The sequence below is a fragment of the Oncorhynchus kisutch genome, linkage group LG4 (assembly GCF_002021735.2).
Source record: "Oncorhynchus kisutch isolate 150728-3 linkage group LG4, Okis_V2, whole genome shotgun sequence".
NCBI classification, from domain to species: domain Eukaryota; kingdom Metazoa; phylum Chordata; class Actinopteri; order Salmoniformes; family Salmonidae; genus Oncorhynchus; species Oncorhynchus kisutch.
The window spans coordinates 8,064,298-8,136,386 of record NC_034177.2 but is presented as its reverse complement, the minus strand read 5'-3'; the positions used below and the strand labels follow the sequence as shown (position 1 = coordinate 8,136,386).

Genomic DNA, 72,089 nt, shown 5'->3' with positions numbered 1-72,089 from the left:
GGCATGTTTCTTTTACTCACACAAAGCTGTTCATTTTAGTCTATTCAAATAAACCCAATTTCAAAGGAAACAAGCACTCATTAAGATCAGGTATGGCCAATTAGTGGGCGTGGCCAACACACCTGGACACATTTAACGAGATAGATGCTAGAGTTTGTTTTATTGCTGGGAAAATTATGTTTTTAAATACATTTCTTACAAGGTTCTTTGCATATTATTAATGTTTTCTTGTAGTTTTTATGGAAAGTTTTCTTATTGTTCTGAGAACATGACTTGAAATAGAACCATGAGGAAACCTGCAGAAAATATATGGTTCTCAGAACATTATGTGCTAGCTGGGTATCCTGCGCCGTTTCCAGAATGTTGTGCGAAGGTTGTATGCAAAATAATAGGACAACCATGCTCTCGCCAAGCTCAAAGAGACAAATGGTTGTCAGCATGTAACAGCTGTTAATAGTATTTTGTGAATTTCACCAGGTTCATATATTAATATAGCATGTTAATTTGTTATTATGCATGCCTGAATCCTGGGGGAATAGGGGAGCGAGTATTTATGTCGTGCTCAAATAAATTTGATGCACTAGGAGAAGTGGGAACTCTTTTTCTGTCGTCTTCGGGAAAGTAAACATTGCTTTAAGTACAAAGTGATTTCTTCATGAATAACGTTATATATTTAGAGTTGACTCATAAGTGGAGTTGAAATGTAGATGTATATTTATTGTGTTAGTGTGTCGTGCTTGACTTGGAGTAAAATAGCTACTGGTGTCAGGGGCGTAGGCATCAGAGGAGGCTGGTGGGCGGCATGTCTGGAAACCACACGTTTGACTCTATTCCATTTATTTCATTCTAGCCATTACAATAGGCATGTCCTCATATAGATTCTCCCACCAGCCTCCTCTGGTAGGCATGGGGTGGGACTGTGGGGTCTAGGGCCCACTCACTGGGGAGCCAGGCCCTGCCAGGCCCACCCAATCAGATTGAGCAAAAATGAAAAAAGAATACATACTCCTCAGGAAGAAAGTTGACTGTCTTTAGTGTATTCTTATGAAGGTTAAACTTACATGCAGGACTACAATGTTTTACAGTTTATGCATTATTATAATAAATCACTTCGTCACATGTGTTTTGAATCGAGCATCAATGACAAAAATGTAATAGTTTTTTCCAACAAACAAAAAAAGGCTTGATGCAAAGTGGGCTCGAACCCACGGTTAAAAAAACACTATTGATTACATGTCTTTCCTCCATTGGAAAAGCCTATGAGACTGTGACATCAGAGAGGCGGGGCAAAGCAAGCTTCAAACAGGAAGCTCACCCAGCGAAGCACACAATAATATCAGTGACATTGTTTCTTTTTTCTGTTTTGATGTTAAGATGATAAAACGGTCATGAATAACACACAGTGCCAAACTGTGATGTAAATGTTATGATGAATATGTGCATACCTTGTGCTTGTGCATTAAAATACATAAAAGTTGCCCATATTATGTTCAAATGTAATTCTGTCATTTTTGTTTGTCTCATTTCACCAACCACGGCTAGCTGAAGTAGGACAGCATGGAGTAGCTAAAGTGGGACAGTCTTATAGGCTTTTCCAATGGAGGAAAGAGATCCGGTTTACATTAGAGACCCCCTGTACTTAGGTTAGGCAGGACTCTGCTTCTTGTCCTGTTCATGGTTTCTTCTAGTACTGTTATTAGTAATGCTTATAAATGCATCAACCACAAGCACCTTTTTTCCCACTCATGTTGTTGACTGTGAAAACTGTAAAACGTGGACAACAATTTTTTTTATTTTTATGACATAATTCAAATAGGCTAACGAAAGGTACCGGATCTCAGCTCCGCCTGCCTCTCATTTGGATCATAGGTACAGGGTCTCGGACTGGGTGGGACCTGGCCCAATTTAACCCCTGGTTGTACGTAGTCATTGTTCCTATCTGTTTTTCTGATGAAATAACTCGACAACAGTGAAATTAGATATTTAAAGCAGTTTTATAGCAGGTCAGGACATTTGACTCAAAGTTATAAATCATAAAATGGTGTTTTACTCCCTGCTGATGCCATATGCAAAGTACACACACACACACACACACACACACACACACACACACACACACACACACACACACACACACACACACACACACACACACACACCATTATAAAAATGTTGTCACGTTTTGCACACTAAGATCTGTGTAAAGTCCCACAAATATTTGTAATGGATGCATATGGGCTTCTAAAGCAATGTTGCCTTGCTTGTATATGCATTTGCATTGTAGCCAGTCGTCTCTGCACCATAAAGGTCATCACCTGACATATGGGATATGATTTGTACACCTGTTCTTTTAAAGTGTACTTTCTCAATCAACACTATCAACTTTAGTATAAAAAACAAGTACATTTTAAAATGGTTAAATGGTGGACAATTCAGTTAATGCCTTCTTTTTTTCCCCCATCCTTGATTCAGAGGATATAGTTTTCGCAGCTTCATCAGGAAATACAATTATCTTTACAGTATTATATCCAGTTCCACATCCAACTCTCCTCAAAATTGTTCATTGATTATACAATACATTTAGGAATTAAACATTTCCCAGATGTTTCTATATTTTCCATTCTATGTTTCTTTTGTGGTCACCTGTCTGCAGATGCCATGTTTACAGGCTTCACAATGGGCAGCCTCATGGGGTCCATCACTCCTCCCTTCCAAATGGAATGGGTTATTATTTTCGCCTGCGTCCTTATAGTAGCACTTGACGAGGATCTTCACAACAAGCTTCTCCAGCAGCACCTCAATGTTCTCTGTCTTAAAACGAGGCTCCTCCATTGTACTCTGTACACACTTCTTGCACTCCTGTCTGTAGCGTTTCACTTTAACCATCCCCTTGTCTTCCAACAGACGCATGTGAAACACCACCAGAACTCTTTTCGAAGGCCAGGTCCTCTTACACTTTGAGCACATGAACCTGCAGGGAGAGATAAGTGATACAGTTGAAGTCTGAAGTTTACATACACCTTAGCCAAATACATTTAAACTCAGTTTTTAACAATTCCTGACATTTAATCCTAGTAAAAAAATTCTAAGTCTTAGGTCAGTTAGAATAACCACTTTATTTTAAGGATGTGAAATGTCAGAATAATAGTAGAGGGAATTATTTATTACAGCTTTTATTTCTTTCATCACATTCCCAGTGGGTCAGAAGTTTACATACACTCAATTAGTATTTGATAGCATTGCCTTTAAATTGTTTAACCTGTGTCAAACGTTTCTGGTATCCTTCCACAACCTTCCCACAATAAGTTGGGTGAATTTTGGCCCACTCCTCCTGACAGAGCTGGTGTAAAAAAGTACACACTTTTTCAGTTCTGCCCACAAAGTTTCTATAGGATTGAGGTCAGGCTTTGTGATGGCCACTCCAATAGCTTGACTTTGTTGTCCTTAATATGGCTTGGGGGCAAAATGTTGATGTCTGGATGAAAAGTGTGCCCAAAGTAAACTGCCCGTTACTCAGGCCCAGAAGCTAGGATATGCATTTAGATTCGGATAGAAACCACTAACGTTTCCAAAACTGTTAAAATAATGTCTGTGAGTATAACAGAACTGATATGGCAGGCGAAAACTTGAGGAAAATCCATCCAGGAAGTGCAACATTTTTTTGTGTGGGTATTTTCAATTGAATGCCTATAGGGTATCTAATGGGTTACGACCCAGATTGCAGTTCCTATGGCTTCCACTAGATGTCAGTCTTTAGACATTGTTTCAGGCTTGTTTTCTGAAAAAATTAAGAAGAATGAGACCTTTCCCTCAGTGGACTGTAGAATCATGCAGTGCTGGTTTTGCGCATGACGGAGTGCGCGCCCTTCGTTGTTTTTCCTTTCTATTGAATACGCTATTGTACGGTCTAAATATTATCGATTATTTAGACAATTGACAATCTGAGGATTAATTATAAACATTGTTTGACCTGTTTCGACAAACCGGTACTATTAGGATGTATTCGTCTGCATGTTTTGACCACCTTTGAGCCAGTGGATTACTGAACACGCGCCAACAAAACTGAGTTTTTGAGATATAAAGCGGGACTTTATCAAATATTTAGTAGTGTAGCTCTTGTGACTGCAACCATATGAAGATCTTCAAAGGTAAGTGATTAATTTTATGGCTATTTCTGGCTTTTGTAATTCCTTTACTTGGTTGTAAAATGTTTGTATGCTTTTGTAAGCGCGGTGCTATCCTCAGATAATCACATGGTATGCTTTCACCGTAAAGCCTTTTTGAAATCTGACAAAGCGGCTGGATTAACAAGAAGTTAATCTTCAAGCCGATGTATAACACTTGTTTTTTATGAATGTTTATTCGGACTATTTCTGTATTTTGAATTTGGCGCTCTGCAATTTCACCGGATGTTGTCGAGGTGGGTCGCCTGCGCCTGCGCCAGAAAGGTTAAGCCATTTTGCCACAACTTTGGAAGTATGCTTGGGGTCATTGTCCATTTGGAAGACCCATTTGCAACCAAGCTTTAACTTCCTGACTGATGTCTTGAGATGTTGCTTCAATATATCCACGTAATTTACCTCCCTCATGATGCCATCTATTTTGTAAAGTGCACCAGTCCCTCCTGCAGCAAAGCATCCCCACAACATGCTGCTGCTACCCCCATGCTTCACGGTTGGTATGGTGTTCCTCAGCTTGCAAGCCTCCGCCCTTCTTCTCCAAACATAACGATGGTCATTATGGCCAAACAGTTCTATTTTGTTTCATCAGACCAGGGGACATTTCTCCAAAAAGTGCAGTTGCAAACCATAGTCTGGCTTTTTTTTATGGCTGTTTTGAAGCAGTGGCTTTTTCCTTGCTGAGCGGCCTCGTTTTACTGTGGATATAGATACTTTTGTACCCGTTTCCTCCAGCATTTTCACAAGGTCCTTTGCTGTTGTTCTGGGATTGATTTGCACTTTTCACACCAAAGTATGTTCATCTCGCGTCTCCTTCCTGAGCGGTATGACGGCTGCGTGGTCCCATGGTGTTTATACTTGCGTACTATTGTTTGTACAGATGAATGTGGTACCTTCAGGCATTTGGAAATTGCTCCCAAGGATGAACCAGGCTTGTGGAGGTCTACACTTTTTTTTCTGAGGTCTTGGCTGATTTCTTTTGATTTTCCCATGATGTCAAGCAAAGAGGCACTGAGTTTGAAGGTAGGCTTTGAAATACATCCACAGGTACACCTCCAATTGACTCAAATTATGTCAATTAGACTATCAGAGGCTTCTAAAGCGATGACATTTTCTGGAATTTTCCAAGCTGTTTAATGCACAGTCAACTTAGTGTATGTAAACGTCTGGCCCACTGGAATTGTGATACAGTGAGTTATAAGTGAAATGATCTGTCTGTAAACTATTGTTGGAAAAATTACTTGTGTGGGGCAAAAAAGTATTTAGTCAGCCACCAATTGTGCAAGTTCTCCCACTTAAAAAGATGAGAGAGGCCTGTAATTTTCATCACAGGTACACTTCAACTATGACAGACAAAATGAGAGAAAAAAATCCAGAAAATCACATTGTAGGATTTTTTATGAATTTATTTGCAAATTATGGTGGAAAATAAGTATTTGGTCACCTACAAACAAGCAAGATTTCTGGCTCTCACAGACCTGTAACTTCTTCTATAAGAGGCTCCTCTGTCCTCCACTCGTTACCTGTATTTGTGTTTGAACTTATCAGTATAAAGACACCTGTCCTCAACCTCAAACAGTCACACTCCAAACTCCACTATGGCCAAGACCAAAGAGCTGTCAAAGGACACCAGAAACAAAATTGTAGACCTGCACCAGGCTGGGAAGACTGAATCTGCAATAGGTAAGCAGCATGGTTTGAAGAAATCAACTGTGGGAGCAATTATTAGGAAATGGAAGACATACAAGACCAGTGATAATCTCCCTCGATCTGGGGCTCCGCGCAAGATCTCACCCCGTGGGGTCAAAATGATCACAAGAACGGTGAGCAAAAATCCCAGAACCACACGGGGGGACCTAGTGAATGACCTACAGAGAGCTGGGACCAAAGTAACAAAGCCTACCATCAGTAACACACTACGCCGCCAGGGACTCAAATCCTGCAGTGCCAGACGTGTCCCCCTGCTTAAACCAGTACATGTCCAGGCCCATCTGAAGTTTTCTAGAGAGCATTTGGATGATCCAGAAGAAGATTGGGAGAATGTCATATGGTCAGATGAAACCAGAATATAACTTTTTGGTAAAAACTCAACTCGTCGTGTTTGGAGGACAAAGAATGCTGAGTTGCATCCAAAGATCACCATACCTACTGTGAAGCATGGGGGTGGAAACATCATGCTTTGGGGCTGTTTTTCTGCAAAGGGACCAGGACGACTGATCCGTGTAAAGGAAAGAATGAATGGGGCCATGTATCGTGAAATTTTGAGTGAAAACCTCCCTCCCAAACACACCGCCCGGGCAACGAAGGAGTGGCTTCGTAAGAAGCATTTCAAGGTCCTGGAGTGGCCTAGCCAGTCTCCAGATCTCAACCCCATAGAAAATCTTTGGAGGGAGTTGCAAGTCTGTGTTGCCCAGCAACAGCCCCAAAACATCACTGCTCTAGAGGAGATCTGCATGGAGGAATGGGCCAAAATACCAGCAACAGTGTGTGAAAACCTTGTGAAGACTTACAGAAAACATTTGACCTCTGTCATTGCCAACAAAGGGTATATAACAAAGTATTGAGATAAACTTTTGTTATTGACCAAATACTTATTTTCCACCATAATTTGCAAATAAATTCATTAAAAATCCTACAATGTGATTTTCTGGATTTTATTTCTCATTTTGTCTGTCATAGTTGATGTGTACCTACGATGAAAATTACAGGCCTCTCTCATCTTTTTAAGTGGGAGAACTTGCACAATTGTTGGTTGACTAAATACTTTTTTTGCCCCACTGTAAAGTATATTTCATGTCTTAATTCTGAGTGTAATCTATTAAGTCCCTATCCCATTGAATACAGTAATTTAACATTTAATCAGGTTTACTGTACATTTGTAAACACATTTCTACGTTCTGAATTGAATTGATATACGTCTATTTACACTTTATTCAAAGAGCCTACCTTGCAAATGCCCCACTGATGTACTGCTGCCAACCTCTCGCTGGGTGATTAGGAATGATGGTGCTATCAAATTCAATGCTCCAGGTGTCCTCTATGTCATGCTCCTCAATCGTGTTCTGGAGAATGCTGGCCCATTCCTGAAGATCCATTGCTTCTGGGAAGTAGTGGGTTTCCAAAACGGACAGTTTAGCTGTAGCTTTTCGAAACGTATGTCTGTCCGTGAGATCGTGTCCCACTCACTGGGCTTTATATATGCTATCTACAATGACTGGGCTGTCCAGCTGATTGTTGATTGGCTCTGCATTTGGACAACTGACATCAATACATCTGTTGCTAGAGATACGAAAGGAAGAGAGAAATGAAACTGAAAGCTTGCTCTCTGTTTTCCGTTAAGTTTCGATTTGCAGCGGAAATTACTTTGTCATTATGACACGTCTCTACAAAGTCCAGCGCAATAATCCGGCATGTAGAATGTGTTAACGGCACTGCTCAACTACCAAATATGAATACTGTATGTGCTATGGCGTAAACGTTCAATTTCCTTTCCCCAACATCTTACATGGACGATGGCAAGCTATCTGTATTGAGTATGATGGGAGACAGAGTGCTGGTTTCAAGCACAGGTGTTTATTTAGAAAAGGACCACAGGAGGAGGCAGGTAGCAGGATCTAGGGACAGGCAGAAGGTCATACACTGGGAATCCAAAAAGGTAACAGTACAGCCAGGGAAAAGGCTAATAATGCAGTCCGGGAGATCAGGAAAGAGGTTGATGACAGGACATCTGATAGGCAAAAGTACAGGCAGGGAATAGGCAAAAAACTACGATACACGGGAGGACTAATATGGAAATAAACAGTACTCCGAATAGAATGTGTACAAAAAATTAACAATACCTCACAATGATGGGGTGCAATGAACTGAATTAAATAGTGTGTGTAAATGACATACAGGTGTGTGGACAGGTGATCAGAATTCAGGTGATTGGGATCTGGAGAGTGAGCTGCGTTCAGGGGATCAAATCAAAGTTTATTTGTCACTTGTGCCGAATACAACAGGTGTAGACCTTACAATGAAATGCTTACTTACAGGCTCTAACCAATAGTGCAAAAAAGGTATTAGGTGAACAATAGGTAGGTAAAGAAATAAAACAACAGTAAAAAGACAGTAAAAAATAACAGTAGCGAGGCTATATACAGTAGTGAGGTTACATACAGACAGTGGTTGGTCGGGCCAATTGAGGTAGTATGTACAGGCAGAATGTATAGTTAAAGTGACTATGCATATATGATAAACAGAGAGTAGCAGCAGCGTAAAAAAGATGGGTTGGAGGAGGCACACAATGCAAAAAGTCCGGGTAACCATTTGATTACCTGTTCAGGAGTCTTATGGCTCGAGGGTAAAAACTGTTGAGAAGCCTTTTTGTCTTAGACTTGGCACTCCGGTACCGCTTGCCATGCAATTGTTAGGGCCTTCCTCTGACACCGCCTGGTGTAGATGTCCTGGATGGCAGGCAGCTTAGCCCCAGTGAGGTACTGGGAGGTACACACTACCCTCTGTAGTGCCTTGCAATTGCCGTACCAGGCAGTGATGCAACCAGTCAGGCTCTCGATGTTGCAGCTGTAGAACCTTTTGAGGATCTCAGGACCCATGCCAAATCTTTTTAGTTTCCTGAGGGGGAATAGGCTTTGTCGTGCCCTCTTCACGACTGTTTTGGTGTGTTTGGACCATTCTAGTTTGTTGTTGATGAGGACACCAAGGAACTTGAAGCTCTCAACCTGCTCCACTACAGCCCCGTCGATGAGAATTGGGATGTGCTCGGTCCTCCTTTTCCTGTAGGCCACAATTGTCACGACCTCCGCCGAAGTCGACTCCCCTCCTTGATCGGGCGGCGGTCGACGTCACCAGCCTTCTAGCCATTGCCGCTCCATTTTTTATTGTTCCATTTGTTTTATCTTGTTCCCCGCACACCTGGTTTACATTCCCTAATCACACTGCATATATATATATATATATATATATATATATATATTCCTCTGTTCCCCCCATGTCTTTGTTTGGAATTGTTTTTGTTTTGTGTTTGTTGTATCGCGCCAGTCTGGTTTTTCACCTTGGGCATCGCCTGTACCCTATTTGGGGAATTATTGGTGAACCTTACTGTTATATTATTGACGGTATTTTGCGCTTGTCACTTTTGATGGTTGGCTTGAGTTGTAGCTGTTTGCGCCCATCTGTTTGTTTCCCTTGGCTAATAAAGTTGCCTGATCACCTATTCTCTGCTCTCCTGCACTTGACTCGAATGACCAGCAGCGAAAACCCTGACAGAATTCCACACCACCCATGGAGTCAGCAGGAGCAGGTACCCCGGTCAAAGGAGTCGAGGACCACGCCCGAGAACACGTGGCAATGCTGCAACGTCTCGGCGCCACGATGGATCGCGTTGTCCAGACCATGGGCCGCTGGGAGAGACAGCTGTCCATGGTATCCGGTCTCCGTGGGATGCTCTCTCCCTTCAGAGGGAGTATGATGGGATGGCAGCACGGTGCCGGGGGTTCCTGTTACAGCTGGACCTCTACCTGGCCAACGTTCACCCAGCTCCCTCGGGAAGAGAGAGGGTTTCCGCCCTTGTCTTGTGCCTTTCGGGGAGAGCTCTGGAGTGGGTAAACGCCGTGTGGGGGGAAGGAGATACGGCGTTGGACCACTTCGAGGAGTTCACCCAGGTAGAATGGCGGGTGAACAGTTTTTTCCACCTGAGGCAGGGGACGAGGAGCGTCCAGGAGTTCGTCCTGGAATTTCGGACCTTGGCCTCCGGAGCAGGATGGAACGACAGGGCCCTTATTGACCATTAAAGATGCAGCCTGCGCGAGGATGTCCTTCGGGAGTTGGCCTGCAGGGATGGCACGGCCTTCATCACCTTTGATCAACTGGTGGTTCTGTCCATTCGGTTGGATAACCTGCTGGTCACCTGCAGATGTCCAGAGAGGGCTCTGTTGGTTCCATCTTCCAGCACCACCGCACTGGTGCCAATGGAAATGGGAGGGGCTGCGCTTAGGGAGGATGGAGGAGGGGCCTTCACGTGCACCATCTGTGGCCGCAGAGGGCACACTGCCTGGTTGGGTTGGTCCCTCTGGCATCACCATAGGTGAGTCTGCACCACTCTCATCCTGAGTCCTCCGTTGTCCACCTGTTTATTCATGTTTGTTTTCCTGAGTTTTCCCCGCATTCCCAGCATAAGGCGCTTGTCAATTCAGGCGCGGCTGGGAATTTTATTAACAGAGCTTTTGCCCTTAGTTTAGAGATCCCCATTGTTCCTGTGGTTAGACCCTTCCCGGTACATGCTCTGGATAGTCGACCATTAGGGTCCGGGTTAATTAGGGAAGCCACCATCTCCCTGGTCATGGTGACGCAGGAGGGTCACGAGGAGAGAATCAGTCTCTTCCTCATTGACTCTCCTGCATTTCCTGTGGTACTAGGCTTTTCCTGGTTAGCTCGTCATGACCCCACCATTTCATGGCAACAGAGGGCTCTCACGGGGTGGTCGCGAGAGTGCTCGGGGAGGTGTGTAGGGGTTTCCGTTGGTGCTACCACGGTGGAAAGTCCAAACCCGTTTTGTGTTTACCTTGTCCTACAGACCAGGTTCCCAAAATGTTAAGGCAGACGCACTGTCCTGGCTGTATGACACAGAGGAGCGGCCCATGGATCAGACTCCCATACTCCCAGCCTCCTGCCTGGTAGCGCCGGTTGTGTGGGAGCTGGATGCGGACATTGAGCAGGCGTTACGTACAGAGCCCGCTCCCCTCCAGTGTCCCGTTGGGCGTCTGTACGTTCCGTTTGCTGTCCATGACCAGTTGATCTATTGGGCCCACAAGGCACCCTCCTCTGGTCATCCGGGGATCGGCCGAACGTGCGCTGTCTTAGTGGGAAGTACTGGTGTCCTACCTTGGCAAAGGGCGTGAGGGTTTAGGTTTCCTCCTGCTCGGTGTGCACCCAGTGCAAGGCTCCTAGACACCTGCCCAGAGGTAAGCTACATCCCTTACCCGTTCCACAACGGCCTTGGTCACACCTGTCTGTGGATTTTCTGACCGATCTTCCTCCCTCACAGGGAAACACCCTGATCCTGGTTGTTGTGGATCGCCTCTCTAACTCCTGTCATCTCCCCCCTCTGCCCGGTCTACTTACGGCCCTATAGACTGCGGAGGCCTTGTTTACACACGTCTTCCGGCATTACGGGGTGCCTGAGGATATAGTGTCTGATCGAGGTGCCCAGTTCACTTCGAGAGTCTGGAGGGCGTTCATGGAACGTCTGGGGGTCTCGATCAGCATCACCCCAAGAGTAATGGGCAGGTGGAGCGAGTGAACCAGGATGTAGGCAGGTTTCTGTGGTCTTATTGCCTGGACTGGCCGGGGGAGTGGGCGGCGTTTGTGCCCTGGGCCGAGATGGTGCAGAACTGGCTCTGCCACTCCTCCACTAACCTTTCCCCCTTTCAGTGCGTATTGGGGTACCAGCCGTTTCTGGCATCATAGTCAGACCGGGGCTCCTGCGGTGGATGACTGGTTCAGGCGCGCGGAGGAGACATGGGAAGCTGCCCATGTTCACATCAAGCAGGTCGCTCTGCTCCAAAAAACCTGCGCGGACTATCACCGCAGTGAGGCCAGGGGACCGGGTCTGACTCTCGACCCGAAACCTGCCCCTCCGCCTGCCCTGCCGGAAGCTGGGTCCGTGGTTTGTGGGGCCATTCAAAGTCCTGAGGAGAGGGAACGAGGTGTGTGACAGGTTACATCTTCTCCCCAATTACCATATTAACCCCTCATTCCATGTGTCTCTCCTCAGGCCGGTGGTGGTTGGTCCGCTCCAGGAGTCTGAGGTGTGGGAGGTTCCTTCTCCCCCTCAGGACATCAAGGGGGCCCTGGCATACTCCGTCCATTTAATCCTGGATTCGATGCCTTGGTCGAGGGGCCTTCAGTACCGCATGGAGTGGGAGGGGTATGGTCCTGAGGAGAGGTGCTGGGTTCCGGTGGCGGAAGTGTTGGACCCTGAAATGCTACGGGAGTACTGCGCCTCGTACTCCGGGTCGTCCCCAAGGCCGGAGTCGGCGCGCTGCTGGATCCGCGCGTCAAGGTTGGGTACTGTCATGACTTCTGCCGAAGTCGGCTCCCCTCCTTGTTCGGGCAGCGTTCGGCGGTCAATGTCACCGGCCTTTTAGCCATCGCCGCTCCATTTTTCAGGACACATGGTTACATTCTCTCAAAATGTGCCAAAAAAATGGTTTTACATCCCTGTTAGTGAGCATTTTATCCTTTGTCAAGATAATCCATCCACCTGACAGGTGTGGCATATCAAGCAGTTGATTAAACAGCGTGATCGTTACACAGATGCACCTTATGCTGGAGACAATAAAAGGTCATTCTAAAATGTGCAGTTTTGTCACACAACACAATGCCGCAGATGCCAAAGTTTTGAGGGAGCATGCAATTGGCATGCTGACTGCAGGAATGTCCACCAGAGCTGTTGCCAGATAATTTAATGTTAATTTCTATACCATAAGCCACCTTCAACGTCATTTTAAAGAATTTGGCAGTACGTCCAACCGGCCTCACAACCTCAGACCACGTGTAACCACGCCAGCCCAGAACCTCCACATCCGGCTTCTTCACCTGAGGGATCGTCTGAGGGGGGAAAACTCATTCTGATTGGTTGGGCCTGGCTCCCGAGGGGGGGGTCTGTTTATTTATTTTTTAGACTAGCTAGCTTTCTAACCATGACCAGCTAGCTAGCGACCTAAAGCTGGCAAATTTGCTATGGTTGCTACTCCTGTGTCTCCTGACCCCTCCTATCTCAGCGTCCAGTATTTATGCTGCAGTAGTTTATGTGTCGGGGGGTTAGGGTCAGTTTGTTATATCTGGAGTACTTCTCCTGTCCTATTTGGTGTCCTGTGTGAATTTAAGTGTGCTCTCTCTAATTCTCTCTTTCTCTCTTTCTTTCTCTCTCTCGGAGGACCTGAGCCCTAGGACCATGCCTCAGGACTACCTGACATGATGACTCCTTGCTGTCCGCAGTCCACCTGGCCGTGCTGCTGCTCCAGTTTCAACTGTTCTGCCTTATTATTATTGGACCATGCTGGTCATTTATGAACATTTGAACATCTTGGCCATGTTCTGTTATAATCTCCACCCAGCACAGCCAGAAGAGGACTGGCCACCCCACATAGCCTGGTTCCTCTCTAGGTTTCTTCCTAGGTTTGGGCCTTTCTAGGGAGTTTTTCCTAGCCACCGTGCTTCTACACCTGCATTGCTTGCTGTTTGGGGTTTTAGGCTGGGTTTCTGTACAGCACTTTGAGATATACGCTGATGTACAAAGGGCTATATAAATAAATTTGATTTGATTTGATTTGACTCGCTAGCTAAATATCTAGCTAACGTTAGCTGGGCTCAATGGTCTTATCATCCCTGAACCTTGTTCTCAGGGTATCCATACCACGACGGTATTACGTGAGATCCCCAGCATGTTAATGTTAGCTAGCTATTTGTGTCAACACGAGCACTATTATTGCTAGCTGGATAATACAACAACTAGCTAGGCCTAACTAGCTATATGCCTAAACTATAGAAATCATAATGATGATTAGGGGTAATGTATAGTATCTACACTACCATTCAAATGTTTGGGGTCACTTAGAAATGTCCTTGTTTTTGAAAGAAAATCACATTTTTTGTCCATTAAAATAACATCAAATTGATCAGAAATACAGTGTAGACATTGTTAATGTTGTAAATGACTATTGTAGCTGCAAACTACATATATTTGCATGGAATATCTACATAGGCGTACAGAGGCCCATTATCAGCAACCATCACTCCTGTGTTCCAATGGCACATTGTGTTAGCTAATCCAAGTTTATAATTTTAAATGGCTAATTGATCATTAGAAAACCATTTTGCAATGATGTTAGCACAGCTGAAAACTGTGTTCCCGATTAAAGAAGCAATAAAACTGGCCTTCTTTAGACTAGTTGAGTATCTGGAGCCTCAGCATTTGTGGGTTTGATTACAGGCTCAGAATGGCCTCAAACAAATAACTTTCTTCTGAAACTTGTCAGTCTATTGTTGTTCTGAGAAATGAAGGCTCTTCCAGGCGAGAAATTGCCAAGAAACTGAAGATCTCGTGCAACGCTATGTACTACTCCCTTCACAGAACAGCACAAACTGGCACTAACCAGAATAGAAAGAGGAATGGGGGGCCCCGGTGCATAACTGAGCAAGACGACAAGTACATTAGTGTCTAGTTTGAGAAACCGATGCCTCTCAAGTCCTCAACTGGCAGCTTCATTAAATAGTACCTGCAAAACACCAGTCTCAACGTCAACAGTGAGGAGGCGACTCGGGTATGCTACACGTGAGCGCTCATATTTTTCAACATGTTTTACAAAAGGATAGATTTGGAGTTAAATAAACTTGGATTTTTCGGCAGGGACATATGCAGGATGCTACCCGCTACAACATGGCCTTCGCTCCAGATCAAAACTCCAAACCTATAACCTAATTTTGGCCAAAATTACCTGGAGGGATTACTGCTACCAAGAATTCCTTTTTCCAAGCTATACGGAGGGTGCTCTACCAAACAAACAGGAGAGATCTGAGTACACCATCCAACCTGGCACTGAGGGAGTAGTGTTTAGTCTGATGCTATTTTGAAAGCCAAGAAGAAAAAAAACATTGTAAAAAATGAAGACAAATAAAGTACATTACAATGATATATTTTACTTTATGGGGACTGAATGCTGAGTTAAGGCTGCCAGGCTTGCTAGGACAGACCAGATACAACTTCAATTACCCCAGAAAAGGTTACTCTCCTCAATGTTATCCTCACAAATAATCCTGATAGGTATCAGTCTGGTGTTTTCTGTAATGACCTTAGTGATCACTGTTTAACAGCCTGTGTTCGTAATGGTTGCTCAGTGAAACGACCTGTCCTGATTTGTCATAGACGCTTGCTAAAACACTTTAATGAGCAAGCCTTCCTTCATGACCTGGCCTCTGTAAAATGGTATATAATCAGCTTGATCACCTCTGTCGAAGACACTTGGACCTTCTGTTTTGATATTTTCAGTGGTATTGTTAACAAACACACCCCCATAAAGACAATATGAATTAAAAACAGGTTCAGCCCCTGGTTCGACTGTGATCTTGCAGAGTTACTCCACCTCAAGAATTGCATTTGGTGAAAGGCTCGGCACACGCATACTCAGGCTGACTTGCTCTTGTTCAGGCAAATGAGAAATAAGTGCACTCAGGGAATCCGGAAGTCCAAAGTTAATTACTTTAAGGAGCAGTTCGCTCTCTGTGGGTCTAACCCCAAGAAGTTCTGGAAAATGGTTAAAGACCTGGAGAATAAACCCTCCTCCCCACAGCTGTCCATGTCCCTTAATGTTGATGATGTGGTTGTTACTGACAAGAAGCACATGGCTGACCTCTTTAATCACCACTTCAATAAGTCAGGATTCTTATTTGACTCAGCTATGCCTCTTTGCCAGTCCAACATTTCCTAATCTCTCACCCCTTCTAAAGCGACTAGCCTCGATGCTGCTCCTTCTTTTCCCCCTGCCCCGCTACAAAGTTTCTCCCTGTAGGTGGTCACTGAGTCCAAGGTGCTAAAGGAGCTCCTGAAACTTGACCACAAAAACACATCTGGGTCAGATGGTTTAGAACAGGGTTGGGCAACTCCAGTCCTCGAGGGCCTGATTGGTATCACACTTTTTCTCTTTTTTCTCCTTCCCTAGCAAACACAGCTGATTAATCAAATTGCAGTCTAAACTGTAAATCATGATTAGGTGATTGGAGTCAGGTGTGTTAGCTGGAGCTGGGGCTGGGGCAAAACGGTGACACCAAACAGGCCCTCGAGGACTAGAACTGCCCATCCCTGGTTTAGACCCTTTCTTCTTTAAGGTTGCTGCCCCTATCATCGCCAAGCCTATCTCCAACCTTTTTTTAACTTGTCTCTCCTTTCTGGGGAGGTTCCCATTGCTTGGAAGGCAGCCACAGTTGGTATTTTATTTAAAGGGGGAGATCAAGCTGATCCTAACTGTTATAGGCTTATTTCTATTTTACCCTGTTTATCAAAAGTGTTGGAAAAACTTGTAAATAATCAACTGACTGGCTTTCTTGATGTCTACCATATTCTCTCTGGTATGCAATCTGGTTTCTGCTCAGGTTATGGATGTGTCACTGCAACCTTAAAGGTCCTCAATGATGTCACCATTTCCCATTTTTCTAAGCAAAGTTGTGCTGCTATTTGTATTGACTTGGCCAAAGCTTTTGATACGGTAGACCTTTCCATTCTTGTGGGCCGGCTAAGGAGTATTAGTGTCTCTGAGGCCTAGTGTGCTAACTACCTCTCTCAAAGAGTGCAGTGTCTAAAGTCAGAACATCTGTTGTCTCAGCCACTGCCTGTCACCAAGGGAGTACCCCAAGGCTCAATCCTAGGCCCCACACTCTTCTCAATTTACATCAACAACATAGCTCAGTAGGTAGGAAGCTCTCTCATCCATTTATATGCAGATGATACTGTCTTATACTCAGCTGGCCCCTCCGCTGATTGTAGAGCATTTAACACACAACAAAGCTTTCTTAGTGTCCAACAAGCTTTATTTACCCTTAACCTGGTTTTGAACACCTCCCAAAACAAAGGCCATGTGGTTTGGTAAGAAGAATGCCACTCTCCCCACAGATGTGATTATTACCTCTGAGGGTTTAGAGTTTGAGATTGTCACCTCATACAAGTACTTGGGAGTGTGGATAGACGGTACACTGTCCTTTTCTCAGCACATATCCAAGCTGTAGGCTAAGGTTAAAATTAGACTTGATTTCCTCTATCTTAATCGCTCCTCTTTCACCCCTGCTGCCAAACTAACCCTGATTCAGATGACCATCCTACCCATGCTAGATTAAGGGAGATTAAATTTATAGACCGACAGGTAAGGGTGCTCTCGAACAGCTAGATGTTCTTTACCATTCGGCCATCAGATCTGCTACCAATGCTCCTTATGGGACACATCAATGCACTCTATACTACTCTGTAAACTGGTCATCTCTGTTTACCAGTCTTTTTATTTGGATTTTTTATTGACCCTTTATTTAACCAGGGAGGCATAGCAGTGTGAACAGACAACAACACAGAGTTACACATGAAGTAAACAATAAACAAGTCAATAATACAGTAGAAAGAAAAAAAGAGTCTATATACATTGTGTACAAATGGCATGAGGAGGTAGGCGGATAATTACAATTTTGCAGATTAACACTGGAGTGATAAATGATCAGATGGTCATGTGCAGGTAGAGATACTGGTGTGCAAAAGAGCAGAAAAGTAAATAAATATAAACAGTATGGGGATGAGGTAGGTAAATTGGGTGGGGCCACTGGTTGATGCTTATTTGTAAAAACCCTCTTAGGTCTCACTCCCCCCTATCTGAGATATCTACTGCAGCCCTTATCCTCCATATACAACACCCGTTCTGCCAGTCACATTCTGTTGAAGGTCCCCAAAGCACACACATCCCTGGGTCGCTCGTCTTTGCAGTTTGCTGCAGCTAGCGTCAGGAACAAGCTGCAACAAACTGTCACGTTCTGACCATAGTTCTGTTATTTTATTCTTTGTTTTAGTATGGTCAGGGCGTGAGTTGGGTGGGCAGTCTATGTTTGTTTTTCTATGTTGGTTTTTTCTGTTCGGCCTAGTATGGTTCTCAATCAGAGAAAGGTGTCGTTAGTTGTCTCTGATTGAGAATCATACTTAGGTAGCCTGGGTTTCACTTTTGGTTTGTGGGTGTTTGTTTCCGTGTGAGTGTTTGGGCCACACGGGAACTGTTTCGGTTTTGTATATTCACGTTGTCATTTATTGTTTAGTGTTCTGAGTTTTAATTAAAAATCATCATGAACACTTACCACGCTTTTTTTTTTTTTTTTTTTAAATATATTTTTTTAAATATCCCAGCCCACATCCCCGCAGGAAGCAGTTTACCTTTTGGTAGGCCGTCATTGTAAATAATGGTTAAAAATAAAATAATATAAAACAAGGACGAAACGGATGAAGACAGTCAGAGACAGAGTTGTCGATTTCCATTGTTACTTGTAAATGTTAAAAAGAGACGAAAAAGACAAACCAATTTTTCTAAATTAGCTAGCTCTCTAAACTACTCACCATACTATTTGAGTCACCACTAGAATAGGTAATTTTATGTTTTTGAGTAGGCCTATATATCTTTGTTTAATCTAATCAATCTAATTATTAATCTAAAAATAAAATCCTTGTGATTTTGTCAGAAATGTAAGGTCTTTTTACATGTTGATATAAAGTTGATTAAAGTAGAAGCTCTTCTTTTGTCCGTAGGTATTTTCACTTGGTAATAACTAATTATATCGAACTTGCTTAAAGAATGACACTTTTCTTTAAATATGGAAATCCTGCGACAATCTTTTCAGAAGCTGACGATTTATACTTTGTACTTACGCAGGTATTATACAGTTGAAGTCGGAAGTTTACATACACCTTAGCCAACTACATTTAAACTCAGTTTTTCACAATTCCTCACATTTAATCCTAGTAAAAATTCCAAGTCTTAGGTCAGTTAGGATCACCACTTTATTTTAAGAATGTGACATGTCAGAAAAACTGAAGAGTACATTTATTTCAGCTTTTATTTCGTTCATCACATTCCCAGTGGGTTAGAAGTTTACATACACTCAATTAGTATTTGGTAGCATTGCCTTTAAATTGTTTAACTTGAGTCAAACGTTTTGGATAGCATTCCACAAGCGTTCCACAATAAGTTGGGTGAACTAGTGTAACTGATTCAGGATGTAGGCCTCCTTGCTCGCACACGCTTATTTAGTTCTGCCCACAAATGTTCAATGGGATTGAGGTCGGGGCTTAGTGATGGCCATTCCAATACCTTGACTTTGTTGTCCTTAAGCCATTTTGCCTCAACTTTGGAATTATGCTTGGGGTCATTGTCCATTTGGAAGACCCATTTGCGACTAAGCTTTAACTTCCTGACTGATGTCTTGAGATGTTGCTTCAATATATCCACATACTTTTCCTCCCTCATGATGCCATCTATTTTGTGAAGTGCACCAGCCCCTCCTGCAGCAAAGCAACATGATGTGGCCACCCCCATGCTTCACGGTTGGGATGGTGTTCTTCGGCTTGCAAGCCTCCGCCCTTTTTCTCCAAACATAACGATGGTCATTATGGCCAAACATTTCTATTTTTGTTTCATCAGACCAGAGGACATTTCTCCAAAAAGTACGATCTTTGTCCCCATGTGCAGTTGCAAACCATAGTCTGCCTTTTTTTATGGCTGTTTTGGAGCAGTGGCTTCTTCCTTGCTGAGCAGCCTTTCAGGTTGTCAATATAGGACTCATTTTACTGTGGATATAGATACTTTTGTACCTGTTTCTTCCAGCATCTTCACAAGATTCTTTGCTGTTGTTCTGGGATTGATTTGCACTTTTCGCACCAAAGTGCGTTCATCTCTAGGAGACAGAACGCGTCTCCTTCCTGAGCAGTATGACGGCTGTGTGGTCCCATGGTGTTTATACTTGCGTACTATTGTTTGTACAGATGAACGTGGTACCTTCAGGTGTTTGGAAATTGCTCCCAAGGATGAACCCGACTTATGGAGGTCTACAATTTCCTTCTGAGGTCTTAGTTGATTTCCCCATGATGTCAAGCAAAGAGGCACTGGGTTTGAAGGTAGGCCTTGAAATACATCTACAGGTACACCTCCAATTGACTAAAATGATGTCAATTAGCCTGTCAAAGCTTCTAAAGCCATGACATCATTTTCTGGAATTTTTTTCTAAGCTGTTTAAAGGCACAATCAACTTAGTGTATGTAAACTTCTGACCCACTGGAATTGTGATACAGAGAATTATAAGTGAAACAATCTGTATGTAAACAATTGTTGGAAACATTGCAATAATTTGCAAATAAATAAATAAAAAATCCTACAATATGATTTTCTGGATTTTTTTTCTCATTTTGTCTGTCATAGTTGAAGTGTACCTATGATGAAAATTACAGGCCTCTCATCTTTTTAAGTGGGAGAACTTGCACAATTGGTGGCTGACTAAATACTTTTTTGCCTCACTGTATATGGATGAGCATTGGCCGTGCGGCATAGGCAAGATGCATTAGATGGTACAGAATACAGTATATATATATATGAGATGAGTGGGGCCTTCCGAGTGGTGCAGTGGTCTAAGGCACTGCTGTGCCACTAGAGATTCTGGGTTTGAGTTCAGGCTCTGTTGTGACCGGGAGACCCATGGGGCGGCGCACAATTGGCCCAGCGTCGTCCGGGTTAGGGAAGGGTTTGGCAGGCAGGGATTTCATTATCCCATCGCTCACTAACGATTCCTGTGGTGGGCTGAGTTCAGTGCATGGTCGCCAGGTGTACACTGTTTCCTCCGACACGTTGGTGGGGCTGGCTTCTGGGTTAAGTGGGCATTGTGTCAAGAAGCAATGTGGCTTGGTTGGGTTGTGTTTCGGAGGATGCACGGCTCTTGACCTTCACCTAACCCGAGTCTGTACGGGAGTTTCTGCAATGAGACAAGACTGTAACTTCCAATTGGGGAGAAAAAAGGGGTGAAAATACAAAATAATAAAAACAAACATATGAGATGAGTAATGTAGGATATGTAAACATTATTAAAGTGGTGTCATTTAAAGTGACTAGTGGTATCTTTATTAAATCGACTTATTAAAGTTGCTAGAGATTTGAGTCTGTATGTTGGCAACAGCCTCTCTATGTTAGTGATGGCTGTTTAACAGTCTGATGGCCTTGAGATAGATGTTTTTCAGTCTCTCGGTCCCAGCTTTGATGCACCTGTACTGACCTCACATTCTGGATGTTAGTGGGGTGAACAGGCAGTGGCTCGGGTGGTTGTTGTCCTTGATTATCTTTTTGGCCTTCCTGTGACATCGGGTGCTGTAGGTGTCCTGGAGGGCAGGTAGTTTGCCCCCGGTTATGCGTTGTGCAGACCACACAACCCTCTGGAGAGCCTTACGGTTGAGGCTGGTGCAGTTGCCATACCAGGCAGTCATATAGCCTGACAGGATACTCTCGATTGTGCATCTGTCAAAGTTTGTGAGTGTTTTAGATGACAAGTTGAATTTCTTCAGCCACCTGAGGCGCTGCCTTCACCACGCTGTCTGTGTGGGTGGACAATTTCAGTTTGTCTATGGTGTGTACGCCAAGGAACTTAAAACTTTCCACCTTCTCCACTACTGTCCCGTCAATGTGGATAGGGGGGTGGGGGGTGCTCTGTCTGCTGTTTCCTGAAGTCCACGATCATCTCCTTTGTTTTGTTGACGTTGAGTGAGAGGTTATTTCCTGACACCACACTCTGAGGTCCCTTACCTCCTCCCTGTAGGCCGTCTCGTGCTTGTTGGTAATCAAGCCTACCACTGTAGTGTTGTCTGCAAACTTGATGATTGAGTTGGAGGCATGCATGGCCACGCAGTCATGGGTGAACAGGGAGTACAGGAGAGGACTGAGAACGCACCCTTGTGGGGCCTCAGTGTTGAGGATCAGCGGGGTGGAGATGTTGTTTCCTATCTTCACCACCTGGGGGCGGCCCATCAGAAAGTCCAGGACCTAGTTGCCCAGGGTGGGGTCGAGACCCAGGGTCTCAAGTTTAATGACGAGTTTGAAGGGTACTATGCTGAGCTGTAGTCAATGAACAGCATTCTTACATAGGTATTCCCCTTGTTCAGATGGCATAGAGGCAGTGTGATGGTGATTGCATCGTCTGTGGACCTATTGGGGCGGTAAGCGAATTGGAGTGGGTCTAGGGTATCAGGTAGGGTAAAGGTGATATGATCCTTGACTAGTCTCTCAAAGCACTTCATGATGACAGAAGTGAGTGCTACAGGATGTTAGTCATTCAGTTCAGTTACCTTAGCTTTCCTGGGAACAGGAACAATGGTGGCCATCTTGAAGCATGTGGGGACAGCAGATTGGGATAGGGATTGATAGAATATGTCCGTAAATACACCAGCCAGCTGGTCTTCGCAAGCTCAGAGGACGCGGCCGTCTGTGCCGGCAGCCTTGCGAGGGTTAACGTGTTTAAATGTTTTACTCACGACGGCCACGGAGAAGGAGAGCCTACAGTGTTTGGTAGAGGGCCGTGTGAGTGGCACTGTGTTGTCCTCAAAGCGAGCAAAGAAGTTGTTTAATTTGTCTGGGAGCAAGACGTCGATGTCCGAGACGGGGCTGTAACGCTTGTCATCCGGGGAAGGAGAGGAGGACCAAGGTGCAGCGTTGGAAGTGTTCATATTTTAAATATTTTAATGAACACTGAAAACAAAACAATTAACAACCAACGAGCAGTCCTGTAAGGTGCAACACAACACTAAACAGAAAATAACCACCCACCAAAACACAATGGAAAACAGGCTACCTAAATATGGTTCTCAATCAGGGACAACGATTGACAGCTGCCTCTGATTGAGAACCATACCAGGCCAAACACAGAAATAGAAAATCATAGACAAACTAACATAGACAACCCACCCAACTCACGCCCTGACCATACTAAAACAAAAGACAAAACAAAGGAACTAAGGTCAGAATGTGACAGGGGCTGGTTTTCTTTTTTGTAATCCGTGATTGTCTGTAGACTCTGCCACATATGTCTTGCATTTGAGCCATAGAATTGCGACTCTATTTTGTCTCTATATTGACGCTTTGCTTTTTTGATTGCATTGCAGAGGGAATAACTACACTGTTTGTATTCAGTCATGTTTCCAGTCGCCTTGCCATGATTAAAAGCAGTGGTTCGCGCTTTCAGGTTTGTGCTAATGCTACCATCAATCCACGGTTTCTGTGCTAATGCTGCCATCAATCCACGGTTTCTGGTTAGGGAAGGTGTTAATAGTCACAGTGGGTACAACATCTCCGATGCACTTGCTAATAAACAGAGTATACGAGTCAGCGTATACGTCAATGTTATTGTCTGAGGCTACCCGGAACATATCCCAGTCCCAATCTTGAAGCGGGGAATCCGATTGGTCAGACCAGCGTTGGATAGACCTGAGCATGGGCGTTTCCTGTTTTAGTTTCTGCCTATAGGATGGATGCAACAAAATGGAGTCATGGTCAGATTTGCCGAAGGGATGGCGGGGGAGGGCTTTCTATGCATCGCGGTTGTTAGAGAAGCAATGGTCCAGAATGCTACCAGCTCGTAGCTACAATATATGCAGCCTCAGGATATATGGTTTCCAGTTTACATAGAGTCCAGTGAAATTCTTTCAGGACCGTCGAGGTATCTGCTTGCGGGGGATATCCACGGCTGTGACTATAATCGAAGGAACTCTAGGTCAGGTGAAAAAAGGGACTTGAGTTCCTGTATGTTGTTCTTATTACACCATGAGTTGTTAATCATAAGGCATACACCCCCCGCCCTTCTTCTGTCTGCGCGATGCATGAAGAAACCAGGTGGCTGTACCGACTCTGACAACATATCCAGAGTGAGCCATGTTTCCGTGAAACAGAGAATGTTTCAATCTCTGATGTCTCTCTGGAAGGCAACTTGTGCGCTAATTTTTTATGAAAAGTTTCCAACTTCACTATATTGCTCTGTGTTGTGTTGCTCTGCATTTTCTGGTGACGCCAATTGGAAATTCAGATGCTTTATGTTGATCTCAACTAGTTCTCAACATACTCTAGTTATCAAGGTCAAGTTTGTATTAGGAAAATTAGACCTGTTTGCTAATACTAACAGTCAGAGAGAAAAATCTTGTGGTAAACGTGCTGACAACACAGCTATGGAGTGTGGCGTGGTTAGATTGTGGGCTGATGGGGTAACAGTTTTTTGTCAAAGAGATATGCAACCTGCACGCCTGAGATCTTGTGCAGAGCCAGAGGTGGTGGTTATTAACGATTCAGTCAGCATCACACACCACAAGCTGCGAGCGACAAACACTTGGTAACACGCCTCATGAAGGTGATGGAAATATAGAAACAAAAGGATGGGTGCTATTTACAGTGCCTTCGGGAAAGCATTCACAACCCTTGACTTTTTTCACATTATGTTATGTACAAACTACAGCCGTATTCTAAAATGAATAAATAAAGAAAAATCAGCAATCTACACCCCATAAATGATAAAGTGTAAACAGGTTTGTAGAATTTTTACAAATGTATATATATTTTTTTACAGAAATACCTTGTTTACATAACTATTCAGACCCTTTGCTATGAGACTTGACATTGAGTTCAGGTGCATCCTGTTTCCATTGATCATCCTTGAGATGTTTCTACAACTTGATAGGAGTCCTCCTGTGGTAAATTCAATGGATTGGACATGATTTGGAAAGGCACACACCAGTCTATATAAGGTCCCACAGTTGACAGTGCATGTCAGAGCAAAAACCAAGCCATGAAGTCGAAGGAATTGAGCTCCAAGACGGGATATGGTTGAGGCACAGATCTGGGGAAGGGTGGCAAACATTTCTGCAGCATTGAACGTCCCCAAGAACACAGTGATCTCCATCATTCTTAAAGGGAAGAAGTTCGGAACCACCAAGACTCTTCGTAGAGCTGGCCGCCAGGCCAAACTGAGCAATCGGGGGAGAATGGCCTTGGTCAGGGAGGTGAGCAAGAACCTGATGGTCACTCTGACAGAGCTCTAGAGTTCTTCTGTGGGGATGGGAGAACTTTCCAGAAGGCCAACCATCTCTGCAGTACTCCACCAATTAGGCCTTTATGGTAGAGTGGCCAGACGGAAGCCACTCCAGTAAAAGGCACATGACAGCCCGCTTGGAGTTTGCCAAAAGGCACCTAAAGACTCTCACACCATGATATACATGATTCTCTGGTCTGATGAAACCAAGATTGAACTCTTTGGCCTGAATGCCAAGCTTCATGTCTGGAGGAAACCAGGCACCATCCCTACAGTGAAGCATGGTGGTGGAAGCATCTTGCTGTGGGGATGTTTTTCAGCGGCAGGGACTGGGAGACTAGTCAGGATCGAGGGAAAGATGAACAGCGCAAAGTACAGAGAGATCCTTGATGAAATCCTGCTCCAGAGTGCTCAGGACCTCAGACTGGGGTGAAGGTTCACCTTTCAACAGGACACCGACCCTAAGCACACAGCCAAGACAACGCAGGAGTTGCTTCGGGACAAGTCTCTGAATGTCCTTGAGTGGCCCAGCCAGAGCCCGGACTTGAACCAGATCGAACATCTCTGGAGAGACCTGAAATAGCTGTGCAGCTATGCTCCCAATCCAACCTGACAGAGCTTGACAGGATCTGCAAAAAACAATGGGAGAAACTGCCCAAATACAGGTGTGCCAAGCTTGCAGAGTCATACCCAAGAAGAATTGAGGCTGTATTAGCTGCCAAATACGCTTCAACAAAGTACTGAGTAAAGGGTCTGAATACTTTCCGAAGGCACTGTAGCTAAAGCCATTCTGTAATCTACTGCTAGTCTCCAGTGGTAATTTTACACAATGACATTGACCACACATTGTGTATGAAAGCAAGATACCCCTTTTCACCCTCTCCTATCATCTTTGTGCCTGCTATTGTCCTTATTGCCCTTCTATCTGACTGGTAATATGCTGACATGATGTTATGTTAATGCCTCACCGGATTAAATAACCCCCATACTGTATAAATTAAATACTGAGATACAGTAAACATATCCTAAGCCTTGTCTGAGCCAGAATGGTTGGGACAGGATCTTATTTTCTGTTTCTTTAGCCCAAGGTAGCTTGATGTACACTCCCCATCCAACCTGACAGAGCTTGAGAGGATCTCCAGAGAAGAATGGGAGAAACTTGATGTACAAGTACACGTCATGGACAGGCTGCTAGTCCTGAGATAAGAGGAACTCACTTGGTGAAGGCCACACACTCTAAAAATGGAATGAATGTTCAAGAATTGTAGTTACCACCCATGATTGTATTTGCTAGTGACAACGAATTAGTTCTTACATGCACTCTGGGAAATATGCAAATAAGGCTTCACAATAAGGAGTGTGTTAATTTAACACTGAAAGTGTGTACTCGTATAGATACTGGAACAGTGTTAAATTTAACACTGAAGCATATGCTATGAGAAAGTGGCAATTTAATGCATTTTCACAAAAAAAGATAGCATAGCACTAATATAGTATATATCGCATATTATTTCACACCTTTCACATGCAGTTCTGTGTTTTTTCTTTTAACCCTTACAACTTCATAACATACAGTAAATGTTCTCAGTAAGGTCTCAGAAGATGCTTCAGGCACCACCTTGTCGTTACTATGATATGGGTGGACACCACAAAACACCAGAAAATGGACACAGAGAAGAACCAGCTCACCTGCTTTTACACTATGACTATGTTTGTTTGTTTGTTTAGATTTTAAAAGAAAAAGGGAATAGTTTCACCATGATAAAAATGAGAGTTCAGTTCACCATTAAAATGAAGGACAGACGTAAATGAATCACTAAATCACATTAAATAAATAAAATCTTCAGAAATGACTTTGTCAAAGCAACAAAATAACTAATGAATCACTAAATCACGTTAAATAAATAAAATCTTCAGAAATGACTTTGTCAAAGCAACAAAATAACTAGAGCTTCACAATGATGCTGAAAACTTGGAGACATATTGGGGTTAAGGGGGTTAAAATCATGAGAATGAACAAAGATTTATGAAATGCGATTTGTGTTTAGTGCTATTAAAATACACTACCATTCAAAAGTTTGGAGTCACTTAGAAATGTCCTTGTTTTTGAAAGAAAAGCACTTTTTTTTTGTCTATTAAAATAACATCAAATTGATCAGAAATACAGTGTAGACATTGTTAATGTTGTAAATGACTATTGTAGCTGGAAATTGATGTTTTTTATGGAATATCTACATAGGCGTACAAAGGCCCATTATCAGCAACCATCACTCCTGTGTTCCAATGGCAAGTTGTGTTAGCTAATCCAAGTTTATAATTTTAAAAGGCTAATTGATCATTAGAAAACCCTTTTGAAATTATGTAAGCACAGCTGAAAACTGTGTACTGATTAAAGAAGCTATAAAACCTGGCCTTTTTAAACTAGTTGAGTATCTAGAGCATCAGCATTTGTGGGTTTGATTACAGGTTCAAAATGGTCAAAAACAAATAAGTTTCTTCTGAAACTCGTCAGTCTATTCTTGTTCTGAGAAAAGAAGGCTATTCCATGCGAGAAATTGCCAAGACACTGAAGATCTCGTGCAACGCTGTGTACTACTCCCTTCACAGAACAGCGCAAACTGGGTCTAACCAGAATAGAAAGAGGAGTGGGAGGCCCGGGTGCACAACTGAACAAGAGGACAAGAGTGTCTTGTTTGAGAAACTGACGCCTCACAAGTCCTCAACTGGCAGCTTCATTAAATAGTACCCGCAAAACACCAGTCTCAACGTCAACAGTGAAGAGGCGACTCCGGGATGCTGGCCTTCTAGGCAGAGTTGCAAAGAAAAAGCCATATCTCAGACTGGCCAATAAAAAAAAAAGATTAAGATGGGCAAAAGAACACAGACACTGGACAGAGTAACTCTGCACAAACATTGCCTAATAGCAATTGCCAGTGATACATTCAAATGAAAGCCCTCCAAATCCTCCATGCTTCGAGGCTTCCGCTAGACCGATCGTGTCAAGATTACAACACTTGATGCACTGCATTTGTCTGGAAACATTAGAAACTGTTACATGAGAGCCATTGAAAGTCTAAAAACAACATCTGTGAAAGAGCTCGATTAGATCAGAATGTAATCCGTGTGATATGATCACCTATTATACTAAATAATTTATTTGAAACTTGATTTTCCCAGTATACATGTATATCAATAATTGTGAATTTCAAACCATTGAGGGATGAAAAAAAAAACATCTGTCAAGTAAACTCCATTTAATGAGAACTTAGTTGGATTGCAGAGGACCATGCTAATTATTTTGTAAAATCCCCCCAGATACTTCTGGTAATACGAATAGTGTCAGAGTAAACAAACAACATGACACTCTGTGAAAACAAATACCCTATTAAAAGGTGTATTTATCTGTGTAAACCCTACTGGAAATTTTTACACACAATTTATGTTCCATGACTTTATAAAAAACAAACAAACAAACCAAAAAAAAACATGTTAAAATTACATTTGTGTTACAGTCAAATGGGTTATTGTATCTACAACTTTTTTTTTGTTAGTATTTCCAGTAGGGCACAGTCACGCATAGCCACAGGGAGGGTGTTTTTATTAATACGGGACTAAGTATTTCCATTCTTACGGTATCTATCACCTCAGAGTGACACATCAACCGCAGCATCATTCTCTCAGCACCTGTTCCATATGTTGATGGCATTCAGTTCAAATCAGACAATGCTGTTTGTATTTAATAGAGTTTCAGATGACTCACTATCTCCCGTATGACACCCTTTGTTGTGGGGGAAAGGTGATTGCAGCATATTCCACTGTCTCTGCAGACCTTACCACTCCTCCCTCCCTCTCCCTCCCATGCCTGTTCGCCTCTTCTCCATTGGGTCTACTGTTGAAGTCCAGCACACCGTATTCTACAGAATAGACAGACATGGAGGTGGACGCCTCTCCTGACCCCTGAAAATGTATACAGTATGCATTTTATAAAACAGAACCTTTGCAATTTATTGTTTTTGATCTAATACATCTGTCAAAATACAAACATTGAAGCATTATTTTTTTAAACTTTGTATTAGGAATTTGGCTTATGTTTGTTGCTAAGCAAATGTGTCAAAATTGTAACAAACCAAAGAATGACCAGGACTCTGAGAGACACCAATAGAGTGTGATCTTACCTGTTGCTTGGCCTTGAGGTTCTCTTGCTGGTCCCGTTCTGGACACAAGATACAGATTTTACTATGTGTTAATCATAGACAAATTATCCTGCATTTTGTCACTTAAACTCCTCTGGGCACATTGACTTCACAATACAAAACCTAGGAGGCTCCTGGTTCTCAGCACCTTCCATAGACTTACAAAGTAATTATGACAACTTCCGGAGGACATCCTCCAGCCTATCAGAGCTCTTGCAGTATGAACTGAAGTGTTGTCCACCAAATCAAAGGATCAGATAATGAATCTAGTACTGAAAGCATAAGCTACAGCTAGCTAGCACTGCAGTGTATAAGATGTGGTGAGTAGTTGACTCAAACATAAACAAAGCCAATAGTTTAAGAGTTTTGAACAAATACATTTCCAAATGAAGGAGTTGAAAGAGAGAAATGGAGAGAGAGAAAGTGTCATTTTTGTCCCACTTTCAGCCTACTAAAACACCCTGCACAAACAGAGGTATGCTATGTTAGCTAGCTGGCTACACAACACTGGAAGTCAAGTTAAGCTTTTGGTATAACTAATTTATTGCAGCTGGTGTAACTGCTTACTGACTGTACATTACTGCATGATTGTAGCGGGTTTACCAACAAGTTAGTTCTATTAGCTATGCTGACTATGACATTACTTTAGCTAATATGGTGACAATGTAGGCTGTGTGTAGCGATTTGACTTGGAAAGGTTTTTTCGCCTGGTCACATACAGCTGATGTGTTGTGCATTGAAGTCCACAAGCGAAGGGAAGAGGTGAGAGAAGGAGAGCGCATAGGACGTGGCTTCCATGAAAGTGAACTGTGTTTACGCGTTCATCAGATTCTGTTGAAAAACGTTTCTTAAACATACCTGAATTTATCCAATAGAAACTCTTGTTTGCAACTGTTGGACTAATGATTACACCCTATATCAGCTACATGCAGGAAAGTCTGTCACTGTCTGTCACATCAAATTTGTCTCTCGACCTTTACACTTACGTTGTAAACTTTCATTCATTGGCTAGGTTGTAGCAACCTCATGATGGGGCATTGAGAAAATTAGAGTATAGCCAAAAATGTATCAATGTTACATTAGAACTGGGTGAATGGAATTTGAGTGAGAGTCATGTGATATGCTGAAATAGAAATGTTCAAGAAGAAAAAAAACAAACAACATCCTTCCTCATCTTAAAACGGCACCTACCACCACTGATACAAGATCATGGCCTATAGTATTAGAGGTTGAAGATGGGAACAGTTATTCTATTCATATCCAAGGATTCTAGTAGTCCAGATGATCTTTGCAGTGTTGTGCTGCTTGTATCTGCATACAACCTGAGTCAGTGACACTTTCCTCAAAGTCAGATGAAGTCACTGGATGGAAAGATAAACTTTTCTACTGGTACATAGTAGTGCTTGAGAAGGCATTTGTTCAAGGAGGTACAAAACATGACATGTTGGGGGATACCCAAAAAAACCATCAAAGAAACACGATGCTCTGTTTTGAAGTGGGTCAGGAGAAAAGCAAACGAGAGTTTGAGACAGCATTTGTGAAAACAAACAGTTTGCAATTTTTCTCCCTGTCTCTGTGCTAATTTGAGTTCTCTGTGTAGGTGGTTATTTCCTCTGGTTAAAGGAGGCTCGTATCAAAGTGCGTGAGTCATGCATGTGAAACTGCAACAGTGGCTCATACGAAGGGATGTATTTCATCTCACTAACAAGGTTTCCATCCAGCATTTTCATGCAAGTAAAAGTACATCTGATAAAGAATGGCCTAATGGAAAGAGCAAATTTATCAGTTTTGCAAATGTCGACGATACAAAATGGGATGATGGGATCTTTTTGTGTCTGTAAAATGAATTATGCCAAAAAAATGGCAGTAGAAACGCCATTATGCACAAATGTTGATATAATAAGCATTATATTGAAGTAAACTTGGAGTCACACAATGATATGTTGTGTGGTCCTCCCACTACCAGTGGGATCATTTAGCTATTACATTTTGAAATGTAGTACTCCATTAGATATAACCAAATCTATGGCATTTTGCCATTACTACTATACAAAACGATCTCCATACACTACTTCCATTCATTTGGATGGGTTACCTTCAGACGATTCCCATGAAACTTATGGAGGTTGTAGAGCAAAAATGAAGAACACCATCATTTTTGTGAGAGTCTCCCCTTTCCGTAGTGTGGTCATATTAGTTTGTAGCTCAGACGCTACAGATGTTTTTGTGAGAAGACAGATTTTTAGGATGTGGTCTGACAAACACCACTGTAGCTCGGTCACCTTCCACTGCAGATGTGGAGATGCAGCCCCATACAAAAAAAATACGTATCTGTAGTACTGATGGATTTTGATGGGGATTTTTTGTTTCATTATTATAATCTTCCCAATTTCGATCTTGTCTCATCGCTGCAATGTCCCAATGGGCTCGGGAGGCAAAGGTGGAGTCACGAGTCTTCCGAAACATGACCCGCCAAACCACGCTCCTTAACACCCACCGCAGGAAACATTATTCAACTGATGACTGGGGTCAGCCTGCAGGTACCTGGCCCGCCACAAGGAGTCACTAGAGCGCGATGAGCCCTCCCCTAACCCGGATGATGCTGGGCCAATTGTGTGCTGCCCTATGGGATTCCCGATCACAGCCAGTTGTGATACAGCCCGGGAACGAACCCGGGTCTGTAGTGACACCTCTAGCACTGTGATGCATTGCCTTAGACCGCTGCGCCACTCGGGAGGCCCTACGGGGATTGTTTTTAATTATGTTACATAGATTGAAGCACGGGTGCAGTAAAAGACTCCTTAAGGCTACAGATGAAATAAATTATCATGAACTTCACAGGGTGGTGAAAGTGCACAATGATGAGGTTGATGATCCTTTCAACTAAATATTGATGGTCTTCAATTGTTATTCGGGTGACATGAGAATCGATACTTGGCTTCCGTTTGACAAATAAAAATAATATCGCTCGTCGGTCCACAATAATCTATATTTATAATGAGGCATTTGTTTTTACAAAAGCATCAGTAGAGTTGAAAACCCATTTAACTTGTATTTTTGATTTGATACATGGGAAATTAATTGCATTGTTTAATTGTTATTTTTATGTGCACTACATCATCATGCACAGCCTAATCACTCGTGGACAGATTCTCGTGGACAGATTCTCGTGGATAGATGAAACAGTGAGAATCTGTCAAGGCACAAGTAGAATTATGTGATTACAAGCAGCATTAGTTCCTGTTTTTGACTACACTGATTATTTGAACGAATCAGGATTGGGCGAAGGCGGTTCTTAAACTTTCAAGCCTGTGTGCAGATGATAAATGGTTTTCACTAGATTTCACAGCCACAAAGTCAAAATTGTCTATATCGTAAAAATTCCTGAAAACAAAAATGTCCTTTTTTGGCCATGATAAAAAGTGGTGAAATTAGCAGAAGGGATAGGTTTTGCAGAGAGTTTCCATTTGCGAGGGAGGAGTCTTCACTTTCTTCCTTAGCACAAAGGTAATCACAATTATTAACAGCATTTCCCCCAGAAGTAAAACAGGAAATTACAAACTTCCGCAAGATCATTTTATTTTTGGTTAAACTGATTACGCACAGTGTTTTATCTGCAAAAAGTCAATTGGATGGAAACACATCTCTGATGGGAAAATGCACTTACTTTTTTATTGCGGATGTTAGAATATTTGCATTTCTAATCTATCACCAATTGAATGGAAACCGAATTACTGATGCTCCACCCCCCTCCCCCCCCCAAAAAAACACTATTGATTTCAGCTCCCTTAAGAATTACTCCATTTGTCAGTTTGATCAAGTGTGGCCGAGGTGAAATGGCTAGCTAGCTAGCGGTGGTGCGCTAATAGCGTTTCAGTCGGTGACACTCGCTCTGAGACCTAGTAGTTGTTCCCCTTGCTTGTTCCCCAAGGGCAGCGGCTTTTGTGGCGCGATGGGTAACGATGCTTCGTGATTGACTGTGGTTGATGTGTGCAGAGGGTCCCTGTTTCGAGCCCAGATTGGGGCAAGGAGAGGGACGGAAGCTATACTGTTACACAAGCAAAATGATTTGACTGATTTAAGACTGTAAAGCTATGTTTCAGATAATAAAGACATATCTTTGGTCCAGGTGTTGACATTAAGTGCAGAAAGAAAGAAGTCGATGGACAAGAACCAAGGCCTTAATCTAACTGGATTTGCAAAGAATTACAACTACAAGAGATACTATGGTATCAGTGGAGGCTGCTGAGGGGAGGACTCCTCATAATAATGTCTGGAACATAAGTAAATGGAATTGGCGTCCAACACATGGAAACCATGTGTGTGATGTTGATACCTTTCCACAAATACCTTTCCGCTCCAGCATTACCACATGCCCGTCCTCCCTAATTAAGGTGCCACCAACCTCCTGCTTATGATATGTATGGTTAGGGATAATGATAGGTCCCTTCAATACCTGGGCTCCTTTTGTAGGTCCAGCAGAACCAACCAAGCAGTCCGATTAACAGAGCTATGATTGTCACCCCCAAAACAGCAAAGATGATCAGGACATATACATTGTTGGCGTTTCCACGGTCGCTGATACCATCATCTGCGACGTTAGAGGTGAATGATGGGGATTCTGGAATAGAAATGGCTCCTTAGGTGAAACTAGATGAGACATTAAATTAAGGTAAAGCAGAGTAGGGTCATGCCGTCTAGAACATCAATCTTCAAGGAACACAATCTTGACCAAAGGCTTTAAAAGGTCCATAGTTAGCTCCTTTAAAATGGTTGCTTGGGTTGGTTTTTGAATTTTTAACAGATAGTACTTGTAAAAAGGTTGTACATTTAGCTGGGTTCAATACAGGCTGGACGGACACTGCTTTAAGATAAATAAAAAACATCATGTGACGTATCATGAAAACCCTTGTGCTTGACATTGACTTAGTTATAGACATTATACTGTGAAGAGAGCGATCTTATAGCCTACCTGCGGTGTTACCATTCGATTGAAGGATAAGCGACACCTCATTGCTTTTTAGCATGGGAGGATCTCTATTGATTTGGAACAACATGATCCAATACGTTCCGTTGTCAACTGATGTCAGATTTTGGATGAAGAAAGAGGCCTCTTTATTCTCAGAGAAGCAGAGGTGGCTTTGTAAGCAACAGCTGTGCACATCATGATTACATTCAGCGATCTTTTTAGAATTTTTGTAAAGACCAATTGAGCGATTACTAGATGCTTTGGACATGTTCCGAAGTGAGAAGTGGATGGTGATCCCATGACCTATGATTCCCACCATTTTCTCTGCCCAGTTGTGTCCTGAAAAAGAGAGAGGAAGTTGTCAACAACTTAGGACATGACCTGATGATTTAGGTACACAAGATGTTTTCTTTTCTTTTTTTCTATAACTTCTATCTCCACCTGATTGCATAACACTAACTGTAAGTTGCTCTGGATAAGAGTGTCTAAGAGTGTCTGCTAAATGACTAAAATATGAATTATATTAATAATATGAATAATAATAAATATAAATGTAAAATTATATTGTAAATTAATATTGTAATGGACCTTTAACATCTTTTACTTTTAATTTAAAAAAAAAAACTATGTTCCATATTACTAATTGTACATTTATATATTCATATTTTAGTCACTCTTAGACACTCTTATCCAGAGCAACTTACAGTTAGTGCATTCGTCTTAAGATATCTAGTTGAGACAACCACATATCACAGTCGTAGTAAATACATTTCTCCTTTAATTAAGAAGTTAATCAGCAAAGTCAGTGCTAGTAGGAAAAGAGAAGTACAATATACTTCATCAAATATACACAGTGTTGTGTATATTTTCAACAGTATATTTTATATTTCCTGTATATTTATCTTATCCCAGGAACCCAGTTACCAGTTTTCATTGACTAGAGATATGATCCACAAATATTTATTGGACAAAAATGTCTTCATTGGGATATAGAAAAAATAAACCAAGCAATATAAAAAAACATTTTATGATCAAAGTGGAATAAAAATATTACAAAAATTAGAATGCGTTTTAGAAGGTATGAGAGTGCCTTCAGAAAGTATTCATACCCCTTGACTTATTCCACATTCTGTTGTGTTACAGCCTGAATTCAAAATTGATTGAATTTATTTTTTTCTCTCTCAACCATACCCTGAAATGACAAAGTAAAAACATGCTTTTATAAATGTCGGCAAATTTATTTAAAATGAAATACAGAAATATCTACTTTACGTAAGTATTGACACCCTTGAGTCAATCCATGTTAAAATCCCATTTGGCAGCGATTACAGCTGTGGTCTGTCTGGGTAAGTCTCTAAGAGCTTTACACAACTGGATTGTACAATATTTGCACATTGTTATTTTTTTTTTATTCTTCAAGCTCTGTCGAGTTGGTTGTTGATCATTGCTAGACAGCCATTTCCTAGTATTGCCATAGATTTTTCAAGACGATTTAAGTCAAAACTGTAATTAGGCCACTCAGGAACATTCAATGTCATCTTGGTAAGCAACTCCAGTGTACATTTGGCTTTGTGTTGTAGCTTATTGTCCTGCTGAAAGGTGAATTTGTCCCCCAGTGCAAACCAGATGCATGTTTTGGAATATTTGTGTTCTGTACAGGCTTCCTCCTTTTCCACTGTCATTTAGTATTGTGGAGTAACTACAATGTTGTTGATCCATCCTCAGTTTTCTCCTATCACAACCATTAAAAACTCTGTAACTGTCACCATTGACCTCATGGTGAAATCCCTGAGCAGTTTCCATCCTCTCTGGCAACTGAGTTAGAAAGGATGCCTGTATCTTTGTAGTGACTGGGTGTATTGATACACCATCCAAAGTGTCATTCATAATTTCATCATGATCAAAGGAATATTTGCAACAAGGCACTTTAGTAATACTGCAAAACATGTGGCAAAGCAATTCACTTTTTTGTCCTGAATACAAAGTGTTATGTTTACGGCACATCCAATGCATCACATTACTGAGTACCACTCGCCCTATTTTCAAGTATAGAGGTGGCTGCCTCATGTTATGTGTATGCTTGTAATCGTTAAGGACTGGGGAATTTTTCAGGATAAATAGGGAAACAGAGTGGAGTTAAGCACAGGCAAAATCCTAGAGGAAAACCTGGTTCAGTCTGCATTTCACCAGACACTGGGAGATGAATTCACCTTTCAGCAGGACAATAACCTTAAACACAAGGCCAAATCTACACTGAAGTTGCTTACCAAGAAGACAGTGAATGTTCCTGAGTGGCCTAGTTTCAGTTTTGAATTAAATCTGCTTAAAAATCTATGGCAAGACATTAAAATGGATTGTCTAGCAATGATCAACAACCAATTTGACAGAGCTTGAAGAATCTTGAAAATAATAATGGGAAATGTTGCAGAATTCAGGTGTGTAAAGCTCTTAGAGACTTGCCCAGAAAGGCTCACAGCTGTAATCACTGCCAAATGTGCTTCAACAAAGTAGTGACTCTAACATTTATTAACCCAGGGGGTTGAATACTTGCATTACAGAGTATTTTGTGTAGATCGTTGACAACAAAAAGACAATTAAATACATTTTTATCCCACTTTGTAACACAACAAAATGTGGAAACAGTCAAGGTGTAAATACTTTTGGAAGGCACTGTAATTGTATGTGTGGGCTACAGAGATGAGGTAGTCATTTGAAACACTGTAATTGTATGTGTGGGCTACAGAGATGAGGTAGTCATTTGAAAGTCATCTTAAACACTATTATTGCACAAGCAACTTGTTAGGCACATTTTAACTCCTGAATGTATTTAGGCTTGCCATAACAAAGGGGTTGAATACTTATTCACTAAAGACATTTAAGCTTTTCATTTTTTATTAATTTGTAAAAATGTCTAAAAATATAGATCCACGGGTATTGTGTGTAGGCCAGTGACACAAATCTCAATTTAATCAAATTTTAAATTCAGGCTGTAACACAACAAAACATGGAAAAAATACTTTCTGAAGGCACTGTATATAGGCCTACTGTACCCCAATTCAAATAAATGCTATGGAAAACTTGTCACTATGTCAAATCATCCACAAGCAAAAAGTCACAAACACATTGGGATGAATTATACAGCCCATTTCGCCACTATGGCCTATTTATTGCCTTTAATTCCCTTATCCTACCTCATTTGCACACACTGTATATAGACTTTTTTTTTCTATTGTATTATTGATTGTATGTTTTGTTTATTCCATGTGTAACTCTGTGTTGTTGCATGTGTCGAACTGCTTTGCTTTATCTTGGCCAGGTCGCAGTTGTAAATGAGAATTGTTCTCAACTAGCCTACCTGGTTAAATAAAGGTGAAATAAAAGTACAATCTTGGTTGTTCAGAGACATACCATACATACTCTGTGCTACTGAGTATCACCACCTCTGACCTGTGAGTTCCATGATAAAGAGTTGGGTTACTAAAGTTCCTTTTTTCTATAGTTTAAGTCATAACTTTTACAGATCAGGAATGTTTTATAAATAATAATCCTTCAACATTTGATCCGAACATACACAGTCACTGGCATTCTAGTAGGCTACATCTACAGTACATAGATGGAGGAAGATGACCTACCGTTGAACAGCACGATGAGGACAACCAGTAAGAGAGGCTTTGGGCTAGAGTAGTAGAACATGATACACGAGAACCGGATCAGAAGAATCGAGCTTCTATATCCTTGGCTTCTATCCTTGGCCTAAATGATGTGTCTTCTCCGTCTGCCTCCACTCGTCTAAAGCCTGATCTGTTTCTTCCTACCCTCACACTTGAGCTCATATTAAAGAGAGAAATGCTGACAGGAACTAGCTTGAACCCATATGTATGTGCAACTACAAGCACCTCCTGTGAACAAAGGCTTCAAAGGGGTTCTGGGACTTGTGGTGCAGACTTGTGAGTGTCTCAAGCGTGCCAATAAAAGCCAGAATAATGTGTCAGTTAAAGAGAAAGTTCACCTTAAAAGAAAAGTAGCCTATGGCAGACATTGTCATACCTCACAACTGTTTTGGAACCAAAGCCAAGCTGGGTCCATGCCACAGCACCTGTGAGCCACTCAAATTGTAAGAAATAAAGAATGAAATTATTCCAAGACACTTCCGATGTATAAAAATGTATGGCAAGACAATAAAAAAAATTGGGGTGGGAAGTATATATGGTTCACCAGCAACAAATGATGAGGGATTAAACATCGTAAAATCATTCCTCTGATCATGAAATCAAGAATCAAAACATACATTTTCACGAGTACCACTTGCAAAAACAGTAAGCATGACATTAGATGAGGTAAACAAATGCCAAAACAGCAGGTTGAAGTTTACTGGAGGATGTAATGGGGTTCTATGAGGACATGTCAAAGAGAGAGTTGCTGGTGGTCTACAGTAGTGGAGGAATCAAAACAAAGGGTTTTGTTGTGGTGTCTGTGGTCGTAGGGAGGGCGTCCGCTGTTTTTTTGTGGTCCTGCTGTCATCCTTCTGCTGTGTAAATCCTACCATCTTTTTGTCACTTTAAACTGAAACCACAATTGTTAACTGACTGACTTATCAGCAGTCTCTTTATCATGTGGTACTGTAACAAATGCACTCTCTGGAAACATACCTACTTTGAAGGTTTATTTTTCACACTCCGGCTTGAAGTTCCCCCTCAGTGCAAATGGGATTTAGTCTGACTATCCATCCAAAACACCACTTCCACTATTGTTTCTTCTTCACAATGAATGTATGTAACAATCGATAAAGCAGCAGAATTAAATTCAGGATGAGCAAAATGGGATAAGCTTTCCCTCCCCCAATACTAAACTCAATCATTTAAGGGAATAAATTCAAAACTGACCCAAGTCACGTCTAGGGGCAACTTCAACCTGCCTTCACATGAGGGAACAGGCAAGCTTATCTGGACATACGTTTTGGGGGGAAATCTGTACCATCCTACAGTATACCCGGTCTAAGGCGTATGGTCTTTTCTCAATAGAAATGGTGCAAGTCAAGTCCCGTTGTAGCATGCAACTTTGCTCAAATTCGAGAAAAAAAACAGGATTCTAAAGCCTCGCACTGTGAAGTCAACCTGGCTCGGCCTGGCTGGCCATTGGTCGATTTTTTTGTGTTTCCACTGCCTCCAGAATATGTAAATGTTATGTTGTTAGCTAGCCATTGTGACTGTGCGGGTATCTTGGCTAATGTTGCAAGCTAGTTAGTTAATTGTAGAAAGTCCTTTGGCTACAATTTAGTGTTGTAGCCAAAGATGCGGAAGAAATTGTATTCAACCTCACCACGTTGTAACTAACATTACCCCATACTCCCGATGCCAGCTAGTCAAATGTTTAACTTGCTAAACGGTTAACGTCGTCAACAGCAAAACAAGCTCGCTAACTAGTTTAATTCCTAACCTTGCTTGCCATGGCAGCTAGCTAAATGTTTAGCTTGATAGCTATCTAAATGGTTAGCGTTGTTGATAGCATGACATCCTAGCTAGTTATCTTAATCCTAACCTGCTTTTCACTAGCTAGCGGGCTAACCAAACACACCAGATGACAGGTTTGATAGGATGTAGCAAGCTATCTTTCAATACAAGAACATTCCTGTGTCCAGTTTTCTGAAGGTTAGGCATAGGGTTACAAAATCTGTCGGCTGTATATCAACTGCCTAAAAATATTTGGTATGCTGTGCTCTTCTCTTATACCAACACGTAGGCCTAAACACCAACACATAGGCCTAAATATCGCTGACATTGGGTTGAGTAGGCCATATTTCACACTCATCAATGTTTTTTTAATTTTATGCTGTTGCGTTAAGATTTGGACTGGGCAAAGCAGGACTGGACTGGGCAAAGCAGGACTGGACTGGGCAAAGCAGGACTGGACTGGGCAAGGCAGGACTGGTTCTAAACCAGGCAGTCAGGCTGTACCAGGCAGCTGGTTGGTGTTGGCATCAGGGAATAACAAATAAAACGTGTACATAAATCCAATGTAGTGTATAGTGCAGTGGCCCAATCTTGGCAACTCCACTGTTATTTTTTACATTTTCCCACGGTAGACCTCATCTGCTCATAGCCATATCTAATTCATTAGCTAACCTGCTCATTTTTCATACAGCATGTTATATAGCTCGATATCTGTCCGTCAATCACAGCTGGCTGAATTGTTTTTATAGTTCTGCTACGTCGACAGTACCTAGCTAGCTAACTACTTTGCCACTTTGGACAGCTTATCCCTGGACACCGCGGTGGAAGCGTTGCTTAGAGCCCATTTGCTATTGAATGACCAATGGGGTGAGGCGTGGGTCTTGATGGTCTCAGAGTGCGTTTCGGTTCTTATTTGAGCAACGACGACCTTTGGGACTGGTAGTGACATCTCAGGGCTTCATGCCCTCTTCTATTTCGATTCAATTTAAGGGATTTTTTTTGGCATGGGAAACACGTTAACATTGCCAAAGCAAGTGAACTCGATAATAAACACTTATTGAAATAAACAATACAAATGTTACAGTAAACATTAAACTTACAAAATATGCAAAAGAATAAAGACATTTCAAATGTCATATTATGTATACAGTGTTGTATATACAGTGTTGTACTTATGTGCAAATAGTACCAAAGGGAAAATAAATAAACATAAATGTAGGTTGTATTTACAATGGTGTTTGTTCTTCACTGGTTGACTTTTTCTTGTGGCAACAGGTCACAAATCTTACTGCTGTGATGTAACACTGTGGTATTTCACCCAATAGATATGGGAATTTATCACAATTGGTTTTGTTTTCGAATTCTTTGTGGTTCTGTGTGTAACCGATGTGAAATGGCTAGCTAGTTAGCGGTGGTGCGCGCTAATAGCGTTTCAATCTGTGACGTCACTCGCTTTGAGTAGTGGTTCCCCTTGCTCTTTGTGGAACGATGGGTAACGATGCATCGTGGGTGACTGTTGTTGATGTGTGCAGAGGATCCCTGGTTCAGGGACGGACTAAAGTTATACTGTTACATGTGTAATCTGAGAGAAATATGTGTCTCTAATATGGTCATACATTTGGATAGAGGTTAGGAAGTGCAGCTCAGTTTCCACCTCATTTTGTGGGCAGTGAGCACATAGCCTGTCTTCTCTTGAGAGCCAGGTCTGCTTTCGGCGGCCTTTCTCAATAGCAAGTCTGTACATAGTCAAGCATTTCCTTAATTTTTCACCATGGTCAGGTATTCTAAACCAAGTTTGTATCCTATTCCCAACCTGTACCCTTATCCTAAACCAGGTTCATATCCTCTACCCAGGTATTCTGCTTCCAAATATTGGAGAATATGCCAGAGTTGAGGATGATGAAGAGTTTAACTATAGCCAATTGTAATTTGTGGTCTGTATCATCAACCCCACAGGCTTTTTTGGGTTGGAGGGTTTGTATTTTGTCCTGTAGTTAATTCAATGTAATTGGAGAATCCAGTGAGTTCTGGTAGTCTTTAATAGTTGATTCTATTTGATCATGTATATGTTTTTGATGTTTGTTCTTTGTTATAGAGCCAAAAATATTGGAGAAGTGGTTTATCCATACAGCTTCTGTTTTGGATAGATAACTCTTTGTGTTGTTGTTTGTTTAGAGTTTTCCAATCTCTTCTCAATGTATCGGTCTGGTGAAGGTCAGGTTTGCCAAAGTACAAGTGGGTCAGTGTGGTGAGGTTCTCCTTTTTTTTTTTCCTAAGCTTGATTTGACTAAAACAAACTTTTATGGATTTAAAATGTAAAGAATTAAAGTACACATAAATAAATAATAAGAGGAGGAGGGGTTGGGTAGAGGATGTGAACATTTAAAGGGAAGGGCTGTGAATAGGATACAAACCTGGTTTAAGGTAAGGGGACTTGGGTTGGGGGAGGGGTAAATAACTGTATTAAAAATAGAAAGAAGAGGATGGAAACTTGTTGTTTAGGATACTAAAGAACAAGTTATTTCAGTATCCTAATTACCTTTATTACCCATCCCCCCTAACCTCTCCTCCAAGTCAAGACTACCAATCCTAAATTGAGAGAAAAGATGACTTGAAGGAAGGTGAAAAAAATAACAAGAACCTTGAGTGAAAATATGTTGTTTGACCAAAGAAAGATTGGATGCAAATATCAACTGAATTCTTTCAAAATGTTTCATACAATTGAAATCACCATTTTTTTTGTTTAAAAAAAAAAAATCTCCCAATGTGCATTACTTCACTGTCGCTTACAATATAAATACTATTATTTACGTAATTATTTTCATTTGGGGCTAATTATTTTGAACTCAAATGGGCTCTTGGAAGATGTTGTCGTAACACCGTTCAACATTTGAAGTCTTGAACGAGACCTTGTGTTTCCAACAACCGTTGAGAAGGTTACGCTTGGTTCGTTACACTTCCGGAAGCGGAAATGTTGTTATGGTAACATTAGCAAACGTTTATTCAAGCCTCTTGAGGCTTTAGCTCAATCTCCATTGCCATGTTTTTATGTATTATTTGCTAAATAAGCTTTTTTTACCATCCAACGCACCATAATACATACGCAGTTAAAATGGAGGGAACAGATACCGGAGGAAATACTTACCTCATTAGACCGAATTATCATCACAAGTAAGTTGCCATACTCAATGCTAGCGGTAAAGTTCGCTACCTAACGTTAGCTATGGTAGAGAGGAAGAGGCGAAGTGAGAGGTTTTACTGCGCCCAAGAAAATCATTTGGGTGGTCGTTGGAGGTTCAAAGGAGTTAAGGTAGTAGTGGTTGGGAGGAAATGGCGACTGCTTGAATCTGAAAATGTCCAAAAGTGAAGTGTGTGACAATGAATGTAATATAGTGAAATCAAAGAATGGAACAAAACGAGCAAAAGTTGTGGTAGAAGACAAGGATCGGTCCAATAATGCACTGCGTTAAGAGATTCATTTGGGAACTCCCATTTGTAATATAACGTTATAGGACTGAATTCAATCAAGGTGACTAGAAGTTGCCGAGTTTACTGGTTAATTATGTTGAAGAAGAACAGAAGAAGCGTGCGCTGGATCTGGCTAAGTTGTTCACGTCAGAAACAACATGTATTGATCTTCGGAGTAGGGCGCCTGCCAAAGAGGAGTTATAGCTGGAGTCTCGTTGGCTATAGATAACGAGTACATTAGTCCGAAAATCCCAGGAGTGGTCAGTGTACCTCACCTGACCCGTATGGTAAATGGAAGGAAGGAGAAAAGCCTATCGATGTTATTGTTGTTTGATGAGTGTGGATATCATTTGTGGAACGTTCCAAAAGGAACCTGTTCCAAAAACTTCGTAAATGACAAGGTTGTCAACAAACAACGCATACAAATTTGTATAGCGGCAGAATAAGATACCAGGTAGGGAGTCGACCTTTTAATTACGGTTTTCACTCACCACGTTTATTCTGGAAAATGTCTGCCCTCACTCTGGTAGCCTATGGACAAACATTAAGAATAAGCTACGTGGTAAGTTGACGCCTATTCGTCAGCTAGTTGAATTGATCATGCTACTTTGTATGCGTTGTTTGTTTGCATACTTGTACTCTACGAAGTTTTGATAACAGATTCCTGTTGGAACGTTCCACAAAGGATACCCACCCGTTTGAGGAGACCTACCTAATGTGAGGTGTGTAGTGAGAGCATTTGTGTCCAAACATTATCAAATGTTTGCAGATGGGAGAAGTATACTATTGAAGAATCTGTCAATGGGAAAACATTGCAACTGTGGCGGGGATCATACTCTGGACTTCCTCTGAGTATCATGTTAGGGTGAAGGAGGTTGAGGTGTCAAAGATCAGGGCAATTACAGCAGATCTCTTATGTGGAGGCGGTGAAGAGAGTCGAAGGAGCAAGAGGCAATAGTGTTGAAGATATGGTGGTGGATGCATTGCAACCAGTTGTTTTAAGTCAATCGGGTGATCTGGATTCACTCATTGTGAAGAGTGTATCCACCGTGATTAATTGTACAGCACAATTGTCAAAGAAGTCCAAGAAGCTGGACATGATTATATCTGCAGCCGAGAAGTTTTTGGGGCTCCAAGACTAAACGGCAGAAGCACTGCAAGGATTATTGTTGCTAGGAAATGTCCTGCCCTCACAGGGGTCCATTGAGCCTTTGTAGGGACCTGATTTATATTTGTATCAAAACTTATTTTTTTAAATGTCAATTTATTTTTTAATAGTTTGTATGATATTAGTTTTTTTTTTAAACTTACATAAATTCCTTTTTTGGGATCCTTATTATTCACCCGCACAGTAGGTGGCGGAATGCACATCAAATTGTTGAGAACACAATTATACCATAGAAGAATTTGTCCTCATGGAAAAATGTACATTGTACAGCGCCCCTGGAGCAATGTGGGTTAGTTAAGTGCACAGCGACAGATTCTCCCCCCACACTTTGTCAGCTCCAGTATTGGAAACAGCGACCTTTCAGCTCTAACCTAGACTACCTGCTACTCTAAAATAATTTGATTAAGTGACACCTTTTTCTATGGAGGTCAATGAGAGTGTGTCAATAGGTCACCAAAAACACAATTGCTAATTCAGTACATGAGGCTTATTTTATCAAATAGAAGTTTGGTAATGGGTAGGTTGTTACTGATATAAGTGGATGCACGTGGCAACTTACCCCAAAAACAACTTTGTGTCGGAGTTGTGCCTGTTGTCATAGAGATCTGATAGACGACTCATCATGGATATAACCCGTTTTAGCGTCACCATTGAGGGCTTCCACCATTTTAAAGTAGTCAACTGTGTGGGGATTCATGAGTTGGGAGCAATCAGCCAATGAATAAGAATAAAATGTACTACTTTAAAATGGCGATAGCCTCAGCTACACAGATGATTCCTCTAGCTATGTCTATGGCCTGTAGTTTACATGCGTATCTGCCCTCTCATTGGCTAGAATTGTCCTACCTGATCTCGCCTCCCACCTGCCTTCCATACTTGAGGACATATTTCACATTGTTAGAGTGGTCACTCAAATATCTTTCCAATATAATATACAGTCTTTAGCTATGCTGCTGCAGCAGTCAACGTTCAAGACATTTTGTTGCACAATTTACTGTTATGTAGACTAGATTAATAGCTAGCTATGAAAAAGAATTAGTTGGCCATCTAGCTATCTAATATCTAGCTAGCTAACATCAGTTAGCAGGGCAGCCTGGTGTGTCTCTCTGTCTTTCCCTCTCTTTATCATTTTGTTTTTTATTTCAGGTTCAAAGCAGCTGTTGTGAAGGAATGCATTCATGATATCCTGAGAGAACAACTGTCTGGGGTGCAGTATGATCCGGATGAGGTCGGCGTTCTGTCCCGTTCATTAGCAGATTGCATAAAGGACAAACTGAAGGGTGAGAAACTACTCAGCCGTTACAAAGCCTCTAACTGTGGGTGACGTTGTGAAACAACTCTTATCCTAATAAGATTAGTAAATGTATGGTAATGAGTGTCTTATTTAACTAGGCAAGTCAGTTAAAGAACACATTCTTATTTTTAATGACGGCCTAGGAACAGTGGGTTAACTGCCTTGTTCTTGATTTCCTGCGGTGGGCAACTTGTTACAGCTGTTAAGTCATTGATAATAATCTGCCACGTTTCTTTTTTATGGCATTGCTTTAAGATATAAGGGGAAATCATGGCTACATTTTAATACAATTCACGAGTTGATTTTAGAAACTCTGTTTAACACTTTCTCATGGTTGGTGTCTTGATAGATTTGTCCAAAATCATTTGCCATAAAACACGACTTTTCGTACCTTGCATTTATAGCAGTGTTGTTTGGCCTTAAATCATATATTAAGCATGCATCAGTTTAAAATAAGTCCTGAATACTTCGCTACCAGTAAACAACAAAAAAAATCCATAGGGGCCGACCAATTGGACCCTGGTCTGCTTAAATGTGCAGAGCCCATTGTTGGCTCAATAACGCACATTTTAGTTTGACCATTGTTATCAGGAAATATGCCAAAAGTATGGAAATCAGCTCTTGTGTTGCCACTCCATAAAGATGGGGAAAGTAGTGATCTCAATAAATATCACCCCATTCCAAGGCTTCCTTGTCTATGATTCTAGAATCCTTGGTAAATGTACAACTTTGCAGGGTTTAGTCCTGGACATAGTACTATTACAACAACCACTACAGTCAGGGTTTAGTCCTGGACATAGTACTATTACAACAACCACTACAGTCAGGGTTTAGTCCTGGACAACAACCACTACAGTCAGGGTTTAGTCCTGGTCAACAACCACTACAGTCAGGGTTTAGTCCTGGTCAACAACCACTACAGTCAGGGTTTAGTCCTGGACAACAACCACTACAGTCAGGGTTTAGTCCTGGACAACAACCACTACAGTCAGGGTTTAGTCCTGGACAACAACCACTACAGTCAGGGTTTAGTCCTGGTCAACAACCACTACAGTCAGGGTTTAGTCCTGGTCAACAACCACTACAGTCAGGGTTTAGTCCTGGACAACAACCACTACAGTCAGGGTTTACTCCTGGACAACAACCACTACAGTCAGGGTTTAGTCCTGGACAACAACCACTACAGTCAGGGTTTAGTCCTGGACAACAACCACTACAGTCAGGGTTTAGTCCTGGACAGCAACCACTACAGTCAGGGTTTAGTCCTGGACAGCAACCACTACAGTCAGGGTTTAGTCCTGGACAACAACCACTACAGTCAGGGTTTAGTCCTGGACAACAACCACTACAGTCAGGGTTTAGTCCTGGATAACAACCGCTACAGTCAGGGTTTAGTCCTGAACATAGTACTATTACAACAACCACTACAGTCAGGGTTTAGTCCTGGACAACAACCACTACAATCAGGGTTTAGTCCTGGACAACAACCACTACAGTCAGGGTTTAGTCCTGGACAACAACCACTACATTCAGGGTTTAGTCCTGGTCAACAACCACTACAGTCAGGGTTTAGTCCTAGTCAACAACCACTACAGTCAGGGTTTAGTCCTGGACAACAACCACTACAGTCAGGGTTTAGTCCTGGACATAGTACTATTACAACAACCACTACAGTCAGGGTTTAGTCCTGGACAACAACCACTACAGTCAGGGTTTAGTCCTGGACAACAACCACTACAGTCAGGGTTTAGTCCTGGACATAGTACTATTACAACAACCACTACAGTCAGAGTTTAGTCTTGGACAACAACCACTACAGTCAGGGTTTAGTCTTGGACAACAACCACTACAGTCAGGGTTTAGTCCTGGACAACAACCACTACAGTCAGGGTTTAGTCCTGAACATAGTACTATTACAACAACCACTACAGTCAGGGTTTAGTCCTGGACAACAACCACTACAATCAGGGTTTAGTCCTGAACATAGTACTATTACAACAACCACTACAGTCAGGGTTTAGTCCTGGACAACAACCACTACAGTCAGGGTTTAGTCCTGGACATAGTACTATTACAACAACCACTACAGTCAGAGTTTAGTCCTGGACAACAACCACTACAGTCAGGGTTTAGTCCTGGACAACAACCACTACAGTCAGGGTTTAGTCCTGGACAACAACCACTACAGTCAGGGTTTAGCCCTGAACATAGTACTATTACAACAACCACCACAGTTGTTAATGAACTTGTCAATGTTTTAGACACTAAAATGAAATGTTCAGCTTTTTTTTTTTTTTACCTGTCAAAAGCTTTTGATACTGTTTATCAGGCTATTTTATTGAATAAGTTGTCCTCGATAGGTCAGAGCTCTGACGCCTGTTGATGGTTTCATGATTATCTTAGTGACAGAACTCAGGCCATTGTGATTGATGGTGTTACGTCTAGAAGTACATAAAGGTGTACCGCAGGGGTCGATTAATTTTTTTAACCTATTCGCTATTTATATAAACACACATAAAAAACCTATCTCGATGAGCTGGTTGAGAAGCTAAGATTAAAAGTTGTCTTTTTCTACAGAAACAGATGGTGTCTTTCTCTAGGCAGTAGGAAGAAGATTATTCAGTCAACCTTTTTATCTGTTCTTGATTATTGTGATATTATTTATCAAAGTGCAGCTGCTACTACTCTTAAACCTCTGTATGCCATCTATCATAGTGCCTGTCGTTTTGTTAGAGGCCACAGTTTTGATACTCATCACTGTATCCTGTATCGAAAGGTTGGCTGGACTTCACTAAAAACCCATAGATCTCTACATGAATCCCTTTTTGTTTCCAAGGCCCCCTTTTCATAAACTTCCGTCATATCTAACTTTGTTGTTGAAGTATAGACACCCGAGTTGCCTAACCTGTTCACAGGATTGGTTAACTATTGAGCTTCCTAGGGTCTCCACAGAGCTAGGTAAATCTGCTTTTAGTTTTAATGCACGGTATTGCTGGAACACATTTCAAAATACATTTAATAATGTTGATGTTCTGGTGCCTTTCCACATTTGGAAAAGAGATATTGAGACCTAGATGTCTTCCCTGTCAAAATAAAGGTGAATTAAAAACACAAAATATTGAGACATTGAACTTGGACCCGGTAAGAATCCCGGATCTTGCTGTCAGACAGTTATTTTGTTATATTTCTTTCTCAATTGACCTTGTAACAAACACGGTTAATGATAATGGTCTCTCTCTCTCCAATAACAGATGTGGGCTTTGACCGATACAAGCTGGTGGTACAAGTGGTAATTGGAGAGCAGCGAGGAGAAGGTGTCAAGTGAGTGATGTGTCATTGGCTCCTATACCGTTTAGATCATATGTACGGAGGATGTGTCATTGGCTCCAATACCGTTTAGATAATATGTACGGAGGATGTGGCACTAGCTCCTATACCGTTTAGATAATATGTACGGAGGATGTGGCACTAGCTCCTATACCGTTTAGATAATATGTACGGAGGATGTGTCATTGGCTCCTATACCGTTTAGATAATATGTATGGAGGATGTGTCATTGGCTCCGATACCGTACGGAGGATGTTTGTTTTCCTTTCTCCCAAGCTACTATTTGTGTGCCCAATTTCAAGACCATCTCTGACCATCTTTTTAGTTCACAAGTCTAATGGACCCCACTTATCCTCATAGAAACATTGTTGAGCACTCGAGTGAACAAAGGTACCCTAAAGCTTTTAGTAGTAGTTGTATGTAGTGTACCCTTTAGGGCTAAAAACATAACTAGACTGTAAGGAACTATGAACTCTGTCCTGTACCTTTTTTTTTTATCAGGGAGCGTGCCTGACACCTAGTGGTGGCTTTAATGTCAAAATGCATTCTGTTGGTTCCTGTGGTTGTTGTATTGTGATTTCCAAAGCTTCTTTCTTTGTATTAAAGTTAATTAAAAGGATCTGATGACTTCTTCCTGTCTCACCAGGATGGCTGCCAGGTGTTTCTGGGATGCTGACACAGACAGCTACGCTCAAGACATTTTCATGAATGTAAGTGTTTTTATCTTCCAGTCTGGTATGAATATTATTTTTTTTCTTTTTTTGTTGTTGATCGTCTGTGATACTATTTTCCCTCCTCTAGGACAGTTTGTTCTGTGTGGCGGCTGCTTTTGGCAGTTATTTCTACTGAGGACAAAAGAAGATGGGAAGATTTTGCAATAGCTTTGCTATTTAAAAGCACTCATTACTTCAGTAATTGCATAATTACTTTGACACAAGAACTTTTAAAATGAGAGTGCTCCACATAAGACATCCACAAAAACAGAAAAAGATCCTCAAAGCATCTCTGAGTAGAAGTGATGATCCAGGATCAGTTTAACCTTTTTTTAGATCATAGTGAATAGGATTACAGGGACAGATCCTAGATCAGAACTTCTACACTGAGATTCTTTGTGGATTTGAGCCGAGAACTTTCCCTTTCCCCGGGGGAAGATGCACTGTGCAATCTCTGTTGTGTTTTTTTGTTGTTGTAAGTAGCAGCAAATTACAGTTAAATACTCTGACAGAAAGAGGACTGTTGCCTTGCTTAATAACTGCAGAGGACAACAAGACAGGCACTGTTTTATTCATACTAATGTCAGGTCAACCTAAGAATAAAACATGCATAACCTACACGCAGACTGTAGCTGTAACATGGTGTTAAATGCTGTCTACCAATGTTTCTTTCTAGTGTATGTCACTTTACATCACCCTTATTGCTATTTGTATACAAGATTAGTTTATTAAATGTAATTAATTTCAAATATATTGGCTATTTGACTTGTCCTTGGGTATTGCAATTGACTTTCCAATTTTATACAGACATCCTTGCTAATGAGGAAGGCACAAACAAATGAGCAATTGTTAACTTCCTATCTTGTGGCCATAGATGCATGTACTTTATGTAGCTAGGTTATCCAGCTAGTTCCCCAGTGAATATGTTCTGTGGTAATTACCTGGAAGCGTTAGCGTACTTTGCAGCTGGGTCCTCAGTACACTTTCGACTTTGAATTATTGTGTATCTCTCACCACTCAAATGTGTCCCGTGTGGTTCAGTTGGTAGAGCGTAGTGCTTGCAAGACCAGGATGTTGTGTTCAATTCCCACGGGGTGCCAGTATAGGGAAAAAAACTAAACATTTATCCACTCACTACTGAAAGTCTCTCTAGAGAAGCGCGTCTGCTAAATGTCTCCAATGTAGTAACACAGGTGAGTTGCTCTTATCTTTCGGTAAACCCTAGATACTGCATGAAAAGCCCATGAGGCCGGCTGTTTCTGAAATACTGGAACCGGCGCGCCTGTGATCATACCCACGCTCAAAGTTGCTTAGGTCACTCGTTTTGTCCATTCTAACGTTCAATCGAACAGTAACTGAATGCCTCAATGCCTGTCTGCTTGCTTTATACAGCAAGCCACGGCCACGTGACTCACTGTCTGTAGGAGCGAACCATTTTCGTGGTGTTGTACCTAATAAACTTGAAACGATTAGGTTACGTGTTTGGGCTCTTTTTAACCCATCCTAAATATGGTTGTTTTCGCCCGTTCTTTACAAGACTAACTATTTGTGTTGGTCGTGAATGAGGTGGTGGAGTGATGCATTGGAACACCTGACTTAAAAGGAGACCAGTGTGTCAGGTGTGGGAAGTGCACCAATGGAAACAAAGTGTCACATATACATGTATTGTCTCTCAAATACATGGAATTTTAGCCATATTAGCATAAATGTGACATCAGTCAAAACACCTCAAAACATGCTATCAAGAACAAGATGTAACTAGCTGAATCCCCATAGGGCAGTTTCTTGTCATTGTTCCTAGCTATCTGGCCATCCAGAATCAGGGCAGTTTCTTGTCATTGTTGCTAGCTGTCTGGCCATCCAGAATCAGGGCAGTTTCTTGTCATTGTTGCTAGCTGTCTGGCCATCCAGAATCAGGGCAGTTTCTTGTCATTGTTGCTAGCTGTCTGGCCATCCAGAATCAGGGCAGTTTCTTGTCATTGTTGCTAGCTGTCTGGCCATCCAGAATCACAACACACATACGTCTGCCCCATTTAAGCTTCGGTATTGTTTTTATTGACGTTGTCAGCTAACCTGTCTATGCTGTGGGGGAAAAAAACTGGATAACTTTTGCCGTATTTTTTTGGTTTAGTTTTGTTAAATGTATTTATATTATGACTTTACCTGTGTAAATGTGTGATATGATATGCTTTCCTTTGAAGAGGGGGCTTTTGTCTGACAGTTCAACTCTGTGCAATCCCTTTGGTGCACTTGCTCTCGTCTAGACTAACGAGTTGCCATTGAAAAGGAGGTTTCGTCAGTTCACTAGGGAGAATGACCGTGAAGACGAGGAGGATGTGGAACTGAAAATGATCTGGATGAGGATTGCAATATTGGTGAGTTGTTCTTGGACTTTGAAAACAATTTGACTGCACATAATGATGTTTAATACAAATGTATTCCCATGGTCCTCCCAAGTGACACAGTGGTCTAAGCCACTGCATTGCAGTGCTAGCTGTGCCACTAGAGATCCTGGTTCGAGTCCAGGCTCTGTCGCAGCCGACCAGGAGACTGTGCACAATTTAGTCTGGGTTAGGGTAGGTTTTGGCCGGCAGGGATGTTCTTGTCCCATCACGCACTGGCGGGTTGGGTGCAATGCACGCTGACACGGTCGCCAGGTGTACGGTGTTTCCTCCCACACATTGGTGTGGCTGGGTTAAGCGGGCGTTGTGTCAAGAAGCAGTGCGGCTTGGCTGGGTTGTGTTTCGGAGGACGCATGGCTCTTGACCTTCGCCTATCCCGAGTTCATCAAATCAAATGTATTTATATAGCCCTTCGTACATCAGCTGATATCTCAAAGTGCTGTACAGAAACCCAGCCTAAAACCCCAAACGGCAAGCAATGCAGGTGTAGAAGCACGGTGGCAAGGAAAAACCTCCTAGAAAGGCCAAAACCTAGGAAGAAACCTAGAGAGGAACCAGGCTATGTGGGGTGGCCAGTCTTCTTCTGGCTGTGCCGGGTGGAGATTATAACAGAACATGGCCAAGATTTTCAAATGTTCATAAATGACCAGCATGGTCCAATAATAATAAGGCAGAACAGTTGAAACTGGAGCAGCAGCACGGCCAGGTGGACTGGGGACAGCAAGGAGTCATCATGTCAGGTAGTCCTGAGGCATGGTCCTAGGGCTCAGGTCCTCCGAGAGAGTGAAAGAAAGAGAGAAAGAGAGAATTAGACACCGAATTAGACACCGAATAGGACAGGAGAAGTACTCCAGATATAACAAACTGACCCTAGCCCCCTGACACAAACTACTGCAGCATAAATACTGGAGGCTGAGACAGGAGGGGTCAGGAGACACTGTGGCCCCATCCGAGGACACCCCCAACTTACCATCCTGGGACAAGGCTGAGTATAGCCCACAAAGATCTCAGCCACGGCACAACCCAAGGGGGGGGGGGGGGGGGGGGGGGGGGGGGGGGGGGGGGGGGGGGGCGCCGGGGGGGGGGGGGCGCCAACCCAGACAGGATGATCACATCAGTGACTCAACCCACTCAGGTGACGCACCCCTCCCAGGGACGGCATGAGAGAGCCCCAGTAAGCCAGTGACTCAGCCCCTGTAATAGGGTTAGAGGCAGAGAATCCCAGTGGAAAGAGGGGAACCGGCCAGGCAGAGACAGCAAGGGCAGTTCATTGCTCCAGAGCCTTTCCGTTCACCTTCCCACTCCTGGGCCAGACTACACTCAATCATATGACCCACTGAAGAGATGAGTCTTCAGTAAAGACTTAAAGGTTGAGACCGAGTTTGCGTCTCTGACATGGGTAGGCAGACCGTTCCATAAAAATGGAGCTCTATAGGAGAAAGCCCTGCCTCCAGCTGTTTGCTTAGAAATTCGAGGGACAATTAGGAGGCCTGCGTCTTGTGACCGTAGCGTACGTGTAGGTACGTACGGCAGGACCAAATCAGAGAGATAGGTAGGAGCAAGCCCATGTAATGCTTTGTAGGTTAGCAGTAAAACCTTGAAATCAGCCCTTGTTTTGTCAGGAAGCCAGTATAGGGAGGCTAGCACTGGAGTAATATGATCAAATTTTTTGGTTCTAGTCAGGATTCTAGCAGCCGTATTTAGCACTAACTGAAGTGTATTTAGTGCTTTATCCGGGTAGCCGGAAAGTAGAGCATTGCAGTAGTCTAACCTAGAAGTGACAAAAGCATGGATTAATTTTTCTGCATCTTTTTTGGACAGAAAGTTTCTGATTTTTGCAATGTTACGTAGATGGAAAAAAAGCTGTCCTTGAAATGGTCTTGATATGTTCTTCAGAAGAGAGATCAGGGTCCAGAGTAACGCCGAGGTCCTTCAGTTTTATTTGAGACGACTGTACAACCATTAAGATGAATTGTCAGATTCAACAGAAGATCTCTTTGTTTCTTGGGACCTAGAACAAGCATCTCTGTTTTGTCAGAGTTTAAAAGTAGAAAGTTTGCAGCCATCCACTTCCTTATGTCTGAAACACATGCTTCTAGCGAGGGCAATTTTGGGGCTTCACCATGTTTCATTGAAATGTACAGCTGTGTGTCATCCGCATAGCAGTGAAAGTTAACATTATGTTTTCGAATGACATCCCCAAGAGGTAAAATATATAGTGAAAAGAATAGTGGTCCTAAAATGGAAACTTGAGGAACACCGAAATTTACAGTTGATTTGTCAGAGGACAAACCATTCACAGAGACAAACTGATATCTTTCCGACAGATAAGATCTAAACCAGGCCAGAACTTGTCCGTGTAGACCAATTTGGGTTTCCAATCTCTCCAAAAGAATGTGGTGATCAATGGTATCAAAAGCAGCACTAAGGTCTAGGAGGACAGATGCAGAGCCTCGGTCTGATGCCATTAAAAGGTAATTTACCACCTTCACAAGTGCAGTCTCAGTGCTATGATGGGGTCTAAAACCAGACTGAAGCATTTCGTATACATTGTTTGTCTTCAGGAAGGCAGTGAGTTGCTGCGCAACAGCCTTTTCTAAAAATTTTGAGAGGAATGGAAGATTCGATATAGGCCGATAGTTTTTTATATTTTCTGGGTCAAGGTTTGGCTTTTTCAAGAGAGCCTTTATTACTGCCACTTTTAGTGAGTTTGGTAAACTTCCGGTGGATAGAGAGCCGTTTATTATGTTCAACATAGGAGGGCCAAGCACAGGAAGCAGCTCTTTCAGTAGTTTAGTTGGAATAGGGTCCAGTATGCAGCTTGCAAATCTGTGGCTACTTTGAAGAGTATAAAATATATTTTGATTTAACACTTTTTTTTGGGGTTACTACATGATTCCATATGTGTTATTTCATAGTTTCGATGTCACTATTATTCTACTATGTAGAAAATAGTCAAAGTCAAGAAAAACACTGGAATGAGTAGGTGTGTCAAAACTGTTGACTGGTACTGTGTATGTATGTGTGTACAGTGCATTCTGAAAGTGTTCAGACCCCTTGACTTTTTCCACATTTTGTTACGTTACAGCCTTATTCTGAAATGGATTAAATCATTTGTTTCTCATCAATCTACACACAATACCCCATAATGAAAAAGTGAAAACAGGTTTTTAGAAATGTTTGCAAATGTATTAAAAACAGAAATAGCTTATTTACACATGTATTCAGCCCCTTTGCTTTGAGACTCGATATTGAGCTCCGGTGCATCCTGTTTCCATTGATCATCTTGGAGATGTTTCTACAACTTTGATTGGAGTCCACCACTGGTAAATTCAATTGATTGGACAAGATTTGGAAAGGCACACACCTGTCTATATAAGGTCCCACAGTTGACCGGTCATGTCAGAGCAAAAAAACAAGCCATGATGTTGGAGGAATTGTCTGTAGAGCTCCGAGACAGGATTGTGTCGAGGCACACATCTGGGGAAAGGTACCAGAAAATGTCTGCAGCATTGAAAGTCCCCAAGAACACGTGTGTGTGTGTGTGGAGCTACCACTCGTCTGGAGAGAACCAGCTGCATACCAATTAGAATGGAAGCGTAGGTAGCATCTGTATATGACAGACTAATGTATTGTGACCCTCGTGGTTTCTAAGCTTATTACAGTTTCTAATGTAACGTAGCATCTTACATTCAGAGCTTTTCATTGTGCATTTCTTTGGAGACATCTTTCACCACACAACCATTTGATCAAAAATACAAGTTAACTGTGAAATATAATGAGAACATTTTGGTTTAATCAACAAAACACAATCCAATAGCAAAGAAATTGCAAGATACATGTTTCAAAATGGCCCTTTTGAATGGCTGAAAGTGATATGCCAAAGTACTGTATATTATAGTACATTACATTGTTTTCAGATTAGGCTATACCCTTTGCACTACCCGTCAAAATTGACTGAATCACATTTCCATCATTTCTATCCCAGGTGTGATCATTGAAGATGTCTTCCACAATCGTTGATGCAAAGAAAATAATGTATTTTTCCCCGGATATAATTACAACATAGGTGTACTGTAATCAAATGAAATAGAACGTTTAGGAAGTTCTAGTTTGCATCAAGCCTGTTTAGCATTTGGCCAGAGGTTCTCATCCACATAGCAGTGAATGTTCATGCACCTGGGGATAAAATATTTTGGCATGGCCAATCCATTGTCAGGGTTGAATGCACTTTGGATACAAGTGTTTTTTTTTTCACGTAAATGAAATGTCTAATAGATTACTGTAATACAATGGAATATTAGCGAAGCTGTTCGTGTCAATATCAGATTAGAAAAAAAATCATCATAATTGCGCATTACAGTCAGCCTCTGTCATGCTATATGTTTATACTTTACAAACATTTTCATTCTGTTGTTCACAATCTCAAACACTGGTCCAGTTTTTTATTTTTTGTGGTCTTAGTCTAGTGAACATGTGCTGAGGTTTTTGATACAGCTGCCTTTTTGACGATGTGGTTTTGAGGGTTGTAATTAAGAGTTGTGAAGATGTACCAATGGTCTGCGTTGCGTCATGTGGTCTGCGTTGCGTCATGTGGTCTGCGTTGCGTCATGTGGTCTGCGTTGCGTCATGTGGTCTGCGTTGCGTCATGTGGTCTGCGTTGCGTCATGTGGTCTGCGTTGCGTCATGTGGTCTGCGTTGCGTCATGTGGCCTGCGTTGCGTCATGTGGTCTGCGTTGCGTCATGTGGTCTGCGTTGCGTCATGTGGTCTGCGTTGCGTCATGTGGTCTGCGTTGCGTCATGTGGTCTGCGTTGCGTCATGTGGTCTGCGTTGCGTCATGTGGTCTGCGTTGCGTCATATGGTCTGCGTTACGTCATGTGGTCTGCGTTGCGTCATGTGGTCTGCCTTGCGTCATGTGGTCTGTGTTGCGTCATGTGGTCTGCGTTGCATTATGTAGTCTGCGTTGCGTCATATGGTCTGCGTTGCGTCATGTGGTCTGCGTTGCGTCATATGGTCTGCGTTGCGTCATGTGGTCTGCGTTGCGTCATGTGGTCTGCGTTGCATTATGTAGTCTGCGTTGCGTCATATGGTCTGCGTTGCGTCATGTAGTCTGCGTTGCGTCATATGGTCTGCGTTGCGTCATGTGGTCTGCGTTGCGTCATGTGGTCTGCGTTGCGTCATGTAGTCTGCATTGCGTCATGTGGTCTGTGTTGCGTCATGTAGTCTGCGTTGCGTCATGTGGTCTGTGTTGCGTCATGTGGTCTGCGTTGCGTCATGTAGTCTGCGTTGCATTATGTAGTCTGCGTTGCGTCATGTAGTCTGCGTTGCGTCATGTGGTCTGCGTTGCGTCATGTAGTCTGCGTTGCGTCATATGGTCTGCGTTACGTCATGTGGTCTGCCTTGCGTCATGTGGTCTGCGTTGCGTCATGTGGTCTGCCTTGCGTCATGTGGTCTGTGTTGCGTCATGTGGTCTGCGTTGCATTATGTAGTCTGCGTTGCGTCATATGGTCTGCGTTGCGTCATGTGGTCTGCGTTGCGTCATATGGTCCGCGTTGCGTCATGTGGTCTGCGTTGCGTCATGTGGTCTGCGTTGCATTATGTAGTCTGCGTTGCGTCATATGGTCTGCGTTGCGTCATGTAGTCTGCGTTGCGTCATATGGTCTGCGTTGCGTCATGTGGTCTGCGTTGCGTCATGTGGTCTGCGTTGCGTCATGTAGTCTGCGTTGCGTCATGTGGTCTGCGTTGCGTCATGTAGTCTGCGTTGCGTCATGTGGTCTGCGTTGCGTCATGTGGTCTGCGTTGCGTCATGTAGTCTGCGTTGCATTATGTAGTCTGCGTTGCGTCATGTAGTCTGCGTTGCGTCATGTGGTCTGCGTTGCGTCATGTGGTCTGCGTTGCATTATGTAGTCTGCGTTGCGTCATGTAGTCTGCGTTTCGTCATGTAGTCTGCGTTGCATTATGTAGTCTGCGTTGCGTCATGTGGTCTGCGTTGCGTCATGTGGTCTGCGTTGCGTCATGTGGTCTGCGTTGCGTCATGTAGTCTGCGTTGCGTCATGTAGTCTGCGTTGCGTCATGTAGTCTGCGTTGCGTCATGTAGTCTGCGTTGCGTCATGTGGTCTGCGTTGCGTCATGTGGTCTGTGTTGCGTCATGTGGTCTGTGTTGCGTCATGTTGTCTGCGTTGCATTATGTAGTCTGCGTTGCGTCATGTAGTCTGCGTTGCGTCATGTGGTCTGCGTTGCGTCATGTGGTCTGCGTTGCGTCATGTAGTCTGCGTTGCGTCATGTAGTCTGCGTTGCGTCATGTAGTCTGCGTTGCGTCATGTGGTCTGCGTTGCGTCATGTGGTCTGCGTTGCGTCATATGGTCTGCGTTGCGTCATGTGGTCTGCGTTGCGTCATGTGGTCTGCGTTGCGTCATGTGGTCTGCGTTGCGTCATGTAGTCTGCGTTGCGTCATGTGGTCTGCGTTGCGTCATGTGGTCTGCGTTGCGTCATGTGGTCTGCGTTGCGTCATGTGGTCTGCCTTGCGTCATGTGGTCTGCGTTACGTCATGTGGTCTGCGTTGCATCCTTTCAGTTTTTCTCAGCTAAAAACTTAAATCTTATGTCTAACTTAAATCTGAAAATATCTTTCTATATCCCTGTTGATTGATTTGTGTTGTCTCCATATGCCTCTGTCATTATTGTATTACTATTTGAATACTTGAGTTCTGATTTATTTTGTGTTGTCTCCATATGCCTCTGTCATTATTGGAACACTGCTTGGATTACTGTTCGAACACATGAGTTCTGCTTATCGTTGACTGTTTGAATTGATTGTTTCCTACACTCAATAGCTTTCGGCTGAATTTATTTTCAGTCTCCAGTGAATCTGCATCTAAAGGAGGACAATGTAAGAAACGCTCTTGCTCTGTTCAGATTACTTAATATTTTGCACTCTAATATGGTAACAATGTTCAATCCTATAGTTAAAATATTTGCACATGAGCAAACACCATTAGCACCTATCTCTTTCTGATTACAAATAAAAATCTAATTTGTTCTCCGCAAATGGATTACGCATCCTTTCATCCATATCGTCTGTTTCTCAAATAGACAATGATTTCAGCGTTGTCTCAATCATGAGCGAGGTCATCCTCCAATTCGTTCTGTGCCTTTTTCATAATTGCTGACTGACGACGTTTCACACTGCCGTTTATTTCCTGGTGTAAGTGGAAAGTCGGACGACTCGGATAGAGGCGGAGTAACCGTGAGCCGTAAGGAAGCTCCTTTTTAAAGAGCAGGACGTTTAAGACAATTAGACAAATTGCTGTTGGATGTACTGCAAATGCCAAGTAACTACTCAAAGCACTTTTTTATTTTGGTTGACCATTTTGGCACACAACTCAAGCTAGTCATAAATAGCATTTCAGAAAACAGATCATGGTCTCACTGAATAGCAATTACCCTTAAGGGCAGATGGCAGCGGTTTTATTTTCAAATTCAAAAAATAGGATCTAATCTCCCTTGGTGGAAAGAATGACATATGTACTCAGTCTTAAATCAAAATGCATAGCTCGCTCTCCTTGAGTTTCTCATTGTGAATTTACAATGCAGATGAGCAATCCCATCACATAGCACTGTCAAACTGATTCTATGATGACTTTTTCCAACCCTCCAGTTTGGTCTCCATTTACCTCCCCCCATCTATCTCTCGCACTCATTCTGAGATTGATGCATGACTAAGAATCTCAATTCAAGCCCCGCCCACACCACCACAGAACCACAATTAGGTCGACTGTTTTATGATCCTTTATCAATCGCCTCACTTTCCCTTTTTACACAGAAAACAATGTAGCCTAATTATTTCGTTCTTTCAATTATTGTTTAAACAAAGGTTGTAATATCATAATAATGCATTATAATACAAATAAAATATTATGTTCCATAGTAACATGCCATTTAGCAGAAACCTTTATCCAATGCGATTTAAAGTCGTGTGCATACATTTTATTATCGTTATGACGTGCTTCTGTAGCTTATTTTCTGGGGAACTATTATCCTTTTAGAAACATTTGATTGACATTTGTCAGGTAATGGAGCCATTTTGAAGTTGATGCATGTGATAGTCCTAATTTGGAATGGAACAAAACTGCCTCTGTGCGGTTGTAGGCAATAGTTAGAATGAGTGTGAATGTGTTTAGCAGCTAAATGTCTCTCTTACATCACAGATTTTTTTTCTGAGGATTAAATTACCTTCAGATGCGATCAAATATATAGGCCTCCTTGATGATTCACTGTTTATTCTGAAATAAGTTGTAAACACTTTTTCAATTTCATGTGCACCTAAGAATATAAAAAAACATCTAAATGGCCTGGACTAAATTATTTAAAATTCAGATGAATTTGTTTGGAGGCAATGATTCTGGTTTACTGTGTAATTCATTTCACCTGCGCAAAGTTGCAGCAGGGTCTACAGGTAAAAAAAAAAAAAACAATACATTCAAGTTTTAAATAGGAAAAACAGAGCATTCTGCTCCATTGCACAAGTGTAAGTGTATCAAAACATTAGACCTAATCTGTATCTGTAACACAGAACACTGGGTTCAGTGATCTCATTCCCCCGAGATTGAAGTGTGTTACCTATTGTGTTGCCCTCGTATGGCCATATGGATTGTGAGTTCTACTATGTGACCCTAAATGCATTCTATCCTGTAAGGTCTCGCCTTCTGAGGTACCTTATGTGCTATAAGTGATTTCTCCGTAATGCAGGGCCCTTGAAAATTCTATGAAACTGTCTCCTCGGTTCAGGTCTGTGATGGTTCACTAGGCAGTACTGACTAACCGATTTATGGAAGCTTCAGAGAACAGAGCGAGCTCAATCATAAGACTGCTCATTTAATATGCACATTTCCGCACACCTTAACTGATCCAATAGCAACACTTTTGTGAGGTCTCCTGAGCAATGTAGTGTAAATACAATGTGACAGTATAGTTTTATTTCTGGCATAGGTAATTGGCAAGTATTAGCAGGATACCTGGCACAATGTGAGATTGTACACTACAACGGCTTTTTTTTAAAATTAGGTAGCTGTCCCAAAATCTTCCCCTCTTAAATCTCTAATGTCCAAATGGTAAAGGTTCAACCGACATGTTCCCAGCGGCAGGGTAGCCTAGTGGTTAGAGCGTTGGACTAGTAACCGGAAGGCTGCAAGTTCAAAATCCCCGAGCTGACAAGGTACAAATCTGTCGTTCTGCCCCTGAACAGGCAGGTAACCCACTGTTCCTAGGCTATCATTGAAAATGAAAAAAAATAGAAAATAGAATTAACTGACTTGCCTAGTTAAATAAAGGTAAAATAATCAAAAAAATCTAAAAAATAGACCAATGCCATTTCTTAATTTAAACCAACCATACTCCTGAAGTAACACTAGTACATAAACTGGCAATGTTATTTTGTCATCTGAGAATTCAAGTGCATTGAAAATTTAAAATCACTCTGGCATAAATGTACAACTTTGTTGAAAATCTAGATCAAATCAAATTTTATTAGTCACATACACATATTTAGCAGATGTTATTGTTGGTGTAGTGAAATGCTTGTGTTTCTAGCTCTAACAGTGCAATAATATCTAACAATTCACAATAATACACACAAATCTGGGCTGGGTGGTAGCCTAGCTGTTAAGAGGTTGGGCCAGTAACCAAAAGGTTGTTGTTTCAAATCCCCGAACTGACTAGGTGAAATCTGTCAGTGCCCTTGAGCAAGGTACTTAACCCTAATTGCTCCTGTAAGTCATTCTGGATAAGAGATCGACTAAAATGTAAAAGAAATGTATAAATATTAGGATGAGGAATGTCGGAGTCTGGATTGTGTATGTGAATAGAATATTTAGTAGATCTATAGAATAGTATATGTACAGCAATAGTTGAATAGGATGGCATCTCTCTCTCTCTTTTTTTTTTAGATCGTGTTCAAGCTCTGGCTAGGCCACTCAAGGACATTCAGAGACTTGTCTCCCAGTCCCTGCCGCTGAAAAACATCCTCACAGCATGATTCTGCCACCACCATGCTTCACCGTAGGGATGGTGCCAAGTTTCTTCCAGACGTGGTGCTTGGCATTCATGCCAAAGAGTTCAATCTTGGTAACATCAGACCAGAGAATCATGTTGCTCATGGTCTGAGAGTCCTTTAGGTGCCTTTTGGCAAACTCCAAGTGGGCAGTGGTGCCTTTTACTGAGGAGTGGCTTCCATCTGGCCACTCTACCATAAAGGCCTGATTGGTGGAGTTCTGCAGAGATGGTTGGAGCTCTGTCAGAGTGACCATCGGGTCATCTCCCTCACCAAGACCCTTCTCCCCTGATTGCTCAGTTTGGCTGGGCGGCCATCTCTAAGAAGACTCTTGGTAGTTCCAAACTTCTTCCATTCATGAATGATGGAGTTCACTGTTTTCTTGGGGACCTTCAATGCTGCAGAAAATGTCGGCACCCTTCCCCAGATCTGTGCCTCAACACAATCCTATCTTGGAGCTCTACGGACAATTCCTTCAACCTCATGGCTTGGTTTTTGCTCTGACATGTACTGTCAACTGTGGGACCTTGTATAGACAGGCGTGTGCCTTTCCAAATCATGTCCAATCAATTTAATTTACCACAGGTGGACTCCAATCAAGTTGTAGATGATCAATGGAAACAAGATGCACCTGAGCTCATTTTCAAGTCTCAAAGCAAAGGGTCTGAATACTTATGTAAATAAGGTTTTTCTGTTATTTGTAATACATTTGCAAAACGTTTTTTTTTAAACTGATTTCGCTGTCATTGTGGGGTATTGTGTGTAGATTGAGGGGGGGGGGGGGGGAATAATTTAATCAATTTTAGAATAAGGCTGTAACGCAACAAAATGTTGAAAAAGTCAAGGGGTCTGAATACTTTCCGAATGTACTGTAGATATGAAATAAGTAACGCAGTATGTAAACATTATTAATGTGGCAGCGTAGCCTAGTGGTTAGAGCGTTGGACTAGTAACCGGAAGGTTGCGAGTTCAAACCCCCGAGCTGACAAGGTACAAATCTGTCGTTCTGCCCCCAGTTAAGAATGTGTTCTTAACTGACTTGCCTGGTTAAATAAAGGTAAAAAAACTTTAAAAAACTCGCACACTGGGTTGGATTTCTCTCATAATCCACACCTGTTTTTTCCAGGAGATTTAGAATAAATGTAAATAATATTTATTTATTTATTTATTTTAGACAAGGGCATCGGTTTTTAACTGAGATGGTCAATATAATTCCCTTTTCCTTCAGAAAATATCTTTACATAACTTCCATGTGAAATCAAATCCATTTTCAAAACTCACAAGGCCTTAAATCTAGCTGAATGAAAATCAGAGATCATTCAATATTCAAAAGTCTGGCCTTAATGCCCCTAGAGGGGAAAATCATTGAATATCAAAATATGAATCATGGCTTTTCCAATAAGACACAACTCCGCTTATTCAGTTCACATTGCACGTATTTTGACCAAGCTTATCATTCAAAGGCCACTCTTGCCAGGGAGGCAGTAAGGCAACTGGCAGTTTTCCATGACAACAGAAGCTCAGCTTTGAATATCCACACACCCACCCAGCAACTGAGGTTGTTTATCAGTCCCACTCCCACCCATCCATTCCCTGAGTCTCTGTTAGACCCCCCCCCCCCCCCCCCACCCCATACTGCCCCTTCCAGGTGGAAGGAAATAAGGAAGCAAAAGTCTGAATTCACAGACCAGGTGAATCCAGACACAAATAAAAGTCAATTGTATTTGTCACATGTGCCAAATACAACAGCTGTAGTAGACCTTACAGTGAAATGCTTACTTACAAGCCCTTAACCAACAATGTGGTTTTAAGAAAAAAAAAAAAAAAAGTACAAAATAATAGTAATGTACTGTATACTGAGTATACAAAACATTGTGTTTTCATGACATAGACTGACCAGGTGATTCCAGCTCAAAGGGAAGATCCCTTATTGATGTCACTTTGTTAAATCCATTTAAATCATTGTAGATGTGTGCCATTCAGAGGGTGACTGGGCAAGAGAAAATATTAAAGTGCCTTTGAACAGGGTATGGTAGTAGTTGCTAGGCACACCGGTTAGAGTGAGTCAAGAACTGCAACGGTGCTGGCCTTTTCACACTCAAATGTTTCAAGTGTGTATCAAGAATGGCCCACCATCCAAAAGACATCCAGCCAATTTGACACAACTGTGGGAAGCATAATCCCAGTCGGTATTCATGTAATAATAAGCAATTCACCTCGACCACGCTCACAAATTGGGGAAAACCAACATTGTTTACTATTGACACCCATTGTAATAGAGGCAACTTCGTTATAGATAGAAAAACATGTTGAAAAGCTGCTGTGTTCTTCAATGTACATGTAGCCAGATCTAAATATCCCAACCTGCGGTTCTGCAAGAAGAGCCCTGTGGCTTCAGGCTATTCGGTGTGCGAAATGTGGGGACCCGGTGTCCAAGTAGACTACACGTAGCTATGTATGTGGAAAACATTTTAATCACAGGTAAGACATTTAACTTCTTTAACATAGTCTGTTTGTAACTCCACTCACTACTTGTAGCTGTATAGTCCGTTTGTAAGTGATGTTGGTCTTGGCTAGCTTAATGTTCTGGTCAGTAGCTAGTTTAATGTTCCGGTCAGTTCTGGTCAGTTTCTTTCTCTCCTGAGCCCTAGGACCATGTCTCAGGGCTACCTGGCATGATGACTCCTTGCTGTCCCCAGTCCACCTGGCCGTGCTGCTGCTCCAGTTTCAACTGTTCTGCCTGCGGCTATGGAACCCTGACCTGTTCACCGGACGTGCTACCTGTCCCAGACCTGCTGTTTTCAACTCTCTAGAGACAGCAGGAGCGGTAGAGATACTCTTAATGATCAGCTATGAAAAGCCAACTGACATTTACTCCTGAGGTGCTGGCTTCCTGCACCCTCAACAACTACTGTGATTATTATTATTTGACCATGTTGGTCATTTATGAACATTTTAACATCTTGGCCGTGTTCTGTTATAATCTCCACCCGGCACAGCCAGAAGAGGACTGGCCACCCCTCATAGCCTGGTTCCTCTCTAGGTTTCTTCCTAGGTTCTGGCCTTTCTAGGGAGTTTTTTTCTATCCACCGTACTTCTACACCTGCATTGCTTGCTGTTTGGGGTTTTAGGCTGGGTTTCTGTACAGCACTGAGATATCAGCTGATGTTAAAAGGGCTATATAAATCAATTTGATTTGATGTTCTGGTCAGTGGCTAGTTTAATGTGCTGGTCAGTAGCTAGCTTAATGCTCTGGTCAGTAGCTAGTTTAATGTTCTGGTCAGTAGCTAGCTTAATGTTCTGGTCAGTAGCTAGCTTAATGTTCTGGTCAGTAGCTAGCTTAATGTTCTGGTCAGTAGCTAGCTTAATGTTCTGGCCAGTAGCTAGCTTAATGTTCTGGTCAGTAGCTAGCTTAATGTTCTGGTCAGTAGCTAGCTTAATGTTCTGGTCAGTAGCTAGCTTAATGTTCTGGTCAGTAGCTAGCTTAATGTTCTGGTCAGTAACAAGCAGAAAACAATAACATTTTGTTTGAAAAAGGTTACATTTTTGTTGTAACCACAGGTTGTTTTCCCCACAGGCAGACAGGGTCGCAACGTTCTATCTAATACGGACTGGGGCCTATTTGCATCAACATGAGCTTTCGACACCTTGTGTGAGTCCATGGCCCCGACGAATTGGGGGTGCATCTCAACATTAGGAAGGTGTTCCAAATGTTTTGTCCACTGTGTGTATATACAGTACCAGTCAAAAGTTTTTACACACCTAGTCATTCAAAGGTTTTTCTTAATTTTTTTTTGTATTTTCTACATTGTAGAATAAAAGTGAAGACATCAAAACTATGAAATAAAACATATGGAATCAGGTAGTAACTAAAAAGGGTTAAACAAATTCAAATATATTTTATATATTTCAAAGTAGCCACCCTTTGCCTTGATGACAGCTTTGCACACTCTTGGCATTCTCTCAACCAGCTTTATGAGGTAATCACTTCGAATGCATTTCAATTAACAGGTTAATTGTTAAAAGTTAATTTGTGGGATTTTTTTCCTTAATGCGTTTGAGCCAATCAGTTGTGTTGTGACATGGTAGGGGTGGTATACAGAAGATAGCCCTATTTTGTAAAAGACCAAATCCATTTTATGGCAAAAACAGCTCAAAGAAGCAAAGAGAAACTACAGTCCACCATTACTTTAAGACATGAAGGTCAGTCAATCCGGAAGATTTCAAGAACTTTGAAAGTTTCTTCAAGTGCAGTATCAAAACCATCAATCGCTATGATGAAACTGGCTCTCATGAGGACAGCCACAGGAAAGGACGACCCAGAGTTACCTCTGCTGCAGAGGATAAGTTCATTGGAGTTAACAGCCTCAGAAATTGCAGCCCAAATAAATTCTTTAACAGACACATCTCAACATCAACTGTTCAGAAAATACTTTGTGAACCAGGCCTTCATGGTCAAATTGCTGTGAAGAAACCACTACTAAAGGACACCAATAAGAAGAAGAGACTTGCTTGGACCAAGAAACCAGAGCAACGGACATTAGACTGGTGGAATTCTTTCCTTTGGTCTGATGAGTCCAAATTTGAGATTTTTGGTTCCAACCGCCGTGTCTTTGTGAGATGTATAGTAGGTGAACGGATGATGAAGGATGGGGTGTGATGGTGCTTTGCTGGTGACACTGTTGGTGATTTATTTAGAATTCAAGGCACACTTAACCAGCATGGCTACCACAGCATTCTGCAGCGATACGCCATCCTATCTTGCTTGCGCTTAGTGGGTTTATCATAAGGGCTATTTGACCAAAAAGGAGAGGGATGGAGTGAAAATATAAAATATATTTGTTTAACACTTTTTTTGGGTTACAACATTATTGTGTTGTAACCAAAAGTGTTATTTCATAGTTTTGATGTCTTCACTATTATTCTAAAATGTAGAAAATAGTCTAAATAAAATAAAAACCCTTGAATGAGTAGGTGTTCTAAAACTTTTGACTGGTACTGTGAGTGTGGGTGTGTGTGTGTGTGTGTGTGTGTGTGTGTGGGGGGGGGCTTTAGCTGAGAATGTTCTTTACAGAGTCCAGTATATTTGTCCAGGCCTCAATTGTTCCTTGACTAGCACCATTCATTCTCACTGTTGATAGTTCTGATGTTAGAGCTTCTAACCGTAACTGTGTCCACTGGTTAAATGGGAGAGAGTGAGGTGGTCGCCATCTTAGTCCCACCAAACCATTTGCAGCAGTACTGCATGCACCGCTACTGGAAACGCTAGTGCCTGGAAATACAATTTAAAGTTTGGTACGGCTAATTCTCAGAGTAAGAACTTGACAGACACTACGAAAGCTCAAAGCAAGTTTATTCTTCCCAGAGGATGAAAACAGCTGCATTAGACAAAGACATTTGTTCACACGAGCACTGATATTTAACCCTTTCTCTATGCCGAGTCTCCTTCTACACATCTGTACAAGCACTGATATTTAACCCTTTCTCTATGCTGAGTCTCCTCCTACACATCTGTACAAGCACTGATATTTAACCCTTTCTCTATGCCGAGTCTCCTTCTACACATCTGTACAAGCACTGATATTTAACCCTTTCTCTATGCTGAGTCTCCTCCTACACATCTGTACAAGCACTGATATTTAACCCTTTCTCTATGCTGAGTCTCCTCCTACACATCTGTACAAGCACTGATATTTAACCCTTTCTCTATGCCGAGTCTCCTTCTACACATCTGTACAAGCACTGATATTTAACCCTTTCTCTATGCCGAGTCTCCTTCTACACATCTGTACAAGCACTGATATTTAACCCTTTCTCTATGCCGAGTCTCCTTCTACACATCTGTACAAGCACTGATATTTAACCCTTCCTCCTAGGCTGAGTCTCCTTCTACACATCTGTACAAACACTGATATTTAACCCTTTCTCTTATGCTGAGTCTCCTTCTACACATCTGTACAAGCACTGATATTTAACCCTTCCTCCTAGGCTGAGTCTCCTTCTACACATCTGTACAAACACTGATATTTAACCCTTTCTCTTATGCCGAGTCTCCTTCTACACATCTGAACAAACATTGTATCTTTACTGCTCGGCGGGAACTAAGTAATACGGCCATAAACTTTTTTCTTTCTCTCTTCGTCACTAATCCATGGCTCTCTCCCTTTATCACTGCCTGCTACGTGATCACTTTCCCTGCACTCAGCACATACCAAGCTTAGTTGCACCCACATCATATACCTTCCCCCTACAGATAACCATTCACTTCAGGTGTAGACCCTCCTAAACCTAAGCACTCAATATTTCAATAGGATACCTGATAATTAGCCCTATCTCAAGTTGAGGAGTTAGTACCCAGAATCCATCAGTACGGATGGTCCTCCTTATGTCTCTCCCTCTTTAAAAATTTATACATTTTATCTGGGATCTTTTACATATGGATTTTTTTGAAACGCACGTTTTAACCCAACAGCCTGAAGGGGGAGCCATGGGAAGCAGTGAAATACTGAAATTTTTATATACATTTTTACAATATATTATTTTTGACAATAGATATTGTGCCAGGTTAAAGCAACTGGATATTATTCCATTTACTGAGGTTGGATTGAAATGATTTGAGCATTCTGTTTAAAGTTTCTTGCAAAAGATTTTATCTAAAGAAGAAGATAATCTACCCCCCCAAATATTTAAAATGGGAAACAATTAGGATTGTATAAGTAGAGATGGAGTCTTCCATCGGGGTCTTTAGAGGTAGAAGAGCTGATTTTGGGTTGATTCATTTTATCATTTGAGATACAGCTGAATTTATCTATGATCTTCATTGCGTTTGGGAGCGATTGATACGTTGTCTAGATTCTCTGCTTCTAGTGATTCTGAACGGAGTTGCCTGTTATAATTTTGGCTGAGCGATTGGCATGTAGTATTTTAATCATATTATTTAAATTGGAGACAATTCCCATATATTCTAAGACCGACCAGAGATCCAGTGAGCTGAAAGTATTGGGACGGTGACACATTTGTTGTTGTTTTGGCTCTGTACTCCACCACTTAATAATAATTTTTAAAAAGCTGACCTCCCCTGTTATTGTAATGGTGAGAGGTTAGCATGTCTTGGGGTTATGATATAAAATGCTAACCTCCCCTGTTATTGTAATGGTGAGAGGTTAGCATGTCTTGGGGTTATGATATAAAATGCTAACCTCCCCTGTTATTGTGATGGTTAGAGGTTAGCATGTCTTGGGGTTATGATATAAAATGCTAACCTCCCCTGTTATTGTAATGGTTAGAGGTTAGCATGTCTTGGGGTTATGATATAAAATCCTAACCTTTCCTGTTATTGTGATGGTGAGAGGTTAGCATGTCTTGGGGTTATGATATAAAATGCTAACCTCCCCTGTTATTGTGATGGTGAGAGGTTAGCATGTCTTGGGGTTATGATATAAAATGCTAACCTCCCCTGTTATTGTAATGGTTAGAGGTTAGCATGTCTTGGGGTTATGATATAAAATGCTAACCTCCCCTGTTATTGTGATGGTGAGAGGTTAGCATGTCTTGGGGTTATGATATAAAATGCTAACCTCCCCTGTTATTGTGATGGTGAGAGGTTAGCATGTCTTGGGGTTATGATATAAAATGCTAACCTCCCCTGTTATTGTAATGGTTAGAGGTTAGCATGTCTTGGGGTTATGATATAAAATGCTAACCTCCCCTGTTATTGTAATGGTTAGAGGTTAGCATGTCTTGGGGTTATGATATAAAATGCTAACCTCCCCTGTTATTGTAATGGTTAGAGGTTAGCATGTCTTGGGGTTATGATATAAAATGCTAACCTCCCCTGTTATTGTGATGGTTAGAGGTTAGCATGTCTTGGGGTTATGATATAAAATGCTAACCTCCCCTGTTATTGTGATGGTGAGAGGTTAGCATGTCTTGGGGTTATGATATAAAATGCTAACCTCCCCTGTTATTGTGATGGTTAGAGGTTAGCATGTCTTGGGGTTATGATATAAAATGCTAACCTCCCCTGTTATTGTAATGGTGAGAGGTTAGCATGTCTTGGGGTTATGATATAAAATGCTAACCTCCCCTGTTATTGTGATGGTGAGAGGTTAGCATGTCTTGGGGTTATGATATAAAATGCTAACCTCCCCTGTTATTGTAATGGTTAGAGGTTAGCATGTCTTGGGGTTATGATATAAAATGCTAACCTCCCCTGTTATTGTAATGGTTAGAGGTTAGCATGTCTTGGGGTTATGATATAAAATGCTAACCTCCCCTGTTATTGTGATGGTGAGAGGTTAGCATGTCTTGGGGGTATGATATAAAATGCTAACCTCCCCTGTTATTGTAATGGTTAGAGGTTAGCATGTCTTGGGGTTATGATAAAAATGCTAACCTCCCCTGTTATTGTGATGGTGAGAGGTTAGCATGTCTTGGGGTTATGATATAAAATGCTAACCTCCCCTGTTATTGTAATGGTTAGAGGTTAGCATGTCTTGGGGTTATGATAAAAATGCTAACCTCCCCTGTTATTGTGATGGTGAGAGGTTAGCATGTCTTGGGGTTATGATATAAAATGCTAACCTCCCCTGTTATTGTGATGGTGAGAGGTTAGCATGTCTTGGGGTTATGATATAAAATGCTAACCTCCCCTGTTATTGTAATGGTTAGAGGTTAGCATGTCTTGGGGTTATGATATAAAATGCTAACCTCCCCTGTTATTGTAATGGTTAGAGGTTAGCATGTCTTGGGGTTATGATAAAAATGCTAACCTCCCCTGTTATTGTGATGGTGAGAGGTTAGCATGTCTTGGGGTTATGATATAAAATGCTAACCTCCCCTGTTATTGTAATGGTGAGAGGTTAGCATGTCTTGGGGTTATGATATAAAATGCTAACCTCTCCTGTTATTGTGATGGTGAGAGGTTAGCATGTCTTGGGGTTATGATATAAAATGCTAACCTCCCCTGTTATTGTAATGGTGAGAGGTTAGCATGTCTTGGGGTTATGATATAAAATGCTAACCTCCCCTGTTATTGTAATGGTTAGAGGTTAGCATGTCTTGGGGTTATGATAAAAATGCTAACCTCCCCTGTTATTGTAATGGTGAGAGGTTAGCATGTCTTGGGGTTATGATATAAAATGCTAACCTCCCCTGTTATTGTGATGGTGAGAGGTTAGCATGTCTTGGGGTTATGATATAAAATGCTAACCTCCCCTGTTATTGTAATGGTGAGAGGTTAGCATGTCTTGGGGTTATGATATAAAATGCTAACCTCCCCTGTTATTGTAATGGTTAGAGGTTAGCATGTCTTGGGGTTATGATATAAAATGCTAACCTCCCCTGTTATTGTAATGGTTAGAGGTTAGCATGTCTTGGGGTTATGATATAAAATGCTAACCTCCCCTGTTATTGTAATGGTTAGAGGTTAGCATGTCTTGGGGTTATGATATAAAATGCTAACCTCTCCTGTTATTGTGATGGTGAGAGGTTAGCATGTCTTGGGGTTATGATATAAAATGCTAACCTCCCCTGTTATTGTAATGGTTAGAGGTTAGCATGTCTTGGGGTTATGATATAAAATGCTAACCTCCCCTGTTATTGTAATGGTTAGAGGTTAGCATGTCTTGGGGTTATGATATAAAATGCTAACCTCTCCTGTTATTGTGATGGTGAGAGGTTAGCATGTCTTGGGGTTATGATATAAAATGCTAACCTCCCCTGTTATTGTAATGGTTAGAGGTTAGCATGTCTTGGGGTTATGATATAAAATGCTAACCTCTCCTGTTATTGTGATGGTGAGAGGTTAGCATGTCTTGGGGTTATGATATAAAATGCTAACCTCCCCTGTTATTGTGATGGTGAGAGGTTAGCATGTCTTGGGGTTATGATATAAAATGCTAACCTCCCCTGTTATTGTAATGGTTAGAGGTTAGCATGTCTTGGGGGTATGATATAAAATGCTAACCTCCCCTGTTATTATAATAGTGAGAGGTTAGCATGTCTTAGGGGTATAATATTTGTGTGTCTGTGTTATATTTGTGCGTCTGCAGACAATTACATTGACAGAAGCCATAATCTATCTGCAACATTAAAACTGATCTACCCTCTAAAATTAACAAATTAAAAAACTTTTGACTACCTTAAATCATGTGAAATTTTCCCAAGCTTTTTCTGCACAGAGAGATTATACAGCCCAAGGTGCTGTTGTTTCATCATTCTCAAAAAGGATGTTTCCCAACTCCGGTCCTCCAG

At 41.9% G+C, this 72,089-nt stretch overlaps 3 protein-coding genes across 4 annotated transcripts; 1 reads left to right on the top strand and 2 right to left on the bottom strand.

The window, feature by feature from the left end:
- Nucleotides 1-1,975: 1,975 nt before the first annotated feature.
- LOC109889022 (receptor-transporting protein 3) lies at nt 1,976-7,485 on the bottom strand. The gene is made up of 2 exons (XM_020480166.2): nt 7,125-7,485; nt 1,976-2,971 (listed from the first exon to the last, which is right to left on the bottom strand). Exons 1-2 carry the CDS (start codon nt 7,271-7,273, stop codon nt 2,623-2,625), a joined length of 498 nt encoding a protein of 165 aa, XP_020335755.1. The 5' UTR covers nt 7,274-7,485; the 3' UTR covers nt 1,976-2,622.
- Nucleotides 7,486-28,042: 20,557 nt separating this feature from the next.
- LOC109889020 (uncharacterized) lies at nt 28,043-37,845 on the bottom strand. Its single transcript, XM_020480162.2, has 5 exons — nt 37,598-37,845; nt 33,969-34,304; nt 33,453-33,617; nt 28,979-29,016; nt 28,043-28,760 (listed from the first exon to the last, which is right to left on the bottom strand). Exons 1-5 carry the CDS (start codon nt 37,656-37,658, stop codon nt 28,563-28,565), a joined length of 798 nt encoding a protein of 265 aa, XP_020335751.1. The 5' UTR covers nt 37,659-37,845; the 3' UTR covers nt 28,043-28,562.
- A 4,490-nt stretch (nt 37,846-42,335) lies between these two features.
- On the top strand, nt 42,336-50,136 carry dynlt2b (dynein light chain Tctex-type 2B). 2 transcript variants are annotated; one of them, XM_020480164.2, is made up of 5 exons: nt 42,336-42,586; nt 45,198-45,331; nt 48,597-48,666; nt 49,319-49,382; nt 49,479-50,136. In XM_020480164.2, the coding sequence occupies exons 1-5, from the start codon at nt 42,528-42,530 to the stop codon at nt 49,551-49,553; spliced, it is 402 nt and encodes a 133-aa protein (XP_020335753.1). In that variant the 5' UTR covers nt 42,336-42,527; the 3' UTR covers nt 49,554-50,136. The 2 variants fall into 2 exon arrangements, with proteins under 2 accessions (XP_020335753.1, XP_020335754.1); XM_020480165.2 differs by having other exon boundaries at nt 42,342-42,586; nt 49,474-50,136.
- Nucleotides 50,137-72,089: the final 21,953 nt, after the last annotated feature.

Excerpts from the sequence above, each read along its gene's own strand:
- LOC109889022 (XM_020480166.2), bottom strand. The coding sequence starts at position 7,273 with ATGGATCTTCAGGAATGGGCCAGCATTCTCCAGAACACGATTGAGGAG. Across the intron at positions 2,972-7,124 it reads ATCAGTGGGGCATTTGCAAG|GTTCATGTGCTCAAAGTGTA; the intron begins GTAGGCTCTTTG and ends CTCTCCCTGCAG.
- LOC109889020 (XM_020480162.2), bottom strand. The coding sequence starts at position 37,658 with ATGTTCTACTACTCTAGCCCAAAGCCTCTCTTACTGGTTGTCCTCATC. Across the intron at positions 33,618-33,968 it reads ATCGAATGGTAACACCGCAG|AATCCCCATCATTCACCTCT; the intron begins GTAGGCTATAAG and ends TTTCTATTCCAG. Across the intron at positions 29,017-33,452 it reads GACCTACAAAAGGAGCCCAG|AACGGGACCAGCAAGAGAAC; the intron begins GTATTGAAGGGA and ends TCTTGTGTCCAG.
- dynlt2b (XM_020480164.2), top strand. The coding sequence starts at position 42,528 with ATGGAGGGAACAGATACCGGAGGAAATACTTACCTCATTAGACCGAAT. Across the intron at positions 42,587-45,197 it reads AGACCGAATTATCATCACAA|GTTCAAAGCAGCTGTTGTGA; the intron begins GTAAGTTGCCAT and ends TTTTTATTTCAG. Across the intron at positions 49,383-49,478 it reads CTCAAGACATTTTCATGAAT|TTTGTTCTGTGTGGCGGCTG; the intron begins GTAAGTGTTTTT and ends CCTCTAGGACAG.